Genomic DNA, 72089 nt, shown 5'->3' on the forward strand with positions numbered 1-72089 from the left:
AGAGTTGAGAGACCAGTGCTCCCGAGGGATCCTCGAGACCTCCTTGCGAGATTTCAAGGGTCTGCTGACGACGAGCGACCTTGAGCACTTCCAGAACGGGATCGGCGATGCTCGAAAGGTATGACTCATTTTGCCTGTGTTATGTATGGTTGTCGTGCTTATTGTAATCATTCGCGTTTCATTTGCTTGCAGATGCTCGCGCGCCAAGAGCGGAGCGATCGCATTCTCCGAGATATGCTGCGACGCATGCAAATCATGGAGAAGGAGAAGACGAGCGCGGCGGCCGCGCACGCTGCCGCCCTAGCGGGGGCTCGCACCGCCCAAGAGTTTGAGGCGCTCGAGGGGGAGCTAGAGCGAGCTCGCAAGGAATTGGCCACCGAGAAGGCGCTTCGCGAGAAGGCGGAGCAGGCAGCCGACACCTTCCTGGGGGAAACGAAGAAGCTTCAGACGGCACTCTCGAGCCGGGATGCGGAGCTGAGCATCGTCCACGCTCGGCTATCGGCGAACGAGATTGCTCGGGTCAAGGTGGAGAGGGAGAGGGACACCTTACGGGCGGAGATGCAGACGCTCGTCGAGGAGAAAGAAGATGCCGTGCGATCCAAGGCGGACTTGGAGGACGACTGGGACTTGACGTTGGAGGCGGCCCGTTACGAAGCGGCAAGGCGAGTCCGAGATGCGACTGCGAAGGAGAACGCGTCTCGCGGGACTACGTTTTCCTTTTTCAACACCATGTTCCCTCCTTACGACGACGAGCTGCCGGAGGACGACCCACATCCACGAACCCCCGCCGAGGCTTCGCAATCGACGACCCATCAGCCGGACGGGGGAGCCGCTGGCGGGTTCGGCGCTTCTTGCCCCGAAGAAGATGAGGAGCAGATCGATTTCAGCTCGGAGTAGCTGACTTTTCTTTAGTTTTTCGCGCAACTGTTTAGCGCTTACGTATCGTTTGCTTTCGGATTCTCATTTGTTTGGGATGCATCATACTTTCTTTGTTTTTCTCGTCGGTTTGATTGTGTGACATTGTCTTGCTTTGATTGAAGTTTTTATATTCGTTACGCATCTTATTTCCTCGATCTATTACGCTCAGTATATCGGTTTGCGCAATTTGAACGGTGCGTGTCTTACGAGCCCGGCTTGCTATGCTTAGCATGACCGGTTGGCACGGCTTACTGCCGCATTTGGCGGCGAAGTTTCCCGCGGACGCTGGCTAGACCAGTTTCATCCGGCGGGTGCGATCTGAACGGTGCGTGTCTTACGAGCCCGGCTTGCTATGCTTAGCGTGACCGGTTGGCACGGCTTAGTGCCGCATTTGGCGGCGAAGTTTCCCGCGGACGCTGGCTAGAGTGGCCGTCGCGCTCATCCTTCGGCGAGTACGCGACCTATCGGCGTGCGTATCGGGACGAGTTTGCAGTTCCCAGTGAGCGTGGTACTTGTTGGTACGCGTGTCACGTTTTGGGTTTTGACTGCCGGGATCGACAATCCGGTGCGCGGACGTGATCCATCGATGCCTTGCTGCCTATCGGTGTGCAAGGTGCATCGTCGCTCGAGAGGGTCGCAGCAAAAGACGTGCGAAGTCGGAGGTCCGGTGCGCGGATCCGACTTGTCGACGTTTCGCTATCTCTCGGCGTACGGCCTCAACTCGTGCGAGAGCGTCGCATGAGGAGGGTACGAAGTCGGAGGTCCGGTGCGCGGATCCGATTTACGGGTGTTTTGTTACCGCTTAGTGCGTGGAAAGTGGAGTAAGCGAGCTTGTTACTCTCACCTTATCCTCCTTAGCCCCCCGAGTTTCTTGGGTGCTCGTAGAGGAGGCTAGAAACTAAGATACAAAGTGTTTTGAAGTGAAATGTAATTTATTAAATTATAGAAATGGTTCAAAATTACATCCCAGGCCTTTGGCCAAACTTGAAATTTAAAATTGACTTTGCTAAAATCGAAGGTTATATGAGAACAACAAAGCGTAAAAATGGACGAGCGAACATCTATTGATAATATTGCCGGAGGTGCTCCGCATTCCACGGGTGTGTGAACACGAGTCCTTCCATGTTCTCGAGCTCGTATGTGCCATTGTGGATGGCTCGGCGCACACGGTACGGGCCTTCCCAGGTGGGGCCTAGAACTCCCGCACCTTGCACTTTGGTGTTTTGGAACACCCTTCGAAGAACGAGGCTCCCGTCGGCGAACTTCCGCAGCTTGATCTTTGAGTTGTAGTACTTCTCGACCTTCCTCTTTTGCGCAGCAAGCCGGGTGAGTGCGTCCGCCCTCCTTTCATCTATGAGGTCTAGTTCGAGCCTGATCGCGTCATTGTTGGCGGCTTCGTCGTACTCCTCGATGCGCAAGGTTGGCAGCTTGGTCTCGACGGGTACCACAGCCTCGACGCCGAACGCGAGAGCGAAAGGGGTTTCGCCGGTCGCGTTTCGAGCGGTGGTGCGATATGCCCATAAGACCATGGGGAGCTCGTCGGCCCAAGCCCCCTTTCTTGCCTCCAGCTTCTTCTTCAGGTTCTCCTTGATCGTCTTGTTCACTGCCTCGACCTGACCGTTGGCTTGAGGATGGCGGGGAGAGGAGAAAGTCTTGCTAATGCCAAGTTGTTCGCACATTTCTCGGAGGCGCGCATTGTCGAATTGTTTTCCGTTGTCGGTTACAATTGACGCAGGGATCCCGAAGCGGCAGATGATGCTTTTCCAAATGAAGCTTGTCGTGTTCGCCTCGGTGATCTTTGCTAGCAGCTCAGCCTCTACCCACTTCGTGAAGTAATCGACAGCCACGATCGCGTGCTTGTATTGTCTCGGGGCCGCAGGTAGCTCGCCGATGAGGTCGATTCCCCACTTCGCGAAAGGTCGCGGCACGATAATTGGACACAGAGGGGCCGGTGCTTGGCGCGGAATGTGGGCGAACCTTTGGCACTTGTCACACTTCTTGGCCCACTCGTGGGAGTCCTTTTTCAAGGTCGGCCAGAAATATCCAAGTCTCAGCAGCTTCAATGCCAAAGATTGCCCGGCGGCGTGGTTACCGCACACCCCCTCGTGCACCTCGTGGAGTGCTTTCCTCGCCTCCGCCTCGGTCAGGCAACGGAGAAGGGGCATGGAGTAGCCTCTCTTGAACAAGCTATCCTCCCTCATTGTGTACTTCGGCGCCAAGCTTCTCAGCTTTCTGGCCTCTTCTTTGTCTTCGGGAACGACTCCTCGCTTAAGAAATTCCACGAGCGGAGTCATCCACGAGGGAGGCGGAGTCTCGTCAACGACCCCTACGTCGCCTCTCGAGACGTAGGGCCGGGTCAGCACTTCGATTGGGACGCTACCCTCGCCCTCCTCGTCTATCCCAGACGCGAGGCGAGCTAGGGCGTCGGCGTCAACGTTCGCCTCTCCAGGAACCTGGACGATCTCGAACCACGACAGGGCCTCCAAGTTCTTTTGGGCCTTGGACAAATAGGCGATCATGTGTGGCTCCTTTGCAGCGTAGTCGCCCTTAACCTGATTCAAGATCAATTGCGAGTCGCAATGGATGCGCAGGTTTTGGGCGCCCAACTTGTTCGCTAGCTCCAAGCCAACAATCAGAGCCTCGTACTCTGCCTCGATGTTGGAAGCCTTAAACTCGAACCGCAGGGCGTACCTCAACTTTTCCCTATCGGGATTTGTGAGCACAACGCCGGCGCCAGCCCCCCGGGCGTTTGACGCGCCATCCACGTGCAAGTCCCAGACCGGTCCTATCGGGTCGTTGGTTCTCTTCTTTGACGACTCGCTATGGTCGTCCTCCTTGTCTTCCGTGGTCTTACTTCCTTCGTTGCCCTCGTTGGTTGGGGGCGTGCTTGTGAACTCGGCGATGAAGTCGGCGAGGGCCTGACCCTTAATGGCGGTTCTCGGCTGGAACTCGACCCCGTATTCGCCCAGCTCTTGGGACCATATCGCCATTCGAGAGGAGGTCCCTTTTTGAAGGGCCTTCTCGATGGGATGGCCCGAGCGGACCACGATGGGGTGCGCTTGGAAGTAGGGCCGGAGCTTTCTCGCGCTCATGACGAGGGCGAGGGACAGTCTCTCGATTTTGGGGTACCGGGTTTCGGCGTCGAGTAGCGCCTTGCTAACGTAGTAGACCGGCCATTGTACCTTGTCCTCTTCGCGTATGAGGACCGCGCTCACGGCCCTATCGGAAACCGCGAGGTAGAGGAACAAGGTTTCGCCATTCTTTGGCTTCGCGAGGAACGGGGGGGAGGTGAAATAGGCTTTCATATCGCGGAATGCTTCCTCGCACTCCTTCGTCCACACGAACCCGTCGGTCTTCTTCAGTGCCTTGAAGAATGGTTGGCACCTATCAGTGGCTTTGGAAAAAAATCGCGTCAGGGCGGCGATCTTTCCCGTCAAGCTTTGAACTTCTTTGACCTTTTGCGGCGACCTCATCTCTAAGATCGCTTTAATCTTCTCAGGATTGGCCTCGATCCCGCGGCGGCTCACCATGTAGCCCAGAAACTTTCCAGACTCGACCCCGAAAGCGCACTTGTTGGGGTTGAGCTTCATTTTGTAGCGCCGCAGGATCGTGAACATTTCCCTAAGGTCTCGAACGTGGTCGTCGGCTTTGAGGCTCTTGACAAGCAATTTGATTGGCGAACATGCGGTTCACCAACCTTTGATACGTTGCTCCCGCGTTTTTTAGGCCAAAGGGCATGACCTTGTAACAGTAAAGTCCGCGGTTCGTAACAAAGGTGGTTTTAATCTGATTCGGCTCGTGCATGCGGATCTGGTTGTAGCCTGAGTAGGCGTCCATGAAGCTTAGCAATTCCTGGCCCGCCGTGGCGTCCACGAGCTGCTCGATCCTCGGGAGAGGGAAACTGTCTTTCGGGCAGGCTTTGTTGAGATCTTTGTAATCGATACAGATCCGCCACTTCCCATTTGGCTTCTTGACCATCACCACGTTGGACACCCACTTGGGGTGCTCCGCCTCCATGATGAAGTCGGCGGCGAGAAGTTTGTCAACTTCTTCACCAATGGCTTGGTACCTCTCCCCACTGAACGCCCGTCACGGTTGAACGCGCTCGGCCACCCTCTTGTCGTCGTTGACACGATGAACCATGATCTCGGGGTCGATCCCCGGCATGTCGGCGTGTGTCCACGCAAAGACATCTTTGTGCTCTCGGAGGAAAGCGGCGAGCTCGATTCGGGTCTCAGACGGGAGTTGGGCGCCTACCTTGACTACTTGGTCAGGTTTGGCGTCGTCCAACACGACGGGAACGAGGTCGTCCGGCGTTTCCACCTTTCGACGCTCGACTTCGTCCCTTTGGTCTAGCTCTCTGAAGGTGCCTCCTTCCTCTAACTTGCACGGGAATTTGTCTCCGAGTTGGAAGACGGTGCTCACCATCCACGCCCTGGATGTAGCACATCCTCGCCATGGATTGGTCTCCCAACATCACGGCGATCCCTTTCTCGGTCGGGAACTTCATCATCAGGTGGTACGTGGACGTTATGGCCTTCAATCGATTGAGAGTCGGGCGGCCGACGATGATGTTGTAAGCCGAGGGCTGATCCACCACTAGGAACGACACGATGTGGGTAACCTCGAGCCCCCCCGGCGTACCGAAGGTAACCGGGAGGTCGATAGTTCCTTCCGTCATAACCCTCTCCCCAGAGAAGCCGAAGAGCGGGGTTGAGATCGGGGTCGGTCTTACCCCGGATAGCTTCATCCTGTCCAACGCCGATTTGAAGATTATGTCGGCGGAGCTCCCATTGTCGATCAGGATTCTCCGGACGAGGTTGTTGGCGACCGGGGCAGAGACGACTATCGCGTCGTTGTGTGGATGGAGAACTCGCGTTGCTTCTTGTCTGGTGAAGAACATGGACTCGAAGGGGGACGGAGGAGGGACCTCGTACGTATGGTTGATGTAGTGCGCTATTTTCCCTTGGGAAACTTCGCGCACGTACTTCTTCCTTTGCGTAGCCGAGTCTCCGAACTACGGGCCACCCAAGATTGCACCCACGACGTGAAGTTGCGAGCTCTCCGGCTCTTCGTTTGTCGCGCGGTCCGTGACAGTCACCGTCGCCGGACCTTTCTTCCCTTGCCGCGGGCGACCTCCGTGTGCCGCAGCCGTCCCGATAGTTCTCAGGACGTACTCTTTCAGCTTCCCATCTTGAATCAGGGCCTCAATCTGACGCTTGAGTTGATAGCATTCGGATGTCAGGTGCCCGTGATCTTGATGGTAGTCACAGTACTTGCTTTGATCCCTCTTGGCGGGATCCTTCGTGAGCGGGGTTGGGCTCCCCAACTTGTCACGGTGCAGAGCCAGGATTTGCTCCGGCGGAGTGTTCAGAGGAGTGAATGGCGAGAACTTTCGGAAGCTGTCGACATGTGACGGCCTCGGCCCGGGGAGGGAACGGCCGTTGGGGGCCTGGCTTCCCTTATTCCTCCTCTTTCGGGGGTCGGGACGATCTTCATCTCGATCGTCGCGGCGGCGACTCCCCTGTCCTCCTGACTTTCGACCATCTCGGCCATCGAGATAGTCCTCGACTCCCATGTATGTGCGGGCTCTTGTCATCAGCTCCGCCATGTCACGCGGGACTTGGCCAACAATAGACTTGAGGAAGTCGCTCGTGCGCACTCCCTCAGTGATCGCCGTGATGGCATCCCTGTCGTCGAACCCTTCGACCTTGTGAGACTCCTCGGTGAAGCGAGCGAGGTATTGTCTCAACGTCTCGTCTCTTCCTTGTCGGATAGAGAGGAGGTGGGTCTTCGGATTCTTTTGCGCCACGAGGGTGGCGAATCGGGCGAGGAAAGCCTCTCGCAAGGCCCGGAAAGACGGGATGCTTTCCGGCCTCAAGCTTTGGAACCATTCAAACCCTGAGCCTGTGAGGGTCAGGCTGAAGGTTTGGCAGAGGGTGGCGTCCGCCTGCCCCTGCATAGTCATCCACGTCTCATAGTGTTGGACGTGGAAGTGGGGGTCCGTACGTCCATCGTAGGGGGGAATGGACGGTAACTTGAAGTTCCCCACGCATGGCTGCGCGAGGATTTGCGCGGCGAAGGGAGAGTATGATTCCTCGATCCCTCCGTACGGCCTTTGCCTCCCCGACTCCCTCATTTCGATGATTTGATTCTGGAGGCTTTGAATCATCGTGACCATGTCGAGCCCGTTAGCGGGGCCGACCGTCGGGGCCACGGGAGTCACCGGTTGGCGTTCGTTGGACGCTTGGTCCACGACATTCGCCTGCGGCCGGCCGAGAGTTGCGGCGGGGAGCGCGTCCCTTCGAGAGTTTAGCCTTTGGCGGAGATCCTCCCCTCGGGAGTTTCTCTGCGCCGTCAAGCGCTCTCTAAGGTCCACACTCGGTGCGGGGCGAGGTGAGGCCGCCCTTGGTCGGACCGTCCGGCGGGCGCTTCGGCTATCGGCCCCATCATCTACCAGAGTCGCTCTCTCCTCGGCGAGGGGCCGTGTCCGGCCACCTCTTGAAACCGAGGGGGCCAGTCCCCGGGAATGTGACCGTGCCTGCTGCCGCGCTAGGTGCGACGGCCCGGCCAAAGCGTCGTTGGGCCTCTCGGGCCGCGAAGGGGCGAGGCTAGACGTTGCCTCGTTGGTCCTCGACTCCCCCACATATTCGGAGTCGGAGTAGTCTTTGGCGGACCTATCTTCAACGTCATAGCCGAGGAGGTCGGCTATGAGCGAACCGTCGACGCCGGGGCGGTCAAGGAGCTCCGCAAGCCGCCGGGCCGTGTCCTCTCGGAGCACGGCCTCGGGGTCAATCATCGGGTCTTGGGGCTGGCTCTCGCTATCGCGAGGTTGCCCTTCAAGACGATGTGCGAGGCGTTGAAGACCGTACCTCGAGCTCGTCGCTCGGGTACCCGCGGAGGTAGTGGGAATGTGACTCATCTCTCGAGAGTCGTGAGAACAAAGGGAGAAAACTGGTAGAGGGAATGCGTCGTCAAGGTCGAGAGATCCCCTCCTTCTAGCGCCAAAATGTTGTCGCAGTTTTTCGGACAACGATTTAGGAGTCGCAGACGGTTAGACCCAAGGCCGGACCAAGTGGTCTCGTCTCGACTCGAGCGTGTCGGGCTTGGTATTCCAAGCCGTCCCTTAGCCGTAGGTGGTCTCTGTCTCGTCCAAGCACCTGAAAAGTAAGCAAAGAAGGTGTGAACTACAAAGGGGAAACAGAGGGGTTGCCTCTGTGTACCTCTCCGACGCTCAACATTAGTAGGATTGAGGTGGTTTGTAGAGGGTTTAGTGTTTAGAGGTCGAGACTTGAGAGAAACGAGCGAGGCACGAGTTCGACAGCGTTTCAGTACTCAAATTCGGATTACCTGGACTAGAGAATGGACTCCTCTATTTATAGGCGACCAAGAGACGTGTTGAGGGTCCCTTGGCCGAGTGAGGCTGAGTCGGCCATCGGCCGAGTGAGGTTGGGCCGGCCGATGGCCGAGTGAGATGATGGTCGCCGAGGGAGATTCACTCGGCCAATGGCTAAGTGAAGGAATGGACGCCGGGTGAGCTTGACTCGGCCATCGGCCGAGTGATGGCCGAGCGAAGAGTCTGGGCCGAGAGAAGACTCACTCGGCTGTTGACCGAGTGAGCTGTTGGGCCGGCAGGGGTCTTCATTCGGCCTTCGGCCGACCGAGCGTGCTGGGCCGCCCGGGGCCTCACTCGGCCATTGGCCGAGCGAGCATGGTGGGCCGGCTGGAGACTTCATTCGGCCCTTGGCCGGGCGAACACACTGGGACGTCTGAGGCTTCATTCGGCCATGGGCCGAGTGAGCATGGTGGGCCTCGTTCGGCCATTGGCCGAGTGAACATATGGACAAGTTCACTCGGCCATTGGCCGAGTGATGGGCTTGGACCGAGAGAAGGCTCACTCGGCCATTGGCCGAGTGAGTTGATGGGCCGGCCGAGTGTGGGCTGGAAGTAGGGTTTCACTCGGCCAATGGCCGAGTGAGCTTGCTCGGCCGCCCGAAATGTCGATCGAGCCGTCGGACCTCGTCGGGCCGATAACACGCATGCCATCAAGTGGAGGCGCACGGCGCGCGGCGCAGGGGGCGCGGCGCACGGGTCACCGGGCGCGGCGCGAGGGTCACCGGGCGCGGCGCAGGTCGCGCGGCGCATAGAGCGCGCGGCGTGCGCCTGTCTGGCGCGGCGCGCCTTCTGCTGCACGGCCGGCCGGCGTAGCGTGTTGTGTGCGTGATGAACGGCTCGTCTTGCCGGGTTCTTGCGGGCCTTCGAATATCATTCTTCCCACGTGAAATATGAAGATTTCCACTTGATGAGAGTGACTCGATTCGAGGAGCAAGGTTCAACTCGACGAGAGCGACTAGCGACTCGAGAATGACTCGAGGCTCGACTCGAGAATGACTCGAGGCTCGACTCGAGAATGACTCGAGGCTCGACTCGAGGAACAATTCAAGGCTCGACTCGAGGAGCTAAGCTCGACTCGAGGAGATTGACTAAAGGCTCGACTCGAGGAGTCAAGAGTTTGGGCGAGGGCTTGAAGATTTGCCGCTCTTTAGGACCTCCGGCCTAACCATCGGCCCTTTGAGCGACGTGCTTCTTGGCGTCTCGGGTTTTCCGAAAACGACCGACAACATTAGCCCCCAAGTTCGTCGCTCGGGAGGCGTCCCAGCGATGAACTTTTTGTTCTTCCAGTTGGGTGTTTGAGGAAAATATTTCCCGTGTCTTGTGACCCCGAGGAAAAGTCTTTTCCTCTTCTCTTTTTTTTTTTTTTTTTTTAGAGGGCCGCGCGGCGCGCGCCTTGGATGGCGCGGCGCGCGGTCTGTGCGCGGGGCTGGTTCGCCTCGCGCGGGAGAACTCCGACTTTTTGGAGTTTTTACTCCAATTTTGCTCTTTGTGGGAGTAGGATTTCGACTCCTACCCCCCTAGAAGTCTATAAATAGACCTCCCCCTTTTACTTTATTCCTCACTTTATTTTTTCTCTTTTCTCTACGCTTGTTTTCATTTTTTACGCTTGCATTATGGGTGTCCCTCCCCTTTTCCCAGCTGAGAGTCCCGAGATTGATTTCTCTCTCTTGTTTCAGGGTTCTGAACACGCAGAGGATGATCTCTTCGCGGGATTAAGGGAAGTTCCTCTGCACGTGGAAGAAAATCAAAGCGGAGTAGAGCAGTGGCTGGAGGAAGGCGAGCTGGGTGCGACCGTGCCCGCTGCTCAGCCTCTTGAAGGGTGCACGCCAACTGGGCGCGATACAGGTAGGGGGTTTGATCATCCCGCGTCCGGGGAGCCTGCCCCTCGCCTCGTGTTCAACTTAGTTGGCGAGGGGGTTCGCGACAAAGTCCGCCTCGACGTGCCGCAGTCCGACTTGGACTTTCAAGGCGTGTCGGGAGATGTTACGGACGCGGATGCGGTGACTCCGCTAGAGTCGGTTCTCGACGAGATAGACTGCGTGGACGACTTTGGTCCCGAGTCTGAAGATCCCGGAGGTGAGTCAGAGACATGTCCGGGGGCCGAAGGCCTCGCATCGGAGCGTCCCGAGCTACCGTCGGTAGCTGCCGCGGTCGTGTCGGAGGGCAGGGACCCTTCCGTGGAGCCAGGGGGTTCTCAGCCCGAGACCCCTGACGCAGAGGCGTTAGTATCGGCGAGGTCGCTTGCTAGGACGGAGTGGTATCCCGAGGAGGGCCTCGCTGCTCCCGAGGACTTCGATTGTTCGGGGGTCGATGCTTCGAGCTCGCTCACCTACCGGACATTCGTTGGTCTCTGGGAGGCATTCGCCATTCCGTCGTCCGTGGCACTTCTCCGTCCTTTACAGGACGACCGTCCTTTCCGGCCTCATCGTGGATTTGCCGCAGTTTCAGTTGCAAGTCTCAACTGCGGGTTACGGCTGCCGTTTCAACCCATCGTTCAGCAGCTTCTCGCCCGTCTGGGGGTGCACGCATGTCAGATGAGCCCGGCATTCTACCGTATAGTGGCGATGTGCCACATGGAGTGGCATTGCCAGACTGAGCGGGTAATGACCGTGAGTGATTTTCGCAACCTCATCGCGGTCTTCCCTGCGCCCGGGCAACCCAGTTTCTTTGTGGCCCGCGATCGCCGGAATACTAAGCTGATCGTCGATTCAGAGAAGTATAATCGACGACCATGGGTGTGGGTCTCGGCGGAGGCTTTTGGCGACGCGCCGCTCCGGTTCGGCCCCTTGGCCGAGTTTTCTGCTAACGTAGGGGCCGATGACCTCGACTTTGTGAAGGAGATCCGGGGAATGTCGGAGGCTCGGAAAGCCGTCGAACGATTTCGTTCCCCTGAGCTGATGGCTTCTACCGGGTGGTTCCCGCCATTTCCACCTAGCCAGTGGACCGAGAGTGCCCCCAGTGCCGCTTCATCTCTCTCGAGTGGCGATCCGCAAGGTATGTCGATGTTTCACACTTCTTGCTTCTTGTTTTTAGCTTAGGTTTTTGACTTTTGTTGCTTTTGTAGTCTCTTCGGCTAGGGCAAGGGCTCGAGCGCGCCTAGCGAAGGCTTCTCGGGACCCGAAGTCGTTGGCGGCGGTCCGTTGCTGGATTGCCGCTCGGAACGGTCGGGAGAAACCCGATACCGATCATCGGACGGGGAGTGGTCCTCGCGCTTCTTTGAAGCGACCCTCCTCCTCGGCTTTACCCGACACGTCTTCGGACTCCAAGCACGTAAACTCGATGGTTGACGTGGAGGCTGCGGAGGTTAAGGGGGAATGTTCCCTGGGCCTCGCTCAATCTTCGATGAAGATGTGGAAGAGCGTCGTGGCCAGCAGCGACGTGGATTTCTTTCGTCACGGCGTTTCCGATGCACAGAGAGTAAGTTTCCCTTGCCTCGTTTGTGATGAACCTTTCTTTTGCTAAATTATCTTTTTGCCTTCTCAGGTGCTTGCTCGAGCGACCCGGGGCGAGAAGATCCTTCACTATCTCATCAGGCGGATGAGCCATGCCCAGGAAGAGCTTGCTCAAGCGAAGTCTCAGCTGGCCCACGCCGAGCAAGGTTCTCATTCAAAGGCGGAGTTTGCGAGTCTCCGCGAGCAGCTTCAGGAGGCTCGCGTGGAATTGGGAGTTACCCGCGGCAAGTGCGACCGCGCTCAGGCGGCGGTGGCGAAGATGGCTGAGGAGCTAACGACGGAACGTTAAGCCCTAGAAGTGGCGACTCGATCGACGGAGCTCTTCTGGAGCGAAGCGCGGGACCTTCGACGTCAGTTGGAATCGCGCACGGAAGAAGTTGGCATTCTTCAGGGCCAGCTTACATCGAGTGAGGCTGCCCGTGTTCGTGCGGAGCGTAAGCGCGACTCCTTGGCGGAGGAGGTGGTTCGGGTCACCGAGTAGAAAGTCGCGGCGGAACAGCTTGCGTCCGACCTCCAAGACGACTTTGATGTCGGAGTCGAGGAGGCAAGGCATGCAGCGGCGGTGGAGTGTCCGGACGCCACAGCTACCGAGAATGTTTCTCGGGGGGTCACCTTCGACTTCTTCGACTCGCTATTCCCACCACACGACGGGGCCGATCCTGTAGGCGATGTTCCCGCCGAGTGACCTTTTCCTTTATTTATTTTTCTCGCGCAAGTGTTTAGCGCATGCTTTTTAGGTTTTTCAATTCAGCGCACCTGTCTTAGCGATTGCTTACTAGGATTTTTCGCTTTAGCGCACTTGTCTTAGCGCATGCTTTCTAGGATTTGAGGCAGTTGCCCCTTTCTTTTATGAAAAGTTTTTTTATTTATTCTTACGAATGTTTTTGCACATTCATCTTTCATGGCATGCTTGGATGGTCGACTTGTTTGTGTCAATTGTTTTGCCCATCCTTTTACCTCGGAAGGGTACCTTTTCAAACACGCCAGTCACTTGGATGGTTCGCGTTTTTAAGTATTTTCAACTGCGGGTCAGCCATGCTACGTAGGTGCCTTACGTGTGCCGGATTGCGTCAAGTGGACGTATCAGGACGCGCTAGGTAGGCGTTTTAAGCGCACCATGCAGGCGTCTTCGATTGCGCCATGTAGGCGTCTTAGGTTGCGCCATGTAGACGTCTTAAGTGCGCCATGCAGGCGTCTTAGGTTGCGCCATGTAGGCGTCTTAAGTTGCGCCATGTAGGCGTCTTAAGTGCGCCATGTAGGCGTCTTAGATTGCGCCATGTAGGCGTCTTATGGGCTGCGCCTTTACGCGTCTTACGTGCGCCATGTAGGCGTCTTAAGTTGCGCCATGTAGGCATCTTACGGGCTGCGCCTTCACGCGTCTTACGTGCGCCATGTAGGCGTCTTAGGTTGCGCCATGTAGGCGTCTTACGGGTTGCGCCTTTACGCGACTTACGTGCGCCATGTAGGCATCTTAGGTTGGGCCATGTAGGCGTCTTACGGGCTGCGCCTTTACGCGACTTACATGCGCCATGTAGGCGTCTTAGGTTGCCCCATGTAGGCGTCTTACGGGCTGCGCCTTTACGCGACTTACGTGCGCCATGTAGGCGTCTTGGGTTGCGCCATGTAGGCGTCTTACGGGCTGCGCCTTTACGCGTCTTACGAGCGCCATGTAGGCGTCTTAGGTTGCGCCATGTAGGCGTCTTACGGGTTGCGCCTTTACGCGTCTTACGTGCGCCATGTAGGCGTCTTAGGTTGCGCCATGTAGGCATCTTAGGTGCTGCACCTTTACGCGACTTACGAGCGCCATGTAGGCGTCTTTGGTTGCGCCATGTAGGCGTCTTACGGGTTGCGCCTTTACGCGACTTACGTGCGCCATGTAGGCGTCTCATGGGTTGCGCCTTTACGCGTCTTACGTGCGCCATGTAGGCGTCTTCGGTTGCGCCATGTAGGCGTCTTACGGGCTGCGCCTTTACGCGTCTTACGTGCGCCATGTAGGCGTCTTCGGTTGCGCCATGTAGGCGTCTTACTGGTTGCGCCTTTACGCGTCTTACGTGCGCCATGTAGGCGTCTTACGGGTTGCGCCATGTAGGCGTCTTATTTGCGCCATGTAGGCGTCTTAAGTTTTTTGGTGGAGCGTGTTCTTTTGAGAGTTTCCTTACCATAGCTAGCCCCCCCAAGTTTTTGGGTTATAAATTAATTGTTTGATAACCAGAAAACTTGCATAAAACAAAATTTGAAAGGGAAAACTTGAGTTTTATTACTTTTGCGAAAAAACTTGCGAGAAAATTTAAATCCTAAAACATTGGCTCGTAGGCCTTATTGAAAATGGGAAATAAAAGCGATAAAAACGCGGGGGACGCTAGCTACTGATAGTACTGCCTCAAGTGCTCCGCGTTCCACGGGTGGCGAATCGGAGTTCCGTCCGTGTGCTCGATGTAGTATGTCCCGTCGTGAATGACTTTGCGGACTCTGTAAGGGCCTTCCCAGTTCGGGCCTAGGACGCCGGCGCCTTGGACTTGTGTGTTCTGGAACACTCGTCTGAGGACGAGGCTTCCGACGGCGAAGGTTCGCCTTTTGATCTTGGAGTTGTAGTATCTTTCGACCTTGCGCTTCTGTGCGGCGAGGCGTCTGAATGCTTCCGTTCTCTTTTCATCGATCAGGTCCAACTCAAGGCGCATGGCCTCGTCATTGTCCGCTTCGTCGAATGTATCGACTCGGAACGTGGGTACCTCGGTTTCAATTGGAACTACGGCCTCGACCCCATATGCAAGGGAGAATGGCGTCTCACCGGTGGCGTTTCGCGCGGTTGTCCTATATGCCCATAGGACGAATGGCAATTCCTCGGCCCAGGCGCCTTTCTTGTCTTCGAGCTTCTTTTTCAGGTTGCTTTTGATTGTCTTGTTGAGTGCCTCGACTTGGCCGTTGGCCTTAGGATGACGCGGCGAAGAGAAGGTCTTGCTGATCTTCAGTTGATCGCAGATATCTCTTACTCGCGCGTTGTCGAATTGTGCTCCGTTGTCGGTCACAATTGAGGCGGGGATACCGTGCCTGCATATGATGTTCTGTTGTCAATGGTGCCCACAAGAAGAGTTGTAGTCTTTATTTTGAACATTTGATGTAATAAAGTCTCATGAAGACTCTTGCTTGTAATTGCCTATTCATTCATTAATAAAGTTGAAACGTTCATTCAATCTTCCTTGTCTGAAGCTTTATGATAAAACCATAGTCTTTTAGTCCATAAACAAACTTAACAACTTACGAAGAGACAAATGTAGATTTGCATGAACAAACTCTTCGTAGTTTGCTTAAAACGATATATTCGCAATCTTAGGGTCAAAGGACTATTGACCTAAGTATGATTGTTAGAAGAATCTATGATGTCTGGTTATGAGGCATTGAGAGTTAGGAACTCTATAGTTCTTCTAGGTATCTTCCGAAGGTACTGAATTGACCAGTGCACTTCTAGAGACAAGATAAGAACAAACCATTTAACCTCTTATGTCTCGAAGTCACTATGTATGAATTGCATCATGCTTACCTTAATCCTGAAATGAGACATGCCATTTCACACCTTAGTATTCTCATTTGAGAAAGTCAAAGTTCGGACTCACTATGTGATTCCGAACAAGGCCTATTGGTGAAGTACTAAGTTGTGAGTCTGTCATGAGTAACTTTGTGAAGTTCTCATAGATATGGAATTCATGTACAAGATTGCTGAAATGCAATGTATGTCACCTCATGCTTTGTTCCTTGGAGTGTGAATAAATGAACTGGCCAGTGTCCAAATTGAGTCTTGACTCTTTTGGATGAAACAATGTGACTTGTTAGCTCCTCGTCAATACATTGTTTCTAACTTATTCACAAGCGACAAAGGAGTTGAGGAAATAACAGCTAGAAGGGTAAAATGGTAATTTAGTAAATCCCGACTAGCTGATGACATTCATGAAGGGTAAACATAGATAACATTCAGTGGATCCGCTCATCACAATTAGGTCGAATTCTTGAGTAGAAAATAAATTCATTTGAACCGAGAGATTTTCAGTGTCAGCTCTTTAGTGGAGTCAGTTGGCATTAAGCTAAACTTGGAAAAGGTTTGTGAACTTTTGAGTCCAAGTGTTTAGCTAAAGCTTTGTTCATTTGGGTCCATGAGGTCACTGTCACGAATCACATCGATAGGAATAGTTAAACTGGAAGCTAAGCCAAAACAAGAACGAAAATAGTTAAAAGGGTATTTTTGTCTTTTGAGACAAAGGATGAAGCTTTTTGACAAGGTCATTTTGTGACATGTTTCATTCGGCCATGACTTGATCATTGGGCCTTGTGAATTAATTTCGTTTCATGAGAATTTTATTGAAAATTCTTAATGGGCCTTTCTCATGTTGTCATGAACAAATGAAGAAGCTTCTAGAAGCTCCTTCTAGAGAGACTTGGGCGCCTACCCTAATAGAGAAATAGGAGAGTTTATTTTGTGCATAAATGTATTTAGATACTTGCCAAAAGAAAAAGAGGAAACAAATTTGCATAAGGATGCATAAGGGAATCGGCCACATTGAGAGAAAAGGCAAGCTTTGAACAAAATAGGAAACAAATCAAGGCTTCTAGAAGCCCTAGCTTGGCCGAGTGTCTCAATAGGAAAGAGAGGAATTTTGCTCATGAATATGTGATATTCTATAGAAGAGGAAACTACCTTATTGAAGGTGAGACCTCTCCTATAAATAGGAGCCTCATTTCCTCACAATTCATTCATCCAAGTTTAAGAGATTTGAGAGACTCTCTCTCTAGAACTTGGCCGAAGTCCTCTTCTCTCTCTCTCTAGTTTATTTTCAGTTTTCTCTTGTCTTGGCACCTAGGTCCTCACTCGACCTAGTCTTTAGCTCTGCGACTTTGAGACTCGTTCTTAAGTCGTAGTGTTTAAAAGTGCCCACTCACTAATTCCTTCTTTTCGAGTGATTTAGTGATAGAAACTTTCGTGGTTGCTCGAGTTGCCGAGGAAAGAAAGAGAGACGTGCTGCGAGGGGAGACGAGCGTTGCAACTTTCCAAAAGCTTCTACAAGGTTCAAGCTTCAAGAAAGGTTAGTAACTTTAATAGCTCATATTAGTTTTTATTTACATGTACATGCTCTTGTCTAGGTTAGTAAAAACTAGTTTTACTTAAAAAGAAAATTTTTAAAATTCCGCCGCTTAACGAAGCGTTAAACTTTTTCTTAAACCCTAGATCGATTCCAACATGTTCTTCCAGATGAAGTTTGTCGTGTTTGCTTCAGTTATTCTGGCAAGCGGCTCGGCCTCTACCCACTTAGTGAAGTAGTCGATGGCGATAATGGCGTACTCGTATTGCCTTGGCGCTCTAGGGAGCTTGCCAATGATGTCCACGCCCCACTTAGCAAAGGGACGTGGGACAACGATGCTGCTTAATGGGGTCGGGGGCTGTCGCGGAATTTCCGCGAAGCACTGTCATTTATCGCAACGCCTTGCCCATTCGCAAGCATCTCGCTTCATGGTAGGCCAGAAATAGCCTTGCTTAAGCGCTTTGAGCGCAAGGGAAGTTCCAGCGGCGTGGTTTCCGCAGATGCCCTCATGGATTTCGCGGAGGACCTTGGTCGACTCAACGCTATCGAGGCATCGGAGCAGCGGTGTCGAGTAACCGCGCTTATAGAGTGTGCCCTCACGGAGCGTGTATTTGGATGCTAAGGCCCTCAGTTTATCGGCTTCCTTGCGGTCTTCGGGGAGTTCCCCTCTTCGCAAAAACTCGACAATTGAGTCCATCCAAGTAGGCTGAGGTGTCACCTCTATGGTCCCGACTTTGTCTCGGGAGACGGATGGTCGTGGGAGAGATTCAATGGGCACGGTCCCCAATCCGTCTTCGTCGATGCCAGATCCGAGGCGAGCAAGCGCGTCAGCCTCCGAATTTTGTTCTCTCGGGATTTGGTAAATCTCGAACCAAGAGAAGGCATCGAGTTTGGAATTCGTCTTAGCCAGGTACGCGACCATGTTGGGCTCCTTGGCGATGTAATCTCCTTTAACCTGGTTTACGATCAACTGCGAGTCGCAGTGTATTCGCAGGTTATGGGAGCCGAGCTTCTGTGCCAGCTCTATCCCTACAATGAGCGCTTCGTATTCAGCTTCATTGTTGGAGGCTTGGAAGCCGTAGTGAAGGGCATATCGCAGCTTTTCCCCATCGGGGTTAATCAGGATTATTCCGGCGCCAGCCCCCCGAGCATTAGATGCTCCGTCTACGTATAACTCCCAGATAGGACCCGTTGGGTCTACCTTCCTTTTCCTAGTTAGCTCGTTATCGTTCAAGTCAGTTTCCGCTCTTCCCATATCGGGAGCGTAGGAGAATTCTGCCACGAAGTCGGCTAAGGGCTGCCCCTTTATAGCCGTTCTTGGGTGGAACTCAATCCCGTACTCGCTCAATTCTTGGGACCAGATCGCCATGCGAGTCGACGTTCCCTTTTGAAGAGCTTTACCGATTGGATGCTCAGTTCGCACCGCAATTGGGTGAGCTTGGAAGTACGGTCGTAACTTCTTTGCTGCCGTTACGAGAGCCAGAGAAAGTTTCTCAATCTCGGTGTAGCGCGTTTCCGCGTCGAGTAAGGCTTTGCTTACGTAGTAGATTGGCCATTGGACCTTGTTTTCTTCGCGGACAAGGACGGCACTTACAGCTCTTTCAGAGACGGCGAGATACACGTATAGCGTCTCGCCCTCTTTCGGTTTAGAGAGGAATGGTGGGGACCCAAAGTAAGCCTTCATTTCTTGGAAGGCACTTTCGCATTCGTCCGTCCACTCAAAGCCGTCCGTCTTCTTCAGAGCTTTGAAGAACGGTTGACACTTGTCGGTGGCTTTAGACACGAAGCGTGTCAGAGCGGAAATCCGACCGGTCAGGCTTTGTACCTCTTTAACTCGTCTTGGCGACTTCATTTCAAGGAGTGCCTTGATTTTTTCCGGGTTCGCCTCTATGCCTCGTCGGCTGACGATATAACCGAGGAACTTTCCGGATTCAACCCCGAACACGCATTTGTTGGGGTTGAGCTTCATTTTATATCGGCGGAGGATTGTGAACATCTCCCTAAGGTCGCGTACGTGATTGGTTGCCAGTAGGCTTTTAACGAGCATGTCATCCACGTATACTTCCATCTTCTTGCCGATTTGATCGGCGAAGATCCGATTTACCAAGCGTTGGTACGTTGCTCCCGCGTTCTTAAGGCCGAAAGGCATGACCTTGTAACAGTAGAGACCTCGATCAGTGACAAAGGTCGTCTTAATTTGATCGGGCTCGTGCATTCGAATTTGGTTGTAGCCTGAATAGGCGTCCATGAAGCTTAGAAGTTCATGGCCGGCCGTGGCGTCCACCAGTTGTTCGATGCGCGGGAGTGGAAAGCAGTCCTTAGGGCAGGCTTTGTTAAGATGTTTGTAGTCTATACAAATTCGCCACTTCCCGTTGGGCTTTTTTACCATTACCACGTTGGCGACCCACTTGGGGTATTTAGCCTCTCGAATGAAGTTTAAGGTGAGGAGTTTCTCGACCTCTTCATTTATGGCCAGGTATCGTTCTGGGTTGAACGTTCGTCTAGCCTGCACTTTTTCGGCGACTTTTGGGTCGTCGTTAAGTCGGTGCACTATTACCTCGGGATCGATTCCGGGAATGTCCGCATGAGTCCATGCAAAAACATCCTTGAACTCCCTAAGGAAGGCGGTAAGCTGAGTTTTGATGGCGAGTGGAAGTCGGGTGCCGATTTTTACAACCTGATCAGGCTTCGATTCGTCCAGGACGATTGGTACAAGATCATCGGAGGTTTCCACCTTAAGTCTTTCGATTTCATCACGGGGGTCAAGTTCTCCGACCTTCCTTGCATCCCTTGGGTTGCATGGGTAATCGTCTTCCTGTTGGAAGATTGTGTTGACCGCTTTTCCCGCGGACTTGCCATCAACTCCTTGCACGTAGCATATTCTGGCTTGGGATTGGTCTCCAGCCATAATGCCAATTCCTCCTTCGGTGGGGAACTTCACCAGTAGGTGATACGTGGAAGTGATTGTCCTTAGCCGGTTCAACGTGGGTCGCCCGATGATTAAGTTGTAAGGCGACTCCTGATCGACCACTAGGAATGGGACCATGTGAACGGCCTCGATCCCTCCAGGGGTCCCAAAGGTGACCGGCAGGTTGATAATGCCTCGGTCATGACCTTTTCCCCAGTGAACCCAAACAATGGCGTTTGGGTCGAAGTCGGGCGCAGCCCGTCGAGCTTCATGCGCTCTAGGGTGGACTTTAAAATTATGTCAGCAGCGCTGCCATTATCGATGAGAACCCTTTTCACCAAGTTATTGGCCACTTGGGCCTTGAGCACGATCGCGTCATTGTGTGGATGCACAACTCGCTTGGCCTCTTCATTGGTGAAATACATCGTCTCGTGAGGCACGGACGGAGGTTCTTCATATGTGAAGTTGACGTGCATAGCAGCGTCTTCCTGAGACACGGCCCTAAGGAATTTCTTCCGTTGTCGGGCCGAATCTCCATCTTGTGGACCTCCCAGTATGGTGGTTACCACGTGGAGTTGTGGGTTGGCATTGGCAGTAGCCGTGGTTCGGTCGGCAGAAGCGGCTGTTCCTCCTCCTTGACCAGACTGTTGTCTGTTCGCGGTGGGGCCCGCAGCGCCAATCATGCGCAACACGAACTCCTTTAGCTCACCCCGTTGGATCAAAGCCTCGATTTGCCTTTTGAGGTTGTAGCATTCCGAGGTCAAATGACCGTATTCCCGATGGAACTCACAATACCTGGATCGATCGCGAGTTGCGGGATCCTTCTTCATTGGAGCCGGGGGCGTGAACTTGTCACGTGCCAGAGCCAAGATCCTTTCCGGCGTTGTGTTCAGCGGCGTGAATGACGAGTACCCTTTGAAGTTTTCCGCAAGTCGCGGTTTCTGAGGTACAGGGGGTTGGTTGCTAGAAACCTGGTTCCCCTTGTTTCGCCTTTTACGAGGTTCGTTCTGCTCGCGGCTAGGTTCTTCTCGGCGGCGAGAGCTTTGATTAGTGCTCTTGCGGCCGTCGAGGTAGTCTTCGACTCCCATGAAGGTCTTAGCTCGAGTCATTAACTCGGCCATGGTGGAAGGGACACGGCCGACGACTGACTTGAGGAAGTCACTTGTGCGCAAGCCTTCTATGATAGCGGCAATTGCGTCACTGTCGTCAAAGCGGTCGACCTTGTTTGACTCTTCAGTGAATCGGGTGAGGTATCGTCTAAGAGACTCGCCACTCTCTTGCCTGATTGACCACAGGTACATCTTGGTCTTCTTTTGGACCATAGACGTAGTGAACCGTGCTAGGAACATGTCCTTCAGGTCTTTGAACGAGTGGATGATTCCTGGCCTTAAGTTTTTGAACCACTCAAAGCCGGGTCCGGCGAGGGTCAAACTAAAAGCTTGGCACATGGCACCAGGAGAAACACCCTGCATCGTCATCCAGGTTTCATAGTGCTGGATGTGGTAAGCAGGATCTGCTTTCCCATCATAGGGAGCGAGGTTCGGGAGCTTGAAATTCCCCGTACAAACCTCAGCCAGTATCTGAGTAGTGAAAGGCGATGAGTTCTCCTCAACGACCCCATAGGCACTTCCACCTATTCCGTATTCTCGGAGATGTCGTACCTCATTTCGAAGGTTGTGGATCATAGTGACCACATCGAGACCGGTCGTTGGAGTAACCCCTTGATCGGGAGGAGTCACCTGTAGCCTCTCGTTAGACCCTTGTCCTGCGAGGCGGTTCTCGTTAGTTGGGGCTGCCAGCGGGATATTGGGTCTACAGCTTAGTCGCTCTCTCAGATCATTGCCACGCCCAATGCGTTGAGTAGTGAGGTGGTCCCTAAGACCAGGGGTGGCCGTACGGAGGCGCCGGCTTTGCTTACGGCGGTGCGCTCTCCGCGCACCCTGACTTTCCGCAACATTCTCCCTCGGACCTAGTCGGTCGAGAGCCGAACGTCGGGAATTCCCCTCTTGAGAAGCTACCGGCGCATCGCCTGTTCGGGGTTAGGGATTCGACGGACCGGCTTCAAACACGGCGGGGAGTCCCCCGTCCTTCGTGAGAGAAGTCTCGATATCCTCCGACTCACCAGTATCCTCATAATCAGGGTCGCGGTTTTCCTCGTTGAGGTTCTCAGGATCCCCGTTGGGGATCGTCGTGTCAGGCATAGATTGCTTTGCAGCCAGTCGGCTGTGGTACCTTGCGTTCTTCGCCTTTAGTCGGTGGATACTCTCCTCTAACTCCACGATGCGGTTGTCCCTGCTATCAGGAGATGGAGAGGGTGAGCGGGTCGAGCTCTCTTCGTGGAGCGACTCTTCGTCACCCTGCGCTCGGGAGCGCAAGAAGTATTTCTTGGTCCTAGCGACGTTTTTGGGGTTGTTCACGCCCTCAGAACGTACGGGTGGTTGGCTACTCATCGTTTCTCAAGTTCGAGAAGGTTGAGTTCGCAGAAGAAAAGAAGAAGATGAATAGAAGGGATTTCAGGCTGAATAGGTCGGGAAGTCCCCTCCTTCTAGCGCCAAAATGTTGTCGCACGAAAATGAACAACTATTTAAAACCTCGGGCGGTTCGATCCAAGGCCGGACCAAGTGATCGCACCCGGGCCAAGAGTGGGAACTCGATAGTCTCGAGCTAGGGTTTTCTCCGATCAACCCGCCTCTCGGGAGAGGTAGGGGGTGAGGAGGAAGAGTGACCGTGCCTTGGTTGTCGGCTGCCTACGTACCCGTGCGTGGGATCAGGTCAGAACGTAGTTCAAGCGTGTAGGACGCAGTATGAGGCGTGGAGCCTTGGCGGAGAGGCGTGCTCGAAGAAGGAGACGGGGCGCGAGGAGTCCTCGGCGGCGTCTCAGAACTTCGGAGATCGCGTAGGCATCTAGCGTGTTAGACGCGCGAGGGGAACTCTAGTCGAGAACCCTAGGGGCGTGCTTGAGCACCGGAGAACGTTCGATCAAAGGGAGCGACGTCCGGGAAGTTCACGTGAGTGCTTCGGAACCTTTGAGAACGAGGGAGGGAGAAGAGAGTCTGCTTCAGGCCAAATATGGCATCCAGAGAAGCAGAGGCGAATAAGAAATCGAGAGTGTCGATCAGAGATGAATAGAAATTATTGGATATTTTTGGGATGGCTTTCCCCTCAATGGGAGGGGGTTTATATAGGTGTTTGGGAGCCTTAGAAGGTCCCTATTTCGTCCATGTGGGACTAGGAACGCGCATGCCATCAAGTGGAGGCGCACGGCGCGCGCGGCGCACAACGCGCGGAGCGCGGCGCGCGGCGCATAGAGCGCGCGGCGTGCGCCTGTCTGGCGCGGCGCGCCGTCTGCTGCATGGCCGGCCGGCGTAGCGTGTTGTGTGCATACTGAACGGCTCGTCTTGCCGGGTTCTTGCGGGCCTTCGAATATCATTTTTCCCACGTGAAATATGAAGATTTCCACTTGACGAGAGTGACTCGATTCGAGGAGCAAGGCTCAACTCGACGAGAGCGACTAGCGACTTGACTCGAGGAGCGACTCGAGAATGACTCGAGGCTCGACTCGAGAATGACTCGAGGCTCGACTCGAGGAACAATTCAAGGCTCGACTCGAGGAGCTAAGCTCGACTCGAGGAGATTGACTCAAGGCTCGACTCGAGGAGCGGAGCTCGACTCGAGGAGTCAAGAGTTTGGGCGAGGGCTTGAAGATTTGCCACTCTTTAGGACCTCCGGCCTGACCATCGGCCCTTTGAGCGACGTGCTTCTTGGCGTCTCGGGTTTTCCGAAAATGACCGACAACAGTGTTTAAAAGTGCCCACTCACTAATTCCTTTTCTCTCGAGTGATTTACTGATAGAAACTTTCGTGGTTGCTCGAGGTGACGAGGAAAGAAAGAGGGATGTGCTGCGAGGGGAGACGAGCGTTGCAACTTTCTAAGAGCTTCTCAAAGATCAAGCTTCAAGAAAGGTTAGTAAACTTCTTAGCTCATAATAGTTTTTAATTACGTGTACTTGCTCTTTGTCTAGGTTAGTAAAAACTGGTTTTACTTGTAAAAGAAAATTTTTAAAATTCCGCCGCTTACCGAAGCGTTAATTATTTTCTTAAACCCTAGATCGATTCCAACAAATGGTATCAGAGCTATGGTCAAATATTAGCATGTACAAGTCTATTAGTTGATCACATGTCCTCATTAATTGTTATCTTAGATTTTTTTAATTTATTGCTCTTGCTTTTAAATTAAAAAAACATGTTGATTTTCTATGAGTTTGGGATGTTTTTAAAACACATTAGAATCAGTTCTAAAAGTTTTTAATTTTTTATATTGAAAAACGTGTTTTAAAGGCTTGAGAAATTTCGAGTAAAATTTTGTGACTAGTTTTCTTGTCTTACTAGTTTCTTATTTTTACTTGAATCGTTTTATGCTTGTTGCTATTTCTTTTATGCCTTGTTATTACCTTGCTAATAAAACATAAATAAAAGCTTTAACAACCTTCATAAAACGTTCCGTTACACTCGATTCTTTTTCGCACCTAAAAAGGACCAAGCTTTAATTATTTCTTTTTCTTCGAGCTGGAGTAAACCCGCATTAAAAGTGGCATAACTCTCTGCTCAGGAATCGAAATTTAATGATTCTTGAATCAAATTAAAGCTATGTCTGTCCTATGTCCAATGCCACCGGTTTCGGCTCAAAAGGACATCGGAGCCGCTAGATATGGCGATTTTACTCCGAGGTGCGCGGCTGTTCCGAAACTCCAGTTTTTTAGAAATCCGGATTTTCAAACCCCACTACCATGAGTTATAGAACTCTAATGAGAAAATTTTCTTGAGCAAAAATGTTTTTCATATGATTATAAACATGATGTATAAGATTAAAATGTTTTGATTTTTGAAAAGTTTAATTGAAATTGAATTTTTACAAAACTAGTTTGAATTTTGAAAAACCGTTTTCACTTTCAAACTTAAAAATATTTTGTCATCCAAATCAAATAAGTTTTCAAAATGTTTTCAAAATCACATATGTTCAAAATCTATATGCTCTTGAAAATTTGAGTGGGAGGTCTCTTTGTAGACAAGCCGAAAAATAAAAAGATGTGTAATCTCAAACTTTCAAGTGTTCGAGTGAGTTGAAGTTCACACTTCCCTCATGCACTTTCCCGAAATAGAAAATAGGAAAAGATCGAGTATGTACCTTGTGCCTTTATGCACTAATACTGCTCTGAACATGTCGATCTAGGATTCTCTTCTAGTTGTCCGCTCTGTCGCTCTCTAACTAGGAAATTTGTTTCCGAACTTATAAGAGTCGATGAACCAACTCCAAAAACTAAGTGGGAGGGTTATACTTGTTGTTTGTAACCCACGATCCCCAACACTAATGAAAAGTGAAAGTATCGCCGGACTAAGAGTCACCCTCGTGGCCCTCTCTTAAATGAGAGTACTCAAGGGCGCTTTGCTCTGATCATTGCTAATTGAGCTACGTCCGAGAGTGAGACGATGATGGCAAGGCCTCCCCTTGGGGGATTGTTTTTCAAAGTTGATCTTTTGGACTAAGTGGTTGGTTGCACACTTAGGCTCAATCCCTAGTAATCCTCCCTCGAGGCCCTGCGAAAGGATGTGAGTGATCAAACCAATTTACAAGGTGGCTAGTCAAAATGGATGTATTGACATCTTGGCTTAGCATTAATGATGTGTCATTTACTTATAAAAGGAGATTTTTTGCGGCCTTCTCTTGATGGAGTAAATTATCGTTTGGTTTATAACACCTTTGGATTTTATAAAAGTCTTAATAAAACTTAAATCCTAAACCAAAGACTAATCATAAACTTGTTTAAACTTTTATAGGCAATATGTCTCCCAACTCTCTCTCTTTCGTCCTTTCCTCGAACAAACTCAAAAACGGAAACTACGTAGATTCGAAACATAACCTCGACATAATCCTTACCAAGCACAAATGGGTACTCACCACCCCGTGTCCTCCTCTAACGAATGATGATTCGACTCAAGAGGACAATGACGCCTTAGCGGCCTAGCTTCGATCCGATGAGATTGTGAGGTGCCATATCTTGGCATCTATGAACAATATGCTGAAAGAGCAACATCGTGACATCGAGACCGCCGCCGAAATGCTCTACAATCTCCTTGAGATGTTTGGAGGGCAAGGGCGTCAAACAAGGCAACAAGCAGTCCGACAGTTTATGAACTATCACATGAAGGCTAGGACTCCTGTTGGAGACTTTATGATATTGATCATTAATTTTCTGAATAAAATGGAAATCCTAGGATCTGAGATTAAAGGGAAGAATGTCATAGATATGATCTTAGAAACTCTCCCCGCATCTCTTGATACCTCCAAGATGAACTACTTCATAAACAAGCTAGAGTACACTGTTACCAAGCATATGAAGGAACGTCACACTGCTATAGGTCTTAATAAGAGAAAGAGGAATCAAGGAGAGGCACATGCTAATGAGCAAAAAGCCTCCGCCTCTGGAACTAAGAAGAGACCTCACAAGGCCGATAAAAAGAACTGTCCTGCCTATCTCAAAGCAAAGGAACATAGTATTGTACTAGTTACCGAAGCATGCTTAGTAGCTGATAATGTATCAACGTGGATTCTTGACTCCGCTGCTACTAACCATATTTGTTGTTCCTTGAATGGTTTCAAGAAAACCAAAAGGTTAGAGGAAGGCGAGTTTTGTTTCAAATGGGGTGATGGGAGCCTGGTGTCCGCGAAGGCTGTGAGATCCGTGACGCTGTCTTTTGAAGACCGCACTTTAAACTTGAATAATGTTTATTTTGTTCCTACCTTTGGGAAGAACTTAATATCCGTTGCTCGTCTTCGTGAGCATGATTATTGTTTAAAGTTCATTAAGAATGGAATTCGTATTTCGTTTCCTGATAATTATTTTGTCACTGATGCATGTATGAAGAATGCTCTTTTTTACATCTATCCCACTCAACCTTCTCTTTTAGACACTGAAATAGATAATGATCTAATTAGGGAGCCAAAGAGGATCAAACTTTCTGAATCCTCCGATCTAACAAAATCAACATACCTCTGGCACTTGAGACTTGGTCATATCAGTCTAGATAGGATTAAGAGACTTGTGAGGGATGGTCCACTCCAAGACTCTGCAATAGGTTCACTACCTACTTGTGAATCATGCATAGAAGGAAAAATGACTAAGCGACCTTTCTCTGATAAGGGTCGAAGAGCCACTGAGTTGCTGGAACTGATACATTCTGATGTATGTGGTCCGCTCAGCCAACAGGCACGTGGGGGATACGAATACTTCGTTACCTTCACCGATGATTACTCACGATATGGGTTTGTCTATTTGCTCAAACACAAATCCGAGACCTTTAACGTATTTAAGGTCTTTAGGGCTTTAGTGGAAAAGCAAACTGGCAAAGTGATCAAAACCCTTCGATCCGATCGACGTGGTGAGTATATTGTTGGAATCGATCTAGGGTTTAAGAAAATAATTAACGCTTCGGTAAGCGGCGGAATTTTAATAATTTTCTTTTACAAGTAAAACAGTTTTTACTAACCTAGACAAGTGCAAGTACATGTAATTAAAAAACAATATGAGCTAAGAGTTTACTAACCTTTCTTGAAGCTTGAACTTTGAAGAAGCTTTTGGAAAGTTTGCAACGCTCGTCTCCCCTCGCAGCACGTCTCTCTTTCTTTCCTCGGCACCTCGAGCAACCACGAAAGTTTCTATCACTAAATCACTCGAAAAGAAGGAATCAGTGAGTGGGCACTTTTAAACACTACGACTTAAGAACGAGTCTCGAAGTCGCAGAGCTAAACACTAGGTCGAGTGAGGACCTAGGTGCCAAGACAAGAAATAATCGAAAATAAACTAGAGAGAGAGAGAGAGGATTTTCGGCCAAAGTTCTAGAGAGAGAGTCTCTCAAATCTCTTAAACTTGGATGAATGAAATGTGAGGAAATGAGGCTCCTATTTATAGGAGAGGTCTCACCTTCAATAACGTAGTTTCCTCTTCTATAGAATATCACATATTCATGAGCAATTTCCTCTTTTTTCCCTTTGAGACACTCGGCCAACTCAAGGCTTCTAGAAGCCTTGATTTGTTTCCAATTTTGTTCAAGGCCTTGCCTTGTCTCTCACTTGGCCGATTCCCACTTTCCTCTTGAAGGAAATTTGTTTCCTCTTTTTCTTTTGGCAAGTATCTAAATACATTTATGCACAAAATAAACTCTCCTATTTCTCTATTAGGGTAGGCGCCCAAGTCTCTCTAGAAGGAGCTTCTAGAAGCTTCTTCATTTGTTTATGACAACATGAGAAAGGCCCATTAAGAACTTTCAATAAAATTCTCATGAAATGAAATTAATTCACAAGGCCCAGTTAATCATATTATGGCCGAGTGACATTAAGTCATCAAATGAACTTGTCAAAATTTATTGACATCCATTTCATCTTTATGTCTCAAAAGACAAAAATACCCTTTCGACAATTTTCGTTCTTGTTTTGACTTAGCTTCCAGTTTAACTATTCCTATCGATGTGATTCGTGACAGTGACCTCATGGACCCAAATGAACAAAGCTTGAGCTAAACACTTGGACTCAAAAGTTCACAAACCTTTTCCAAGTTTAGCATAATGTCAACTGACTCCACTAACGAGCTGACACTGAAAATCTCTCGGTTCAAATGAATTTATTTTCTACTCAAGAATTCGACCTAATTATGATGAGCGGATCCACTGAATATTATCTATGTTTACCCTTCATGAATGTCATCAGCTAGTCGGGATTTACTAAATTACCATTTTACCCTTCTAGCTGTTATTTCCTCAACTCCTTTGTCGCTTGTGAATAAGTTAGAAACAATGTATTGACGAGGAGCTAACAAGTCACATTGTTTCATCCAAAAGAGTCAGGACTCAATTTGGACACTGGCCAGTTCATTTATTCACACTCCAAGGAACAAAGCATGAGGTGACATACATTGCATTTCAGCAATCTTGTACATATATGAGGCTTCCTACGGCAGAGGCGTAAGGAATCTTCCTCATGTCTTCAATCTCTTATGCAGTCTTGGGAGACTGGTCCTTAGAGAGTGAAACTCCATGCCTAAAGGGTGTTTGACCCCTCTTGCAGTCTTGCATCGAGAAGCGATCCATCACCTTATCAATATAAGTTGCTTGAGAGAGCGACAGGGTTCGGTTTTTCCTATCTCGAAAGATTTGGATTCCCAGAATGTACGCGGCTTCTCCTAGATCCTTCATATCGAATTGCTTTACTAGCCAGACCTTAACCTCAGATAATTTACCCACGTCATTACCAATGAGTAGTATATCATCGACATATAGTACCAGAAACACAACTTTGCCTTCGTGTATTAACTTGTAAACACAAGGCTCATCTATTGACTGTTCAAAGCCGAAGCTCTTTACAGTTTCATCGAATCTAATATTCCATGACCTAGATGCTTGCTTTAGTCCATAAATGGATTTAAGCAACTCACAAACCTTGGTCTCTTGACCTTTATCCACGAAACCGTCTGGTTGAGCCATGTAAATGCGCTCGTCAAGATTGCCATTCAGAAAGGCTGTCTTGACATCCATTTGCCAGATCTCATAGTCGAGAGCTGCAGCTATGGATAAGAGTATGCGGATGGATTTAATCATTGCGACTGGCGAGAAGGTTTCTTCATAGTCAATCCCTTCTTGTTGGGTATAACCCTTTGCCACAAGTCGTGCTTTGAACGTCTCGACGTTCCCATCAGGACCCTTTTTCTTCTTGTATATCCACTTACACCCTGCGGGTTTAATCCCTTCAGGAAGGTCTACAAGTTTCCAGACATTGTTGACATACATCGAGTGCATTTCAACTTTCATGGCGTCAAGCCAAAGGTTTGATTCAGAACAAGCCATCGCTTGGCTATAGGAAACAGGGTCATCCATGTCGGAGACGGCTACAAGAGAGTCTCCATAAGAGACGTACCTGTCAGGCTTTTGAGTAGCCCTCCCACTACGTCTAAGTACTACTTGACGAGATTCTGATGAGTTAGGTTGTGTTTCAGTTGGGGTAAGAACAGTTCTTACAGATGAGGTAGAAGCTTCCTCACCCAACTTTTTTTCAAGCACAATTTTGCTTCTAGGTTTCGCATCCTTCATAAAGTCCTCCTCAAGGAAACGAGCATTCGTGCTAACGAAAGTCTTATCGTCCTCAGGACTATAGAAAGTAAAACCTTTGGTTTCCTTCGGATATCCTACAAACAGGCACAATTCTGACCTACTAGCCAACTTGCTAGTCTTTTGCCTCAGCACGTGTGCAGGGCAACCCCAAATTCGGATGCGGCCAAGATTCACTTTACGGCCAGTCCATCGTTCATAAGGAGTACCAGGAACCGTCTTGGACGGAACTTGGTTCAGAATGTAGGCGGCTGTTTCGAGGGCATATCCCCAAAAGGAAAGCGGGAGTGATGAGTAACTCATCATTGATCTAACCATCTCCATAAGAGTTCGGTTTCTTCTCTCTGACACTCCGTTTTGTTGAGGTGTGCCAGGTGCGGTAAGCTGAGAAGCGATACCTTCTTCTTTAAGAAAGTCATCGAACTCTCCAGACATATACTCACCACCTCGATCAGATCGACGGGTTTGGATCACTTTGCCAGTTTGCTTTTCCACGAAAGCCCTAAAGACCTTAAATACGTTAAAGGTCTCGGATTTGTGTTTAAGCAAATAGACAAACCCATATCTTGAGTAATCATCAGTGAAGGTAACGAAGTATTCGTATCCTCCATGTGCCTGTTGGTTGAGCGGACCACATACATCAGAATGTATTAGTTTCAGCAACTCAGTGGCTCTTCGACCCTTATCGGAGAAAGGTCGCTTAGTCATTTTTCCTTCTATACAGGATTCACAAGTAGGTAGTGAGCCTATTGCAGAGGCTTGGAGTGGACCATCCCTCACAAGTCTCTTAATCCTATCTAGACTGATATGACCAAGTCTTAAGTGCCAGAGGTATGTTGATTTTGTTAGATCGGAGGATTCAGAAAGTTTGATCCTCTTTGGCTCCCTAATTAGATCGTTATCTATTTCGGTGTCTAAAAGAGAAGGTTGAGTGGGATAGATGTAAAAAAGACCATTCTTCATACATGCATCAGTGACGAAAGAATCAAAAAAAGAAATACGAATTCCATTCTTTATAAACTTTAAACAATAATCTTGCTCAAGAAGACGAGCAACGGATATTAAGTTCTTACCAAAGGTATGAACAAAATAAACATTATTCAAGTTTATAGTACGGTCTTCAAAAGACAACGTCACGGATCCCCCAGCCTTTGCAGACACCAGGCTCCCATCACCCCATTTGAAACAGAACTCGCCTTCCTCTAAGCTTTTGGTTTTCTTGAAACCATTCAAGGAACAACAAATATGGTTAGTAGCAGCGGAGTCAAGAATCCACGTTGATACATTATCAGCTACTAAGCATGCTTCGGTAACTAGTACAGTACTATGTTCCTTTTCTTTGAGATAGGCAGGACAGTTCTTTTCATCGGCCTTATGAAGTCTCTTCTTAGTTCCAGAGGCGGAGGCTTTTTGCTCAATAGCATGTGCCTCTCCTTGATTCCTCTTTCTCTTAGTGAGACCTACAGCAGTGTGAAGTTCCTCCATAAGCTTGGTAACAGTGTACTCTAGCTTGTTTATGGAGTAGTTCATCATGGAGGTATCAAGAGATGCGGGGAGAGTATCTAAGATCATATCTATGATATTCTTCCCATCAATCTTAGATCCTAGGATTTCCATTTTACTCAGATGACTAATGATCAATATCATAAAGTCTCCAGTAGGAGTCCTAGCCTGCATATGACAGTTCATAAATTGTCGGACTGCTTGTAGCCTTGTTTGACGCCTTTGCCCTCCACACATCTCAAGGAGATTGTAGAGCATGTCAGTGGCAGTCTCGAAGTCACGATGTTGCTCTTTCAGCATATTGTTCATAGATGCCAAGATATAGCACCTCACAATCTCATCGGATCGAAGCCAGGCCGCTAAGGCGTCATTGTCCTCTTGAGTTGAATCATTATTCGTCGTAGGAGGACATGGGGTGGTGAGTACCCATTTGTGCTTGTTAACGGTAGGTATTATGTCGAGGTTACGTTTCGAGTCTATGTAGTTTTCGTTTTTGAGTTTGTTCGAGGAAAGAAAGATTGAGAGATGGTTGAGAGACATATTGCCTATATAAGTTGAAACAAGTTTATGATTAGTCTTTGGTTTAGGATTTAAGTTTTATTAAGACTTTTGTAAAATCCAAAGGTGTTATAAACCAAACGATAATTTACTCCCTCAAGAGAAGGCCGCAAAAAATCTCCATTTATAAGTAAATGACACATCATTAATGCTAAGCCAAGATGTCAATACATCTATTTTGACTAGCCACCTTTTAAATTGGTTTGATCACTCACATCCTTTCGCAGAGCCTCAAGGGAGGATTACTAGGGATTGAGCCTAAGTGTGCAACCAACCACTTAGTCCAAAAGATCAGCTTTGAAAAACAATCCCCCAAGGGGAAGCCTTGCCATCATTGCATCACTCTCGGACGTAGATTATTGAGCAATGATCGAAGCAATAACGCCTTGGAGTACTCACATTTAAGTGAGGGTCGCAAGAGCGGCTCTTAGTCCCACGTTATTGCATCTTTCATTAGTGTTGGGGATCGTGGGTTACAAACATCGAATATAACCCTCCCACTTAGTGTTTGGAGTTGGTTCATCGACTCTTATAAGTTTGGAAACAAATTTCCTAGTTAGAGAGCGACAGAGCGGACAACTAGAAGAGAATCCTATATCGACATGTTCAGAGCAGTATTAGTGCATAAAGGCACAAGGTACATACTCGATCTTTTCCTATTTTCTATTTCGGGAAAGTGCGTGAGGGAAGTGTGAACTTCAACTCACTCGAACACTTGAAAGTTTGAGATTACACATCTTTTTATTTTTCGGCTTGTCTACAAGGAGACCTCCCACTCAAATTTTCAAGAGCATATAGATTTTGAACATATGTGATATAGATATAGTTTTGAAAATATTTTGAAAATTTATTTGATTTGGATGACAAAATATTTTTCAAGTTTGAAAGTGAAAACGGTTTTTCAAAATTCAAACTAGTTTTGTAAAAATTCAATTTCAATTAAACTTTCAAAAATCAAAACATTTTAATCTTACACATCATGTTTATAATCATATGAAAAACATTTTTGCTCAAGAAAATTTTCTCATTGGAGTTCTATAACTCATGGTAGTGGGGTTTGAAAATCCGGATTTCTAAAAACTGGAGTTTCAGACAGCCGCGCATCTCGGAGTAAAATCGCCATATCTAGCGGCTCCGTTGTCCTTTTGAGCCGAAATTGGTGGCATTGGACAGAGTACAGACAGAGCTTTAATTTGATTCAAGAATCATTAAATTTCGATTTCTGAGCAGAGAGTTATGCCACTTTTAATGCGGGTTTACTCCAGCTCGAAGAAAAAGAAATAAATTAAAGATTGGTCCTATTTAGGTGCGAAAAAGAATCAAGTGTAACAGAACGTTTTAAGATGTTGTTTAAAGCTTTTATTTGTGTTTTATTAGCAGGGTAATAACATAGAATAAAAGAAATAACAACATGCATAAAACGATTCAAGTAAGAATAAGAAACTAGCAAGATATCAAAACTAGTCACAACATTTTACTCGAAATTTCTCAAACCTTTAAAACACGTTTTTCAATATAAAAAATTAAAAACTTTTAGAACTGATTCTAATGTGTTTTAAAAACATCCCAAACTCATAGAAAATCAACATGCTTTTTAATTTAAAGACAAGAGCATTAAATTAAAAAAAAAAATCTAAGATTACAATTCTAACTTGTCACAAAATTAGTAAACTTTCGAAAACGATTTTCAAGCTCATAATTTTAAAAACATGTACATGCTAATCTTTGACCATAGCTCTGATACCATTTGTTGGAATCGATCTAGGGTTTAAGAAAATAATTAACGCTTCGGTAAGCGGCGGAATTTTAAAAATTTTCTTTTACAAGTAAAACAGTTTTTACTAACCTAGACAAGTGCAAGTACATGTAATTAAAAAACAATATGAGCTAAGAGTTTACTAACCTTTCTTGAAGCTTGAACTTTGAAGAAGCTTTTGGAAAGTTTGCAACGCTCGTCTCTCCTCGCAGCACGTCTCTCTTTCTTTCCTCGGCACCTCGAGCAACCACGAAAGTTTCTATCACTAAATCACTCGAAAAGAAGGAATCAGTGAGTGGGCACTTTTAAACACTACGACTTAAGAACGAGTCTCGAAGTCGCAGAGCTAAACACTAGGTCGAGTGAGGACCTAGGTGCCAAGACAAGAAATAATCGAAAATAAACTAGAGAGAGAGAGAGAGGATTTTCGGCCAAAGTTCTAGAGAGAGAGAGTCTCTCAAATCTCTTAAACTTGGATGAATGAAATGTGAGGAAATGAGGCTCCTATTTATAGGAGAGGTCTCACCTTCAATAAGGTAGTTTCCTCTTCTATAGAATATCACATATTCATGAGCAATTTCCTCTTTTTTCCCTTTGAGACACTCGGCCAACTCAAGGCTTCTAGAAGCCTTGATTTGTTTCCAATTTTGTTCAAGGCCTTGCCTTGTCTCTCACTTGGCCGATTCCCACTTTCCTCTTGGAGGAAATTTGTTTCCTCTTTTTCTTTTGGCAAGTATCTAAATACATTTATGCACAAAATAAACTCTCCTATTTCTCTATTAGGGTAGGCGCCCAAGTCTCTCTAGAAGGAGCTTCTAGAAGCTTCTTCATTTGTTCATGACAACATGAGAAATGCCCATTAAGAATTTTCAATAAAATTCTCATGAAATGAAATTAATTCACAAGGCCCAGTTAATCATATTATGGCCGAGTGACATTAAGTCATCAAATGAACTTGTCAAAATTTATTGACATCCATTTCATCTTTATGTCTCAAAAGACAAAAATACCCTTTCGACAATTTTCGTTCTTGTTTTGACTTAGCTTCCAGTTTAACTATTCCTATCGATGTGATTCGTGACAGTGACCTCATGGACCCAAATGAACAAAGCTTGAGCTAAACACTTGGACTCAAAAGTTCACAAACCTTTTCCAAGTTTAGCTTAATGCCAACTGACTCCACTAAAGAGCTGACACTGAAAATCTCTCGGTTCAAATGAATTTATTTTCTACTCAAGAATTCGACCTAATTATGATGAGCGGATCCACTGAATATTATCTATGTTTACCCTTCATGAATGTCATCAGCTAGTCGGGATTTACTAAATTACCATTTTACCCTTCTAGCTGTTATTTCCTCAACTCCTTTGTCGCTTGTGAATAAGTTAGAAACAATGTATTGACGAGGAGCTAACAAGTCACATTATTTCATCCAAAAGAGTCAGGACTCAATTTGGACACTGGCCAGTTCATTTATTCACACTCCAAGGAACAAAGCATGAGGTGACATACATTGCATTTCAGCAATCTTGTACATGAATTCCATATCTATGAGAACTTCACAAAGTTACTCATGACAGACTCACAACTTAGTACTTCACCAATAGGCCTTGTTCGGAATCACATAGTGAGTCCGAACTTTGACTTTCTCAAATGAGAATACTAAGGTGTGAAATGGCATGTCTCATTTCAGGATTAAGGTAAGCATGATGCAATTCATACATAGTGACTTCGAGACATAAGAGGTTAAATGGTTTGTTCTTATATTGTCTCTAGAAGTGCACTAGTCAATTCAGTACCTTCGGAAGATACCTAGAAGAACTATAGAGTCTCCAACTCTCAATGCCTCATAACCAGACATCATAGATTCTTCTAACAATCATACTGAGGTCAATAGTCCTTTGACCCTAAGATTGCGAATATAACGTTTTAAGCAAACTACGAAGAGTTTGTTCATGCAAATCTACATTTGTCTCTTCGTAAGTTGTTAAGTTTGTTTATGGACTAAAAGACTAAGGTTTTATCATAAAGCTTCAGACAAGGAAGATTGAATGAACGTTTCAACTTTTTATTAATGAATAAGCAATTTCAAGCAAGAGTCTTCGTAAGACTATATGACATCAAATGTACATAAATAGACACTACTACTCTTCTTGTGGGCACCATTGACAACATATATGTCTGGAGAGTTCGATGACTTTCTTAAAGAAGAAGGTATCACTTCTCAGCTTACCGCACCTGGCACACCTCAACACAACGGAGTGTTAGAGAGAAGGAACCGAACTCTTATGGAGATGGTTAGATCGATGATGAGTTACTCATCACTCCCGCTTTCCTTTTGGGGATATGCCCTCGAAACAGCCGCTTACAATCTGAACCAAGTTCCGTCTAAAACGTTCCTGGTACTCCTTATGAAAGATGGACTGGCAGTAAAGTAAGTTTGGGCCACATCCGAATTTGGGGTTGCCATGCACACGTGCTGAGGCAAAAGACTAGCAAGTTGGCTAGTAGGTCAGAATTGTGCCTGTTTGTGGGCTATCCAAAGGAAACCATAGGTTTCATTTTCTATAGTCCCGAGGACGATAAGACTTTCGTTAGCATGAATGGTCGTTTCCTTGAGGAGGACTTTATGAAGGATGCGAAACCTAGAAGCAAAATTGTGCTTGAAGAAAAGTTGGGTGAGGAAGCTTCTACCTCATCTGTAAGAACTGTTCTTACCCCAACTGAAACGCAACCTAACTCATCAGAATCTCGTCAAGTAGTACTTCGACGTAGTGGGAGGGCTACTCAAAAGCCTGACAGGTACATGTCTTATGGAGACTCTCTTGTAGCCGTCTCTGACATGGATGATCCTGTTTCCTATAGCCAAGCGATGGCTTGTTCTGAATCAAACCTTTGGCTAGACGCCATGAAAGTTGAAATGCACTCGATGTATGTCAACAATGTCTGGAAACTTGTAGACTTTCCAGAAGGGATTAAACCCGTAGGGTGTAAGTGGATATACAAGAAGAAAAGGGGTCCTGATGGGAACGTCGAGACGTTCAAAGCACGACATATGGCAAAGGGTTATACCCAACAAGAAGGGATTGACTATGAAGAAACCTTCTCGCCAGTTGCAATGCTTAAATCCATCCACATACTCCTATCCATAGCTGCAGCTCTCAACTATGAGATCTGGCAAATGGATGTCAAGACAGCCTTTCTGAATGGCAATCTTGACGAGCGCATTTACATGGCTCAACCAGACGGTTTCGTGGAAGAAGGTCAAGAGACCAAGGTTTGTGAGTTACTTAAGTCCATTTGTGGATTAAAGCAAGCATCTAGGTCATGGAATATTAGATTCGATGAAACTGTAAAGAGCTTTGGCTTTGAACAGTCAATAGATGAGCCTTGTGTTTACAAGTTAATACACGAAGGCAAAGTTGTGTTTCTGGTACTATATGTCGATGATATATTACTCATTGGTAATAATCTGGGTAAGTTATCTGACGTTAAGGTCTGGCTGGCAAAGCAATTCGATATGAAGGATCTAGGAGAAGCCGCGTACATTCTGGGGATCCAAATCTTTCGAGATAGGAAAAATCGGACCCTGTCCCTCTCTCAAGCATCTTATATTGATAAGGTAATGGATCGCTTCTCGATGCAAGACTCCAAGAAGGGCCAAACACCCTTTAGACATGGAGGTTCACTCTCTAAGGACCAGTCTCCCAAGACTGCACAAGAGATTGAAGACATGAGGAAAATTCCTTATTCCTCTGCCGTAGGAAGCCTCATGTTTGCTATGCTTTGCACTAGACCTGATATATGTTTCGCCGTTGGCGTAGTTAGACGTTTCCAATCGAACCCTGGACCCGAGCACTGGATTGCTGTTAAGCATGTTCTTAAGTATCTTCGAAGAACTAGGAACTTGATGCTTACATACTCAGGTACTGACCTGACTATGACGGGATATACCGACTCCGATTTTCAAGCGGATAAGGATTCTAGGAAATCCACTTCGGGATCTGTGTTCATCCTTAATGGTGGAGCTGTTGTGTGGAGAAGTATTAAGCAATCTTGCATTGCTAACTCCACAATGGAAGCAGAATATGCGGCTGCTTGTGAAGCATCCAAAGAGGCTGTATGGCTTAGAAAATTCCTTAAGTATTTGGAAGTTGTTCCGAATGTCGACGAGCCCATGACCCTTTATTGTGATAATAGTGGGGCTGTCGCTAACTCAAAGGAACCTTGAAGCCATAAGCGCTCTACACATATTGATAGGAAATACCATTTGATTCGAGAGATCGTGCAGCGCGGAGACGTGGAGGTGAAGTAGATCTCTGGCAGATCTATTCACCAAGGCCCTAGCGAACATGGTCCTCGACCAACTTCGAGAGGGATTAGGCATGTAGGACTACTCACATCTTCTTTGAGTCAAGTGGGAGTTTGTTGTCAATGGTGCCCACAAGAAGAGTAGTAGTGTCTATTTATGTACATTTGATGTCATATAGTCTTACGAAGACTCTTGCTTGTAATTGCTTATTCATTAATAATAAAGTTGAAACGTTCATTCATTCTTTCTTTGTTTGAAGCTTTATGATAAAACCTTAGTCTTTTAGTCCATAAACAAACTAAACAACTTACGAAGAGACAAATGAAGATTTGCATGAACAAACTCTTCGTAGTTTGCTTAAAATGATATATTCGCAATCTTAGGGTCAAAGGACTATTGACCTCAGTACGATTGTTAGAAGAATCTATGATGTCTGGTTATGAGGCATTGAGAGTTGGAGACTCTATAGTTCTTCTAGGTATCTTCCGAAGGTACTGAATTGACCAGTGCAATTCTAGAGACAAGGTAAGAACAAACCATTTAACCTCTTATGTCTCGAAGTCACTATGTATGAATTGCATCATGCTTACCTTAATCCTGAAATTAGACATGCCATTTCACATCTTAGTATTCTCAGTTGAGAAAGTCAAAGTTCGGACTCACTATGTGATTCCGAACAGGGCCTATTGGTGAAGTACTAAGTTGTGAGTATGTCATGAGTAACTTTGTGAAGTTCTCATAGATATGGAATTCATGTACAAGATTGCTTAAATGCAATGCATGTCACCTCATGCTTTGTTCCTTGGAGTGTGAATAAATGAACTGGCCAGTGTCCAAATTGAGTCCTGACTCTTTTGGATGAAACAATGTGACTTGTTAGCTCCTCGCCAATACATTGTTTCTAACTTATTCACAAGCGACAAAGGAGTTGAGGAAATAACAGCTAGAAGGGTAAAATGGTAATTTAGTAAATCCCGACTAGCTGATGACATTCATGAAGGGTAAACATAGATAATATTCAGTGGATCCGCTCATCATAATTAGGTCGAATTCTTGAGTAGAAAATAAATTCATTGGAACCGAGAGATTTTCAGTGTCAGCTCTTTAGTGGAGTCAGTTGGCATTAAGCTAAACTTGGAAAAGGTTTGTGAACTTTTGAGTCCAAGTGTTTAGCTCAAGCTTTGTTCATTTGGGTCCATGAGGTCACTGTCACGAATCACATCGATAGGAATAGTTAAACTGGAAGCTAAGTCAAAACAAGAGCGAAAATAGTTAAAAGGGTAATTTTGTCTTTTGAGACAAAGGATGAAATGAATGTCAATAAATTTTTTGACAAGTTCATTTGATGACTTAATGTCACTCGGCCATGACTTGATCATTGGGCCTTGTGAATTAATTTCATTTCATAAGAATTTTATTGAAAATTCTTAATGGGCCTTTTTCATGTTGTCATGAACAAATGGAAAAGCTTCTAGAAGGCCTTTTTAGAGCATAATAGGCGCCCACTACCCAAAGAGAAAGAGAGTTCCTTTTGTGCATTAATGTATGAAGATACTTGCCAAAAGAAAAAGAGGAAACAAATTTCCTATTCAAGGCAATGGGAATTTCGGCCAAGACAAGTCAAGGGAGAAGAAAAATAAAAGAGGAAACAAATCCAAGGTGTCATGAAGGCTTATGTGGCCGTGTGACTTGGATAGGAATGGGAAATAAAGGGTTGCTCATAAAGACTTGGAAAATAAGAGGAAACTACTTCTTTCCAAGGCCAACCCTTCTCCTATAAATAGGACCCTCATTCCCCTCATTTTATTCATTCCACATAAGTTAGAGATTGAGAGCTTCTCTCTCTAGACCTTGTGGTGGCCGAAACTCCTCTCTCTCTCTCTCTAGTTTATTTTCGATTTTTCTTGTTTTGGCACCTAGGTCCTCACTCGACCTAGTGTTTAGCTCTGCGACTTCAAGACTCGTTCTTAAGTCGTAGTGTTTAAAAGTGCCCACTCACTAATTCCTTTATTTCGAGTGATTTAGTGATAGAAACTTTGGTGGTTGCTCGAGGTGCCGAGGAAAGAAAGAGAGACGTGCTGCGAGGGGAGACGAGCGTTGCAAACTTTCCAAAAGCTTCTTCAAAGTTCAAGCTTCAAGAAAGGTTAGTAAACTTCTAGCTCATATTAGTTTTTAATTACATGTACTTGCTCTTTGTCTAGGTTAGTAAAAACTGTTTTTACTTGTAAAGAATTTTTTTAAAATTCCGCCGCTTCCCGAAGCGTTTAATCTTTTTCTTAAACCCTAGATCAATTCCAACAGCCAGAGATGCCTCTGACCCGGCCATGGAGGCCATGGACTCCTCTGAGGTGGTCATGGAGGCAGGGGACGCCTCTGAGGCGGCCATGGAGGCGAGGGACGCCTCTGAGGCGGCCATGGAGGCGAGGGATGCCTCTGAGGCGGCCATGGGGGCGAGGGACGCCTCTGAGGCGGCCATGGAGGCGAGGGATGCCTCTGAGACGTGGAGGTCGAGTTGAGGTCGAGCTCACGAGGCCGAGTGGAGGTCGAGCTGAGGTCGAGCTCATGAGGCCGGAGGTCGGCCATGGAGCTGGAGGCCGAGCTCATGAGGCCGGAAGTCGGCCATGGAGCTGGAGGCCGAGCTCATGAGGCCGGAGGTCAGCTATGCGTCGGGGGAGTCCCGGGGTGGTCGCTATCGCGGCCGTTGCTGCTCTACCGGGCCGAGATGGACCGGTAACAGAAGGAAAAATGACTAAGCGACCTTTCTCCGATAAAGGTCGAAGAGCCACTGAGTTGCTGGAACTAGTACATTCTGATGTACGTGGTCCGCTCAGCCAACAGGCACGTGGAGGATACGAATACTTGGTTACCTTCACCAATGATTACTCACGATATGGTTTTGTCTATTTGCTCAAACACAAATCCGAGACCTTTAACATATTTAAGGTCTTTAGGGCTTTAGTGGAAAAGCAAACTGGCAAAGTGATCAAAACCCTTCGATCTGATTGAGGTGGTGAGTATATGTCTGGAGAGTTCGATGACTTTCTTAAAGAAGAAGGTATCACTTCTCAGCTTACCGCACCTGGCACACCTCAACAAAACGGAGTGTCAGAGAGAAGAAACCGAACTCTTATGGAGATGGTTAGGTCAATGATGAGTTACTCATCACTCCCTCTTTCCTTTTGGGGATATGCCCTCGAAACAACCGCTTATACTCTGAACCAAGTTTCGTCCAAGATGGTTCCTGGTACTCCTTATGAACGATGGACTGGCCATATAGTGAATCTTGGCCGCATCAAAATTTGGGGTTGCCCCGCACACGTGCTGAGGCAAAAGACTAGCAAGTTGGCTAGTAGGTCAGAATTGTGTCTGTTCGTTGGATATCCAATGGAAACCAAGGGTTTCATCTTCTATAGTCCCGAGGACGATAAGACTTTCATTAGCACTAATGCTCGTTTCCCTGAGGAGGACTTTATGAAGGATGCAAAACCTAGAAGCAAAATTGTGGTTGAAGAAAAGTTGGGTGAGGAAGCTTCTACCTCATCTGTAAGAACTGTTCTTACCCCGACTAAAACACAACCTAACTCATCAGAATCTCGTCAAGTAGTACTTCGACGTAGTGGGAGGGCTACTCAAAAGCCTGACAGGTACATGTCTTATGGAGACTCTCTCGTAGCCGTCTCTAACATGGATGATCCTGTTTCCTATAGCCAAGCGATGGCTTATTCTGAATCAAACCTTTGGCTTGACGCCATGAAAGTTGAAATGCACTCGATGTATGTCAACAAAGTCTGGAAACTTGTAGACCTTCCTGAAGGGATTAAACCCGCAGGGTGTAAGTGGATATACAAGAAGAAAAGGGGTCTTGATGGGAACGTCGAGACGTTCAAAGCACGACTTGTGGCGAAGGGTTATACCCAACAAGAAGGGATTGACTATGAAGAAACCTTCTCGCCAGTCACGATGCTTAAATCCATCCGCATACTGTTGTCAATGGTGCCCACAAGAAGAGTAGTAGTGTCTATTTATGTACATTTGATGTCATATAGTCTTACGAAGACTCTTGCTTGTAATTGCTTATTCATTAATAAAAAGTTGAAACGTTCATTCAATCTTCTTTGTTTGAAGCTTTATGATAAAACCTTAGTCTTTTAGTCCATAAACAAACTTAACAACTTACGAAGAGACAAATGTAGATTTGCATGAACAAACTCTTCGTAGTTTGCTTAAAACGATATATTCGCAATCTTAGGGTCAAAGGACTATTGACCTCAGTATGATTGTTAGAAGAATCTATGATGTCTGGTTATGAGGCATTGAGAGTTGGGGACTCTATAGTTCTTCTAGGTATCTTCCGAAGGTACTGAATTGACCAGTGCACTTCTAGAGACAATATAAGAACAAACCATTTAACCTCTTATGTCTCGAAGTCACTATGTATGAATTGCATCATGCTTACCTTAATCCTGAAATGAGACATGCCATTTCACACCTTAGTATTCTCATTTGAGAAAGTCAAAGTTCGGACTCACTATGTTATTCCGAACAAGGCCTATTGGTGAAGTACTAAGTTGTGAGTCTGTCATGAGTAACTTTGTGAAGTACTCATAGATATGGAATTCATGTACAAGATTGCTGAAATGCAATGTATGTCACCTCATGCTTTGTTCCTTGGAGTGTGAATAAATGAACTGGCCAGTGTCCAAATTGAGTCCTGACTCTTTTGGATGAAACAATGTGACTTGTTAGCTCCTCGTCAATACATTGTTTCTAACTTATTCACAAGCGACAAAGGAGTTGAGGAAATAACAGCTAGAAGGGTAAAATGGTAATTTAGTAAATCCCGACTAGCTGATGACATTCATGAAGGGTAGCATAGATAATATTCAGTGGATCCGCTCATTATAATTAGGTCGAATTCTTGAGTAGAAAACAAATTCATTTGAACCGAGAGATTTTCAGTGTTAGCTCTTTAGTGGAGTCAGCTGGCATTAAGCTAAACTTGGAAAAGGTTTGTGAACTTTTGAGTCCAAGTGTTTAGCTAAAGCTTTGTTCATTTGGGTCCATGAGGTCACTGTCACGAATCACATCGATAGGAATAGTTAAACTGGAAGCTAAGTCAAAACAAGAACGAAAATTGTCAAAAGGGTATTTTTGTCTTTTGAGACAAAGGATGAAATGAATGTCAATAAATTTTTTGACAAGTTCATTTAATGACTTAATGTCACTCGGCCAAAATATGATTAATTGGGCCTTGTGGATTAATTTCATTTCATAAGAATTTTATTGAAAATTCTTAATGGGCCTTTTTCATGTTGTCATGAACAAAATGGAAAAGCTTCTAGAAGCCCCTTCTAGAAGGTGATAGGCGCCCATAATACCCATAGGAAGAGAGAATATTTTGTGCATAAATGTATCAAGATACTTGCCAAAAGAAAAAGAGGAAACAAATTTCCCCTAAGAGGAAACATGGTGGGCGCCCAAATGTGGTCAAGAGAGAAGCAAACAAAAGAGGAAACAAATCCAAGGACTTACTTGTTTTGTCTTGGACGTGCACCTCTTTGAAGGAAAAGGGAAATTGGCTCATGAATATGTGATATTCTATAGAAGAGGAAACTACCTTATTGAAGGTGAGACCTCTCCTATAAATAGGAGCCTCATTCCACACTTTTCATTCATGCAATGTTTTAGAGATTGAGAGCTTCTCTGTCTAGACTTGGCCGCCCCTTCCTCTCTCTCTGTCTAGTTTATATTTTCGATTTTTCTTGCTTTGGCACCTAGGTCCTCACTCGACCTAGTGTTTAGCTCTGCGACTTCGAGACTCGTTCTTAAGTCGTAGTGTTTAAAAGTGCCCACTCACTAATTCCTTCTTTTCGAGTGATTTAGTGATAGAAACTTTCGTGGTTGCTCGAGGTGCCGAGGAAAGAAAGAGAGACGTGCTGCGAGGGGAGACGAGCGTTGCAAACTTTCCCCAAGCTTCTTCAAAGTTCAAGCTTCAAGAAAGGTTAGTAACTTTTATAGCTCATATTAGTTTTTATTTACATGCATATGCTCTTGTCTAGGTTAGTAAAAACTAGTTTTACTTAAAAAGAAAATTTTTAAAATTCCGCCGCTTAACGAAGCGTTAAACTTTTTCTTAAACCCTAGATCGATTCCAACAAATGGTATCAGAGCTATGGTCAAAGGAATGCATGTGCATGTTTTTAAATTATGAGCTTGAAAATCGTTTTCGAAAGTTTACTAATTTTGTGACAAGTTAGAATTGTAATCTTAGATTTTTTTTTAATTTATTGCTCATGCCTTTAAATTAAAAACCATGTTGATTTTCTATGAGTTTGGGATGATGTTAAAACACATTAGAATCAGTTCTAAAAGTTTTTTATTTTTTATATTGAAAAACGTGTTTTAAAGGTTTGAGATTTTTCGAGTAAATTTTGTGACTAGTTTTATTTTCTTGCTAGTTTCGTTTATTTACTTGAATCGTTTTATGCATGTTGTTATTTCTTTTATTCTATGTTATTACCCTGCTAATAAAACACAAATAAAAGCTTTAAACAACTTCATAAAACGTTCCGTTACACTCGATTCTTTTTCGCACCTAAAAGGACAAAGCTTTAATTTATTTTTTTTTCTTCGAGCTGGAATGTAAACCCGCATTAAAAGCGGCATAACTCTCTGCTCAGAAATCGAAATTTAACGATTCTTGAATCAAATTAAAGCTCTGTCTGTCCTCTGTCCAATGCCACCGGTTTCGGCTCAAAAGGACATCGGAGCCGCCAGATATGGCGATTTTACTCCGAGGTGCGCGGCTGTCTGAAACTCCAGTTTTTTAGAAATCCGGATTTTCAAACCCCACTACCATGAGTTATAGAACTCTAATGAGAAAACTTTCTTGAGCAAAAATGTTTTTCATATGATTATAAACATGATGTGTAAAGATTAAAAGTTTTGATTTTTGAAAGATTAATTGAAATTGTTTTTTTACAAAACTAGTTTGAATTTTGAAAAACCGTTTTCACTTTCAAACTTGAAAATATTTTGTCATCCAAATCAAATAAGTTTTCAAAATGTTTTCAAAACTATATCTATATCACATATGTTCAAAATCTATATGCTCTTGAAATTTTGAGTGGGAGGTCTCCTTGTAGACAAGCCGAAAAATAAAAAGATGTGTAATCTCAAACTTTCAAGTGTTCGAGTGAGTTGAAGTTCACACTTCCCTCACGCACTTTCCCGAAATAGAAAATAGGAAAAGATCGAGTATGTACCTTGTGCCTTTATGCACTAATACTGCTCTGAACATGTCGATCTAGGATTCTCTTCTAGTTGTCCGCTCTGTCGCTCTCTAACTAGGAAATTTGTTTCCGAACTTAAAAGAGTCGATGAACCAACTCCAAAAACTAAGTGGGAGGGTTATACTCGTTGTTTGTAACCCGCGATCCCCAACACTAGTGAAAGATGCAATAACGTGGGACTAAGAGCCGCTCTTGCGACCCTCACTTAAATGTGAGTACTCCAAGGCGTTATTGCTTCGATCATTGCTCAATGAGCTACGTCCGAGAGTGATGCAATGATGGCAAGGCCTCCCCTTGGGGGATTGTTTTTCAAAGATGATCTTTTGGACTAAGTGGTTGGTTGCACACTTAGGCTCAATCCCTAGTATCCTTCCTTAAGGCTCTGCGAAAGGATATGAGTGATCAAACCAATTTACAAGGTGGCTAGTCAAAATGATGTACTGACATCTTGGCTTAGCATTAATGATGTGTCATTTACTTATAAATGGAGATTTTTTGCGGCCTTCTCTTGAGGGAGTAAATTATCGTTTAGTTTATAACACCTTTGGATTTTATAAAAGTCTTAATAAAACTTAAATCCTAAACCAAAGACTAATCATAAACTTGTTTCAACTTCTATAGGCAATATGTCTCTCAAACATCTCTCAATCTTTCTTTCCTCGAATAAACTCGAAAACGAAAACTACGTAGATTCGAAACATAACCTCGACATAATACCTACCGTTAACAAGCACAAATGGGTACTCACCACCCCGTGTCCTCCTCTGCGAATGATGATTCAACTCAAGAGGACAATGACGCCTTAGCGGCCTGGTTTCGATCCGATGAGATTGTGAGGTGCTATATCTTGGCATCTATGAACAATATGCTGAAAGAGCAACATCGTGACTTCGAGACTGCCGCTGACATGCTCTACAATCTCCTTGAGATGTTTGGAGGGCAAAGGCGTCAGACAAGGCTACAAGCAGTCCGACAGTTTATGAACTGTCGCATGAAGGCTAGGACTCCTGTTAGGGACCATATGATGCTGATCATTAGTTACCTAAATGAAATGGAAATCCTAGGATCTGAGATTAATGGGAAGAATATCATAGATATGATCTTAGAAACTCTCCCCGAGTCTCTTGATACCTTCATGCTGAACTACTCCATTACAAAGCTAAAGTACACTGTTACCGAGCTTATAAAGGAGCTTCACACTGCTGTAGGTCTCAATAAGAGAAAGAGGAATCAAGGAGAGGCACATGCTACTGAGCAAAAAGCCTCCGCCTCTGGAACTAAGAAGAGACCTTACAAGGCCGATAAAAAGAACTGTCCTGCCTATCTCAAAGCAAAGGAACATAGTATTGTACTAGTTACTGAAGCATGCTTAGTAGCTGATAATGTATCAACGTGGATTCTTGACTCCGCTGCTACTAACCATATTTGTTGTTCCTTGAATGGTTTTAAGAAAACCAAAAGCTTAGAGGAAGGCGAGTTCTGTTTCAAATGGGGTGATGGGAGCCTGGTGTCTGCAAAGGCTGTGGGATCCGTGACGCTGTCTTTTGAAGACCGCACTTTAAACTTGAATAATGTTTATTTTGTTCCTACCTTTGGGAAGAACTTATTATCCGTTGCTCGTCTTCGTGAGCAAGATTATTGTTTAAAGTTCATTAAGAATGGAATTCGTATTTCGTTTCCTGATAATTCTTTTGTCACTGATGCATGTATGAAGAATGGTCTTTTCTAACATCTATCCCACTCAACCTTCTCTTTTAGACATCGAAATAGATAACGATCTGATTAGGGAGCCAAAGAGGATCAAACTTTCTGAATCCTCCGATCTAACAAAATCAACATACCTCTGGCACTTAAGACTTGGTCATATCAGTCTAGATAGGATTAAGAGACTTGTGAGGGATGGTCCACTCCAAGCCTCTGCAATAGGTTCACTACCTACTTGTGAATCCTGCATAGAAGGAAAAATGACTAAGCGACCTTTCTCTGATAAAGGTCGAAGAGCCACTGAGTTGCTGGAACTAATACATTCTGATGTATGTGGTCCGCTCAGCCAACAGGCACGTGGAGGATACGAATACTTCGTTACCTTCACTGATGATTACTCACGATATGGGTTTGTCTATTTGCTCAAACACAAATCCGAGACCTTCAACGTATTTAAGGTCTTTAGGGCTATAGTGGAAAAGCAAACTGGCAAAGTGATCAAAACCCTTCGATCTGATCGAGGTGGTGAGTATATGTCTGGAGAGTTCGATGACTTTCTTAAAGAAGAAGGTATCGCTTCTCAGCTTACCGCACCTGGCACACCTCAACAAAACGGAGTGTCAGAGAGAAGAAACCGAACTTTTATGGAGATGGTTAGATCGATGATGAGTTACTCATCACTCCCGCTTTCCTTTTGGGGATATGCCCTCGAAACAGCCGCTTACATTCTGAACCAAGTTCCGTCTAAAACGGTTCCTGGTACTCCTTATGAAAGATGGATTGGCCGTAAAGTAAGTTTGGGCCACATCCGAATTTGGGGTTGCCCTGCACATGTGCTAAGGCAAAAGACTAGCAAGTTGGCTAGTAGGTCAGAATTGTGCCTGTTTGTGGGATATCCAAAGGAAACCAAAGGTTTCATTTTCTATAGTCCCGAGGACGATAAGACTTTCGTTAGCACGAATGCTCGTTTCCTTGAGGAGGACTTCATGAAGGATGCGAAACCTAGAAGCAAAATTGTGCTTGAAGAAAAGTTGGGTGAGGAAGCTTCTACCTCATCTGTAAGAACTGTTCTTACCCCAACTGAAACACAACCTAACTCATCAGAATCTCGTCAAGTAGTACTTAGACGTAGTGGGAGGGCTACTCAAAAGCCTGACAGGTACATGTCTTATGGAGACTCTCTTGTAGCCATCTCCGACATGGATGACCCTGTTTCCTATAGCTAGGCGATGGCTTGTTCTGAATCAAACCTTTGGCTTGACGCCATGAAAGTTGAAATGCACTCGATGTATGTCAACAATGTCTGGAAACTTGTAGACCTTCCTGAAGGGATTAAACCCGTAGGGTGTAAGTGGATATACAAGAAGAAAAGGGGTCCTGATGGGAACATTGAGACGTTCAAAGCACGACTTGTGGCGAAGCGTTATGCCCAACAAGAAGGGATTGACTATGAAGAAACCTTCTCGCCAGTCGCGATGCTTAAATCCATCCGCATACTCCAATCCATAGCTGCAGCTCTCGACTACGAGATCTGGCAAATGGATGTCAAGACAGCCTTTCTAAATGGCAATCTTGACGAGCGCATTTACATGGCTCAACCAGACGATTTCGTGGATAAAGGTCAAGAGACCAAGGTTTGTGAGTTGCTTAAATCCATTTATGGACTAAAGCAAGCATCTAGGTCATGGAATATTAGATTCGATGAAACTGTAAAGAGCTTCGGCTTTGAACAGTCAATAGATGAGCCTTGTGTTTACAAGTTAATACACGAAGGCAAAGTTGTGTTTCTGGTACTATATGTCGATGATATACTGCTCATTGGTAATGACGTGGGTATGTTATCTGAGGTTAATGTCTGGCTGGCAAAGCAATTCGATATGAAGGATCTAGGAGAAGCCGCGTACATTCTGGGGATCCAAATCTTTCGAGATAGGAAAAAGCGGACCCTGTCGCTCTCTCAAGCATCTTATATTGATAAGGTGATGGATCGCTTCTCGATGCAAGACTCCAAGAAGGGTCAAACACCCTTTAGGCATGGAGTTTCACTCTCTAAGGACCAGTCTCCCAAGACTGCAAAAGAGATTGAAGACATGAGGAAGATTCCTTACGCCTCTGCCGTAGGAAGCCTTATGTATGCTATGCTTTGCACTAGACCTGACATCTGTTTTGCCGTTGGCGTAATTAGCCGTTTCCAATCCAACCCTGGACCCGAGCACTGGATTGCTGTTAAGCATGTTCTTAAGTATCTTCGAAGAACTAGGAACTTGATGCTTACATACTCAGGTACTGACCTGACTATGACGGGATATATCGACTCCGATTTTCAAGCGGATAAGGATTCCAGGAAATCCACTTCGGGATCTGTGTTCATCCTTAATGGTGGAGCTGTTGTGTGGAGAAGTATTAAGCAATCTTGCATTGCTGACTCCACAATGGAAGCAGAATATGTGGCTGCTTGTGAAGCATCCAAAGAGGCTGTATGGCTTAGAAAGTTCCTTAAGTATTTGGAAGTTGTTCCAAACGTCGACGAGCCCATGACCCTTTATTGTGATAATAGTGGGGCTGTCGCTAACTCAAAGGAACCTAGAAGCCATAAGCGCTCTAAACATATTGAGAGGAAATACCATTTGATTCGAGAGATCGCGCAACGCGGAGACGTGGAGGCGAAGTAGATCTCTGGAAGATCCATTCACCAAGGCCCTAGCGAACATGGTCTTCGACCAACTTCGAGAGGGATTAGGCATGTAGGACTACTCACATCTTCTTTGAGTCAAGTGGGAGTTTGTTGTCAATGGTGCCCACAAGAAGAGTAGTAGTGTCTATTTATGTACATTTGATGTCATATAGTCTTACGAAGACTCTTGCTTGTAATTGCTTATTCATTAATAAAAAGTTGAAACGTTCATTCAATCTTCTTTGTTTGAAGCTTTATGATAAAAACCTTAGTCTTTTAGTCCATAAACAAACTTAACAACTTACGAAGAGACAAATGTAGATTTGCATGAACAAACTCTTCGTAGTTTGCTTAAAACGATATATTCGCAATCTTAGGGTCAAAGGACTATTGACCTCAGTATGATTGTTAGAAGAATCTATGATGTCTGGTTATGAGGCATTGAGAGTTGGGGACTCTATAGTTCTTCTAGGTATCTTCCGAAGGTACTGAATTGACCAGTGCACTTCTAGAGACAATATAAGAACAAACCATTTAACCTCTTATGTCTCGAAGTCACTATGTATGAATTGCATCATGCTTACCTTAATCCTGAAATGAGACATGCCATTTCACACCTTAGTATTCTCATTTGAGAAAGTCAAAGTTCGGACTCACTATGTTATTCCGAACAAGGCCTATTGGTGAAGTACTAAGTTGTGAGTCTGTCATGAGTAACTTTGTGAAGTTCTCATAGATATGGAATTCATGTACAAGATTGCTGAAATGCAATGTATGTCACCTCATGCTTTGTTCCTTGGAGTGTGAATAAATGAACTGGCCAGTGTCCAAATTGAGTCCTGACTCTTTTGGATGAAACAATGTGACTTGTTAGCTCCTCGTCAATACATTGTTTCTAACTTATTCACAAGCGACAAAGGAGTTGAGGAAATAACAGCTAGAAGGGTAAAATGGTAATTTAGTAAATCCCGACTAGCTGATGACATTCATGAAGGGTAGCATAGATAATATTCAGTGGATCCGCTCATTATAATTAGGTCGAATTCTTGAGTAGAAAACAAATTCATTTGAACCGAGAGATTTTCAGTGTTAGCTCTTTAGTGGAGTCAGCTGGCATTAAGCTAAACTTGGAAAAGGTTTGTGAACTTTTGAGTCCAAGTGTTTAGCTAAAGCTTTGTTCATTTGGTTCCATGAGGTCACTGTCACGAATCACATCGATAGGAATAGTTAAACCGGAAGCTAAGTCAAAACAAGAACGAAAATTGTCAAAAGGGTATTTTTGTCTTTTGAGACAAAGGATGAAATGAATGTCAATAAATTTTTTGACAAGTTCATTTAATGACTTAATGTCACTCGGCCATAATATGATTAATTGGGCCTTGTGGATTAATTTCATTTCATAAGAATTTTATTGAAAATTCTTAATGGGCCTTTTTCATGTTGTCATGAACAAAATGGAAAAGCTTCTAGAAGCCCCTTCTAGAAGGTGATAGGCGCCCATAATACCCATAGGAAGAGAGAATATTTTGTGCATAAATGTATCAAGATACTTGCCAAAAGAAAAAGAGGAAACAAATTTCCCCTAAGAGGAAACATGGTGGGCGCCCAAATGTGGTCAAGAGAGAAGCAAACAAAAGAGGAAACAAATCCAAGGACTTACTTGTTTTGTCTTGGACGTGCACCTCTTTGAAGGAAAAGGGAAATTGGCTCATGAATATGTGATATTCTATAGAAGAGGAAACTACCTTATTGAAGGTGAGACCTCTCCTATAAATAGGAGCCTCATTCCACACTTTTCATTCATGCAATGTTTTAGAGATTGAGAGCTTCTCTCTCTAGACTTGGCCGCCCCTTCCTCTCTCTCTCTCTAGTTTATATTTTCGATTTTTCTTGCTTTGGCACCTAGGTCCTCACTCGACCTAGTGTTTAGCTCTGCGACTTCGAGACTCGTTCTTAAGTCGTAGTGTTTAAAAGTGCCCACTCACTAATTCCTTCTTTTCGAGTGATTTAGTGATAGAAACTTTCGTGGTTGCTCGAGGTGCCGAGGAAAGAAAGAGAGACGTGCTGCGAGGGGAGACGAGCGTTGCAAACTTTCCACAAGCTTCTTCAAAGTTCAAGCTTCAAGAAAGGTTAGTAACTTTTATAGCTCATATTAGTTTTTATTTACATGCATATGCTCTTGTCTAGGTTAGTAAAAACTAGTTTTACTTAAAAAGAAAATTTTTAAAATTCCGCCGCTTAACGAAGCGTTAAACTTTTTCTTAAACCCTAGATCGATTCCAAAACATACTCCTATCCATAGCTGTAGCTCTCGACTATGAGATCTGGCAAAAGGATGTCAAGACAGCCTTTCTGAATGGCAATCTTGACGAGCGCATTTACATGGCTCAACCAGACGATTTCGTGGAAGAAGGTCAAGAGACCAAGGTTTGTGAGTTGCTTAAGTCCATTTATGGATTAAAGCAAACATCTAGGTCATGGAATATTAGATTCGATGAAACTGTAAAGAGCTTTGGCTTTGAACAGTCAATAGATGAGCCTTGTGTTTACAAGTTAATACACGAAGGCAAAGTTCTGTTTCTGGTACTATATGTCGATGATATACTACTCATTGGTAATGACGTGGGTAAGTTATCTGAGGTTAAGGTCTGGCTGGCAAAGCAATTTGATATGAAGGATCTAGGAGAAGCCGCGTACATTCTGGGGATCCAAATCTTTCGAGATAGGAAAAACCGGACACTGTCGCTCTCTCAAGCATCTTATATTGATAAGGTAATGGATCGTTTCTCAATGCAAGACTCCAAGAAGGGCCAAACACCCTTTAGGCATGGAGTTTCACTCTCTAAGGACCAGTCTCCCAAGACTGCACAAGAGATTGAAGATATGAGGAAGATTCCTTAGGCCTCAGCCGTAGGAAGCCTCATGTATGCTATGCTTTGTACTAGACCTGACATCTGTTTCGCCGTTGTCGTAGTTAGCCGTTTCCAATCCAACCCTGGACCCGAGCACTGGATTGCAGTTAAGCATGTTCTTAAGTATCTTCGAAGAACTAGGAACTTGATGCTTACATACTCTGGTACTGACCTGACTATGATGGGATATACCGACTCTGATTTTCAAGCGGATAAGGATTCCAGGAAATCCACTTCGGGATCTGTGTTCATCCTTAATGGTGGAGCTGTTGTGTGGAGAAGTATTAAGCAATCTTGCATTGCTGACTCCACAATGGAAGCAGAATATGTGGCTGCTTGTGAAGCATCCAAAGAGGCTGTATGGCTTAGAAAATTCCTTAACTATTTGGAAGTTGTTCCAAATGTCGACGAGCCCATCACCCTTTATTGTGATAATAGTGGGGCTGTCGTAACTCAAAGGAACCTCGAAGCCATAAGTGCTCTAAGCATATTGAGAGGAAATACCATTTGATTCGAGAGATCATGCAGCGCGGAGACGTGGAAGTGAAGAAGATCTCAACGGTGGACAACCTAGCAGATCCATTCACAAAGGCCTTAGCGAACAAGGTCTTCGACCAACATCGAGAGGGATTAGGCTGTTGGAATTGATCTAGGGTTTAAGAAAATAATTAACGCTTCGGGAAGCGGCGGAATTTTAAAAATTTTCTTTTATAAGTAAAAACGGTTTTTACTAACCTAGACAAGTGCAAGTACATGTAATTAAAAACTAATATGAGCTAAGAAGTTTACTAACCTTTCTTGAAGCTTGAACCTTGAAGAAGCTTTTGGAAAGTTTGCAACGCTCGTCTCCCCTCGCTGCACGTCTCTCTTTCTTTCCTCGGCACCTCGAGCAACCACGAAAGTTTCTATCACTAAATCACTCGAAATAAAGGAATTAGTGAGTGGGCACTTTTAAACACTACGACTTAAGAACGAGTCTTGAAGTCGCAGAGCTAAATACTAGGTCGAGTGAGGACCTAGGTGCCAAAACAAGAAAAATCGAAAATAAACTAGAGAGAGAGAGAAGAGGGGCGGCAACCACAAGTTCTAGAGAGAGAAGCTCTCAATCTCTAACTTATGTGGAATGACCAGAATGAGAGGAATGAGGCCTCTATTTATAGGAGAGGCATGAGCAAATCTTATTTCCTCTTTTCTACCCATGTTGGACGTTCATGACATGTCATGCAAGTCCTTGGATTTGTTTCCTCATTTGTTCTCTCTTAGTTGGCCGAAAATGCACTTTCCTTCTAAAGGAAATTTGTTTCCTCTTTTTCTTTTGGCAAGTATCTTCATACATCAATGCACAAAATAAAATCTCTTTCCCACTATGGCATGAACGAAATTCAGCCTTATTTTCCTTGGGTTGGACGAAATTTGAGCTTCTAGAAGGAGCTTCTAGATGTTTCTTCAATTGTTCATGACAACATAAGAAAAGCCCATTAAGAATTTTCAAGTAAAATTCTATGAAACGAAATTAATCCTCAAGGCCCAATTACACTAATATGGCTGAGTAATATTTATTTCATTTGTCATCATATGACAATGTCAAAAATAATTTATTGACATTCATTTCGTCCTATGTCCAAAAGGACTAAAATACCCTTTTGACAATTTTCGTAAAACTTGTCTCGTTTTTGTTTTGACTTAGCTTCTAGTTTAACTATTCCTACTCGATGTGATTCGTGACAGTGACCTCATGGATCCAAATGAACAAAGCTTGAGCTAAACACTTGGACTCAAAAGTTCACAAACCTTTTCGAAGTTTAGCTTAATGCCAACTGACTCCACTAAAGAGTTGACACTGAAAATCTCTCGGTTCAAATGAATTTGTTTTCTACTCAAGAATTCGACCTAATTACGATGAGCGGATCCACTGAATATTATCTATGTTTACCCTTCATGAATGTCATCAGCTAGTCGGGATTTACTAAATTACCATTTTACCCTTCTAGCTGTTATTTCCTCAACTCCTTTGTCGTTTGTGAATAAGGTAGAAACAATGTATTGACGAGGAGCTAACAAGTCACATTGTTTCATCCAAAAGAGTCAGGACTCAATTTGGACACTGGCCAGTTCATTTATTCACACTCCAAGGAACAAAGCATGAGGTGACATACATTGCATTTCAGCAATCTTGTACATGAATTCCATATCTATGAGAACGAACTTCACAAAGTTACTCATGACAGACTCACAACTTAGTACTTCACCAATAGGCCTTGTTCGGAATCACATAGTGAGTCCGAACTTTGACTTTCTCAAATGAGAATACTAAGGTGTGAAATGGCATGTCTCATTTCAGGATTAAGGTAAGCATGATGCAATTCATACATAGTGACTTCAAGACATAAGAGGTTAAATGGTTTGTTCTTATATTGGCTCTAGAAGTGCACTGGTCAATTCAGTACCTTCGGAAGATACCTAGAAGAACTATAGAGTCCCCAACTCTCAATGCCTCATAACCAGACATCATATATTCTTCTAACAATCATACTGAGGTCAATAGTCCTTTGACCCTAAGATTGCGAATATATCGTTTTAAGGAAACTACGAAGAGTTTGTTCATGCAAATCTACATTTGTCTCTTCGTAAGTTGTTAGGTTTGTTTATGGACTAAAAGACTAGGGTTTTATCATAAAGCTTCAGACAAGGAAGATTGAATGAACGTTTCAACTTTTTATTAATGAATAAGCAATTACAAGCAAGAGTCTTCGTAAGACTATATGACATCAAATGTACATAAATAGACACTACTACTCTTCTTGTGGGCACCATTGACAACAAACTCCCACTTGACTCAAAGAAGATGTGAGTAGTCCTACATGCCTAATCCCTCTCGAACTTTGTCGAAGACCATGTTCGCTAGGGCCTTGGTGAATGGATCTGCCAGAGATCTACTTCACCTCCACGTCTCCGCGCTGCGCGATCTCTCGAATCAAATGGTATTTCCTCTCAATATTTTTAGAGCGCTTATGGCTTCTAGGTTCCTTTGAGTTAGCGACAGCCCCATTATTATCACAATAAAGGGTCATGGGCTCGTCGACGTTTGGAACAACTTCCAAATACTTAAGGAATTTTCTAAGCCATATAGCCTCTTTTGATGCTTCACAAGCAGCCACATATTCTTCTTCCATTGTGGAGTCAGCAATGCAAGATTGCTTAATACTTCTCCACACAACAGCTCCACCATTAAGGATGAACACAGATCCCGAAGTGGATTTCCTGGAATCCTTATCCGCTTAAAAATCGGAGTCGGTATATCCCGTCATAGTCAGGTCAGTACCTGAGTATGTAAGCATCAAGTTCCTAGTTCTTCGAAGATACTTAAGAACATGCTTAACAGCAATCCAGTGCTCGGGTCCAGGGTTGGATTGGAAACGGCTAACTACGCCAACGGCGAAACAGATGTCAGGTCTAGTTCAAAGCATAGGATACATGAGGCTTCCTACGGCAGAGGCGTAAGGAATCTTCCTCATATCTTCAATCTCTTGTGCAGTCTTGGGAGACTGGTCCTTAGAGAGTGAAACTCCATGCCTAAAGGGTGTTTGGGCCTTCTTGGAGTCTTGCATCGAGAAGCGATCCATTACCTTATCAATATAAGATGCTTGAGAGAGCGACATTGTCCGGTTTTTCCTATCTCGAAAGATTTGGATCCCCTGAATGTACGTGGCTTCTCCTAGATCCTTCATATCGAATTGCTTTGCCAGCCAGACCTTATCCTCAGATAACTTACCCATGTCATTACCAATGAGTAGTATATCATCAACATATAGTACCAGAAACACAACTTTTCCTTCGTGTATAAACTTGTAAACACAAGGCTCATCTATTGACTGTTCAAAGCCGAAGCTCTTTACAGTTTCATCGAATCTAATATTCCATGACCTAGATGCTTGCTTTAATCCATAAATGGACTTAAGAAACTCACAAACCTTGGTCTCTTGACCTTCTTCCACGAAACCGTCTGGTTGAGGCATGTAAATGCGCTCGTCAAGATTGCCATTCAGGAAGGCTGTCTTGACATCCATTTGCCAGATCTCATAGTCGAGAGCTGCAGCTATGGATAAGAGTATGCGGATGTATTTAAGCATCGCGACTGGCGAGAAGGTTTCTTCATAGTCAATCCCTTCTTGTTGGGTATAACCCTGCGCCACAAGTCTTTCTTTGAACGTCTCGACGTTCCAATCAGGACCCCTTTTCTTCTTGTATATCGACTTACACCCTACGGGTTTAATCCCTTCCAGAAGGTCTACAAGTTTCCAGACTTTGTTGACATACATCGAGTGCATTTCAACTTTCATGGCGTCATGCCAAAGGTTTGATTCAGAACAAGCCATCGCTTGGCTATAGGATGGTATTTGCCTCGTCCGTCGTTGGTCCTGCAAGAGAAGGAAACGATGAACAACAAAGGGGAAACAGAGGGGGTGCCTCTGTTTACCTCTCCGACGCTCAACACTAGTAGGATTGAGGTGGAGTATAGAGGTGTTAGAGTGTGAGAGGCCAAAGATGAGCGAAACGAGTGAAATACGAGTTCGACAGCGTTTTGGGACTCAAAAATGGATTACCTGGACCAAGGGAGGGACCCCGGCATTTATAGGCGACCAAGGGGCGTTTTGGGCATCCCCTTGGCCGAAGGCCGGCCCTGGGTCGGCCATGGAGGCGAAGACCGGCTCTGGGTCAGCCATGGAGGCGAAGACCGGCCCTGGGTCGGCCATGGGACGAATGCCGGCCCTTGGTCGGCCATGGAGGCGAAGGCCGGCACTGGGTCGGCCATGGAGGTGAAGGCCGGCACTAGGTCGGCCATGGAGGCGAAGGCCGGCACTAGGTCGGCCATGGAGGCGATGGCCGGCCCTGGGTCGGCCATGGAGGCGAAGGCCGACCCTGGGTCAGCCTAGGAGGCGAAGCCGGCCCTGGGTCGGCCATCGAGGCGAAGGCCGGCCCTGGGTCGGCCATGGAGGCGAAGGTCGGCCCTGGGTCGGCCATGGAGGCGATGGCCGGCCTTGGGTCGGCCATGGAGGCAATGGCCGGCTCTGGGCCGGCCTTTGGCCAGACTTCGGCCCTGGGCCAGCCATCGGCCGGGCGCCGGTTCTGGGCCGGCCATTGGCCGGGCGGCCGCCGGCCTGGAGTCGATCGGTCGGGCCGTGGCCGGCCGGGAGTCGTTGTGTGGTCCTTGGCTGGCTGGTCGGGAGTCGTTGCTGTTGTCAATGGTGCCCACAAGAAGAGTTGTAGTCTTTATTTTGTAGATTTGATGTAATAAAGTGTCATGAAGACTCTTGCTTGTAATTGCCTATTCATTCATTAATAAAGTTGAAACGTTCATTCATTCTTTCTTTGTTTGAAGCTTTATGATAAAACCTTAGTCTTTTAGTCCATAAACACACTTAACAACTTACGAACAGACAAATGTAGATTTGCATGAACAAACTCTTCGTAGTTTGCTTAAAACGATATATTCGCAATCTTAGGGTCAAAGGACTATTGACCTCAGTACGATTGTTAGAAGAATCTATGATGTCTGGTTATGAGGCATTGAGAGTTGGAGACTCTATAGTTCTTCTAGGTATCTTCCGAAGGTACTGAATTGACCAGTGCATTTCTAGAGACAATATAAGAACAAACCATTTAACCTCTTGTGTCTCGAAATCACTATGTATGAATTGCATCATGCTTACCTTAATCCTGAAATGAGACATGCCATTTCACACCTTAGTATTCTCATTTGAGAAAGTCAAAGTTCGGACTCACTATGTGATTCCGAACAAGGCCTATTGGTGAAGTACTAAGTTGTGAGTATGTCATGAGTAACTTTGTGAAGTTCTCATAGATATGGAATTCATGTACAAGATTGCTGAACTGCAATGTATGTCACCTCATGCTTTGTTCCTTGGAGTGTGAATAAATGAACTGGCCAGTGTCCAAATTGAGTCCTGACTCTTTTGGATGAAACAATGTGACTTGTTAGCTCCTCGTCAATACATTGTTTCTAACTTATTCACAAGCGACAACGGAGTTGAGGAAATAACAGCTAGAAGGGTAAAATGGTAATTTAGTAAATCCCGACTAGCTGATGACATTCATGAAGGGTAAACATAGATAACATTCAGTGGATCCGCTCATCATAATTAGGTCGAATTCTTGAGTAGAAAACAAATTCATTTGAACCGAGAGATTTTCAGTGTCAGCTCTTTAGTGGAGTCAGTTGGCATTAAGCTAAACTTGGAAAAGGTTTGTGAACTTTTGAGTCCAAGTGTTTAGCTCAAGCTTTGTTCATTTGGGTCCATGAGGTCACTGTCACGAATCACATCGATAGGAATAGTTAAACTGGAAGCTAAGTCAAAACAAGAACGAAAATAGTCAAAAGGGTATTTTTGTCTTTTGAGACATATGATGAAATGAATGTCAATAAATTTTTTGACAAGTTCATTTGATGACTTAATGTCACTCGGCCATAACTTGATTATTGGGCCATGTGAATTAATTTCATTTCATAAGAATTTTATTGAAAATTCTTAATGGGCTTTTCTCATGTTGTCATGAACAAATGAAGAAGCTTCTAGAAGCTCCTTCTAGATGAGAATAGGCGCCCATAATACCCAAGGAAAGAGAGTTTATTTTGTGCATAAATGTATCAAGATACTTGCCAAAAGAAAAAGAGGAAACAAATTTCCTCTAGAAGGAAAGCATAACTTCGGCCAAGAGAGAGACAAAGCAAGGCTTGGAACAAAATAGGACACAAATACAAGGCTTATTGAAGCCTATGTTGGCCGAGCATCTCAAGTGGGAAAAGAGGTAATTGGCTCATGAATATGTGATATTCTATAGAAGAGGAAACTACCTTACAGAAGGTGAGACCTCTCCTATAAATAGGAGCCTCATTTCCTCACTTTTCATTCATCTAAGTTTAAGAGATTTTAGAGACTCTCTCTCTCTAGAACTTGTGGCCGAAAATCCTCTCTCTCTCTCTCTAGTTTATTTTCGATTTTTTTGTCTTGGCACCTAGGTCCTCACTCGACCTAGTGTTTAGCTCTGCGACTTCAAGACTTGTTCTTAAGTCGTAGTGTTTAAAAGTGCCCACTCACTAATTCCTTTATTTCGAGTGATTTAGTGATAGAAACTTTCGTGGTTGCTCGAGGTGCCGAGGAAAGAAAGAGGGACGTGCTGCGAGGGGAGACGAGCGTTGCAAACTTTCCAAAAGCTTCTTCAAAGTTCAAGCTTCAAGAAAGGTTAGTAAACTCTTAGCTCATATTGATTTTTAATTACATGTACTTGCTTCTTTGTCTAGGTTAGTAAAAACTGTTTTTACTTGAAAAGAAATTTTTTAAAATTCCGCCGCTTCCCGAAGCGTTTAATCTTTTTCTTAAACCCTAGATCAATTCCAACAAATGGTATCAGAGCTATGGTCAAAGATTAGCATGTACATGTTTTTTAAAATTATGAGCTTGAAAATCGTTTTCGAAAGTTTACTATTTTTGTGACAAGTTAGAATTGTAATCTTAGTTTTTTTTTTTAATTTAATGCTCTTGTCTTTAAATTAAAAAGCATGTTTATTTTCTATGAGTTTGGGATGTTTTTAAAACACATTAGAATCAGTTCTAAAAGTTTTTAATTTTTTATATTGAAAAACGTGTTTTAAAGGTTTGAGAAATTTCGAGTAAAATTTTGTGACTAGTTTTGATATCTTGCTAGTTTCTTATTTTTACTTGAATCGTTTTATGCTTGTTGTTATTTCTTTTATTCTATGTTATTACCCTGCTAATAAAACACAAATAAAAGCTTTAAATAACATCTTAAAACGTTCCGTTACACTTGATTCGTTTTCGCACCTAAAAAGGACCAAGCTTTAATTTATTTCTTTTTCTTCGAGCTGGAGTAAACCCGCATTAAAAGTGGCATAACTCTCTGCTCAGAAATCAAAAGTTAATGATTCTTAAATCAAATTAAAGCTCTGTCTGTCCTCTGTCCAATGCCACCGGTTGCGGCTCAAAAGGACATCGGAGCCGCCAGATATGGCGATTTTACTCTGAGGTGCGCGGCTGTCTTAAACTCCAGTCTTTTAGAAATCCGGATTTTCAAACCCCACTACCATGAGTTATAGAACTCTAATGAGAAAATTTTCTTGAGCAAAAATGTTTTTCATATGATTATAAACATGATGTGTAAGATTAAATTGTTTTGATTTTTGAAAGTTTAATTGAAATTGAATTTTTACAAAACTAGTTTGAATTTTGAAAAACCGTTTTCACTTTCAAACTTGAAAAATATTTTGTCATCCAAATCAAATAAATTTTCAAAATGTTTTCAAAACTATATCTATATCACATATGTTCAAAATCTATATGCTCTTGAAAATTTGAGTGGGAGGTCTCCTTGTAGACAAGCTGAAAAATAAAAAGATGTGTAATCTCAAACTTTCAAGTGTTCGAGTGAGTTGAAGTTCACACTTCCCTCACGCACTTTCCCGAAATAGAAAATAGGAAAAGATCGAGTATGTACCTTGTGCCTTTATGCACTAATACTGCTCTGAACATGTCGATCTAGGATTCTCTTCTAGTTGTCCGCTCTGTCGCTCTCTAACTAGGAAATCTGTTTCCGAACTTATAAGAGTCGATGAACCAACTCCAAAAACTAAGTGGGAGGGTTATATTCGTTGTTTGTAACCCACGATCCCCAACACTAATGAAAGATGCAATAACGTGGGACTAAGAGCCGCTCTTGCGACCCTCACTTAAATGTGAGTACTCCAAGGCGTTATTGCTTCGATCATTGCTCAATGAGCTACGTCCGAGAGTGATGCAATGATGACAAGGCCTTCCCTTGGGGGATTGTTTTTCAAAGCTGATCTTTTGGACTAAGTGGTTGGTTACACACTTTGGCTCAATCCCTAGTAATCCTCCCTTGAGGCTCTGCGAAGGGATGTGAGTGATCAAACCAATTTACAAGGTGGCTAGTCAAAAATGATGTATTGACATTTTGGCTAAGCATTAATGATGTGTCATTTACTTATAAATGGAGATTTTTTGCGGCCTTCTATTGAGGGAGTAAATTATCGTTTGGTTTATAACACCTTTGGATTTTACAAAAGTCTTAATAAAACTTAAATCCTAAACCAAAGACTAATCATAAACTTGTTTCAACTTTTATAGGCAATATGTCTCTCAACCCTCTCTCTACAATTCTTTCCTCGAATAAACTCGAAGGCGACAATTACGTCGACTGGAAACGTAACCTCGACATAGTCCTTACTGTCGACAAGCACAAATGGGTTCTCACCACCCCCTGTCCTCAAACGAATGAAGATTCGACACAAGAGGAGAAAGACGCCCTGGCGGCCTGGCTTCGATCCGATGAGATTGCGAGGTGCTATATTTTGGCATCGATGAACAATGTGTTGCAACAACAACATCGTGATTATGAAACTGCCACCGATATGCTCTACAATCTCCATGAGATGTTTGGAGGGCAAGGACGTCAAGCTAGGCAACAAGCGGTCCGACAATTCATGAACTGTCGTATGAAGGCTGGAACTCCCGTTAGAGATCATATGATGCTGATCATTAGCTATCTAAACGAAATGGAGATTCTTGGATCTGAGATTGATGGGGAGACTAAAATAGATATGATCTTCGAAACTCTCCCCGAAACCTTTGATACCTTCAAGTTGAATTATTCCATGAATAAGCTGGAGTACACTGTTACCGAGCTCATGAAGGAACTTCAAACCGCTGAGGCACTCACTAAGAAAAAGAGGGCTCAAGGAGAAGTACATGCTACTGCCTCCACCTCTGGATCTAAGAAGAGACCTCGCAATGCCGAGAAGAGGAACCAACTTAAGGTTCAAACGAAGAAGAAGGCGCCAAAGGCTCCGAAGGTGGACAAGTCTAAAGACAAGTGCCACCACTGCAACGAGCCTGGTCACTGGCGTAGGAACTGTCCCGCCTACCTCAAAACCAAAGCAAAAGGTATTGTACTTGTTACTGAAGCCTGTTTAGTAGCTGATAATGTATCATCGTGGATTATTGACTCCGCTGCTACTAACCATATTTGCTGCTCCTTGACTGGTTTTTGGAAAAGCAAAAGCTTAGAGGATGGCGACTTCTGCTTCAAGTGGGGTGATGAGAGCGTGGTGTCTGCGAAGGCTGTGGGATCCATGACGCTATCTTTTGAAGATCGAACTTTAAATTTGAATAATGTTTATTATGTTCCTTCCTTTGGGAAAAACCTAGTATCTGTTGCTCAACTTTTCGAGCAAGATTATTATTTAAAGTTTATAAAGAATGGAATTCGTATTTCTTTTTCTAATTCTTTTGTCACTGATGCATGTATGAAGAATGGTCTTTTTTACATCCATCCCACTCAACCTTCTCTTTTAGACACCGAAATAGATAACGATCTAATTAGGGAGACAAAGAGGATCAAACTTTCTGAATCCTCTGATCTAACAAAATCAACATACCTCTGGCACTTAAGACATGGTCATATCAGTCTAGATAGGATTAAGAGACTTGTGAGGGATGGTCCACTCCAAGCCTCTGCAATAGGTTCACCACCTACTTGTGAATCCTGCATAGAAGGAAAAATGACTAAGCGACCTTTCTCCGATAAGGGTCGAAGAGCCACTGAGTTGCTGGAACTAATACATTCTGATGTATGTGGTCCGCTCAACCAACAGGCACGTGGAGGATACGAATACTTCGTTACCTTCACTGATGATTACTCAAGATATGGGTTTGTCTATTTGCTTAAACACAAATCCGAGACCTTTAATGTATTTAAGGTCTTTAGGGCTTTAGTGGAAAAGCAAACTGGCAAAGTGATCAAAACCCTTCGATCTGATCGAGGTGGTGAGTATATGTCTGGAGAGTTCGATGACTTTCTTAAAGAAGAAGGTATCGCTTCTCGGCTTACCGCACCTGGCACACCTCAACAAAATGGAGTGTCAGAGAGAAGAAACCAAACTCTTATGGAGATGGTTAGATCAATGATGAGTTACTCATCACTCCCGCTTTCCTTTTGGGGATATGTCCTCGAAACAGCCGCTTACATTCTGAACCAAGTTCCGTCTAAAAAGGTTCCTGGTACTCCTTATGAACGATGGACTGGCCGTAAAGTGAATCTTGGCCGCATCCGAATTTGGGGTTGCCCTGCACACGTGCTGAGGCAAAAGACTAGCAAGTTGGCTAGTAGGTCAGAATTGTGCCTGTTTGTAGGATATCCGAAGGAAACCAAAGGTTTTACTTTCTATAGTCCCGAGGACGATAAGACTTCCGTTAGCACGAATGCTCGTTTCCTTGAGGAGGACTTTATGAAGGATGCGAAACCTAGAAGCAAAATTGTGCTTGAAGAAAAGTTGGGTGAGGAAGCTTCTACCTCATCTGTAAGAACTGTTCTTACCCCAACTGAAACACAACCTAACTCATCAGAATCTCGTGAAGTAGTACTTCGACGTAGTGGGAGGGCTGTTTAACAGCCTGACAAGTACATGTCTTATGGAGACTCTCTTGTAGCCGTCTCCGACATGGATGACCCTGTTTCCTATAGCCAAGCGATGGCTTGTTCTGAATCAAACCTTTGGCTTGACGCCATGAAAGTTGAAATGCACTCGATGTATGTCAACAAAGGCTGGAAACTTGTAGACCTTCCTGAAGGGATTAAACCCGTAGGGTGTAAGTGGATATACAAGAAGAAAAGGGGTCCTGATGGGAACGTCGAGACGTTCAAAGCACGACTTGTGGCGAAGGGTTATACCCAACAAGAAGGGATTAACTATGAAGAAACCTTCTCGCCAGTCGCGATGCTTAAATCCATCCGCATACTCCTATCCATAGCTGCAGCTCTCGAATATGAGATCTGGCAAATGGATGTCAAGACAGCCTTTCTGAATGGCAATCTTGACGAGCGCATTTACATGGCTCAACCAGATGGTTTCGTGGATAAAGTCAAGAGACCAAGGTTTGTGAGTTGCTTAAGTCCATTTATGGATTAAAGCAAGCATCCAGGTCATGGAATATTAGATTCGATGAAACTGTAAAGAGCTTTGGCTTTGAACAGTCAATAGATGAGCCTTGTGTTTACAAGTTAATACACGAAGGCAAAGTTGTGTTTCTGGTACTATATGTCGATGATATACTTCTCATTGGTAATGACGTGGGTAAGTTATCTGAGGTTAAGGTTTGGCTGGCAAAGCAATTCGATATGAAGGATCTAGGAGTAGGTGATGAATCCAAATCTTTCGAGATAGGAAAAACCGGACCCTGTCGCTCTCTCAAGCATCTTATATTGATAAGGTGATGGATCGCTTCTCGATGCAAGACTGCAAGAGGGGTCAAACACCCTTTAGGCATGGAGTTTCACTCTCTAAGGACTAGTCTCCCAAGACTGCACAAGAGATTGAAGACATGAGGAAGATTCCTTACACCTCTGCCGTAAGAAGCCTCATGTATGCTATGCTATGCACTAGACCTGACATCTGTTTCGCCGTTGGCGTAGTTAGTCGTTTCCAATCCAACCCTGGACCCGAGCACTATATTGCTGTTAAGCATGTTCTTAAGTATCTTCGAAGAACTAGGAACTTGATGCTTACATACTCAGGTACTGACCTGACTATGACGGGATATACCGACTCCGATTTTCAAGCGGATAAGGATTCCAGGAAATCCACTTCGGGATCTGTGTTCATCCTTAATGGTGGAGCTGTTGTGTGGAGAAGTATTAAGCAATCTTGCATTGCTGACTCCACAATGGAAGCAGAATATGTGGCTGCTTGTGAAGCATCCAAAGAGGCTGTATGGCTTAGAAAGTTCCTTAAGTATTTGGAAGTTGTTCCAAACGTCGACGAGCCCATGACCCTTTATTGTGATAATAGTGGGGCTGTCGCTAACTCAAAGGAACCTAGAAGCCATAAGCGCTCTAAGCATATTGAGAGGAAATACCATTTGATTCGAGAGATCGTGCAGCGCAGAGACGTGGAAGTGAAGAAGATCTCAACGGTGGACAACCTCGCAGATCCATTCACCAAGGCCCTAGCGAACAAGGTCTTCGACCAACATCGTGAGGGATTAGGCTTGAAGGACTACACACACCTTCTTTGAGTCAAGTGGGAGTTTGTTGTCAATAGTGCCCACAAGAAGAGTTGTAGTCTTTATTTTGTACATTTGATGTAATAAAGTCTCATGAAGACTCTTGCTTGTAATTGCCTATTCATTCATTAATAAAGTTGAAACGTTCATTCATTCTTTCTTTGTTTGAAGCTTTATGATAAAACCTTAGTCTTTTAGTCCATAAACAAACTTAACAACTTACGAAGAGACAAATGTAGATTTGCATGAACAAACTCTTCGTAGTTTGCTTAAAACGATATATTCGCAATCTTAGGGTCAAAGGACTATTGACCTCAGTACGATTGTTAGAAGAATCTATGATGTCTGGTTATGAGGCATTGAGAGTTGGAGACTCTATAGTTCTTCTAGGTATCTTCCGAAGGTACTGAATTGACCAGTGCACTTCTAGAGACAATATAAGAACAAACCATTTAACCTCTTGTGTCTCGAAGTCACTATGTATGAATTGCATCATGCTTACCTTAATCCTGAAATGAGACATGCCATTTCACAACTTAGTATTCTCATTTGAGAAAGTCAAAGTTCGGACTCACTATGTGATTCCGAACAAGGCCTATTGGTGAAGTACTAAGTTGTGAGTATGTCATGAGTAACTTTGTGAAGTTCTCATAGATATGGAATTCATGTACAAGATTGCTGAAATGCAATGTATGTCACCTCATGCTTTGTTCCTTGGAGTGTGAATAAATGAACTGGCCAGTGTCCAAATTGAGTCCTGACTCTTTTGGATGAAACAATGTGACTTGTTAGCTCCTCGTCAATACATTGTTTCTAACTTATTCACAAGCGACAAAGGAGTTGAGGAAATAACAGCTAGAAGGGTAAAATGGTAATTTAGTAAATCCCGACTAGCTGATGACATTCATGAAGGGTAAACATAGATAATATTCAGTGGATCCGCTCATCATAATTAGGTCGAATTCTTGAGTAGAAAATAAATTCATTTGAACCGAGAGATTTTCAGTGTCAGCTCTTTAGTGGAGTCAGTTGGCATTAAGCTAAACTTGGAAAAGGTTTGTGAACTTTTGAGTCCAAGTGTTTAGCTCAAGCTTTGTTCATTTGGGTCCATGAGGTCACTGTCACGAATCACATCGATAGGAATAGTTAAACTGGAAGCCAAGTCAAAACAAGAACGAAAATAGTCAAAAGGGTATTTTTGTCTTTTAAGACAAAGGATGAAATGAATGTCAATAAATTTTTTGACAAGTTCATTTGATGACTTAATGTGACTCGGCCATGACTTGATCATTGGGCCTCGTGAATTAATTTCATTTCATAAGAGTTTTATTGAAAATTCTTAATGGGCCTTTTTCATGTTCTCATGAATAAATGAAGAAGCTTCTAGAAGCTCCTTCTAGAGACATGTTGGGCGCCTACCCTATAGAGAAATAGGAGAGTTTATTTTGTGCATAAATGTATTTAGATACTTGCCAAAAGAAAATGAGGAAACAAATTTGCATAAGGATGAATAAGGGAACTTCGGCCATGTTGAGAGAAAAGGCAAGCCATGAACAAAATTGGAAACAAATCAAGGCTTCTAGAAGCCCTTGTTGGCCGAGTGTCTCAATAGGGAAAAGAGGAAATTGGCTCATGAATATGTGATATTCTATAGAAGAGGAAACTACCTTATTGAAGGTGAGACCTCTCCTATAAATAGGAGCCTCATTTCCTCACATTTCATTCATCCATGTTTAAGAGATTTGAGAGACTCTCTCTCTAGAACTTTGGCCGAAACTTCTCTCTCTCTCTCTCTAGTTTATTTTCGATTTTTCTTGTTTTGGCACCTAGGTCCTCACTCGACCTAGTGTTTAGCTCTGCGACTTCAAGACTCGTTCTTAAGTCGTAGTGTTTAAAAGTGCCCACTCACTAATTCCTTTATTTCGAGTGATTTAGTGATAGAAACTTTCGTGGTTGCTCGAGGTGCCGAGGAAAGAAAGAGAGACGTGCTGCGAGGGGAGACGAGCGTTGCAAACTTTCCAAAAGCTTCTTCAAAGTTCAAGCTTCAAGAAAGGTTAGTAAACTTCTATGCTCATATTGATTTTTAATTACATGTACTTGCTTCTTTGTCTAGGTTAGTAAAAACTGTTTTTACTTGAAAAGAAATTTTTTAAAATTCCGCCGCTTCCCGAAGCGTTTAATCTTTTTCTTAAACCCTAGATCAATTCCAACAGTTGCGACGGTCTCGCCTATCGTGGCGCGTTTTGACTCTTTTGCCCCTGTCGGTCGTTGACGGGCCGACAACATTAGCCCCCCGAGTTTCTGGTCGAGCGTAGGTCGAGCGGAAACTCAAGAATCACGTCGACATGTGGACTCCAGACGACCACAATTAAGTTTGTGGTCGCACCGTAGAAGGGCATTTAATGCATCGCGAGGGATGGTGTTGCTGCGTCGCGAGGGACAGCTTTTATGTGTCGTGAGGGACGGCTTTGGTGTGTCGCGTGGGACGGCTTTATTGCGTCGCGCGGGATGGCTTTGCGTTACGTGTCCTATGTTCTCAATATATTACCGTAATCGATTCGCGCGGTCTTGTCGATGCGGGTCTTATTTTCTCGAGCCTTCGACGAAGGTGCAATCGATTCGCCCGTTTTGTCGGTCCGTGGCTCACGTTCTCGACTTACCAAATAAGGCGTGATCGATTAGCACGACTTTATTGTGTGTGGCTTATTTTCTAGACCTACCAATGAAGGCGTGATCGATTAGCACGACTTTATTGCGCGTGGTTTATTTTCTCGACCTACAAATGAAGGCGTGATCGATTTGCACGGCTTGGGCCTCGGGGGGCCTTGGTGCCACATTTGCGTGACCGGGTTTTTTGTGGACGCTGACTAGACCAGTTACGTCAGGCGGACGCAGGCCTTTGAAACCCATTTGTGACTCGCTGCCTATCGGCGCATGAGCTGGGCGGCGAGCGTGGTGCCTTATTTGTGTGGCCAGGTTTCCCGTGGACGCTGGCTAGACCAGGTACGTCCGGCGGACGCAAGCCTTTGAAACCCATTTGTGACTCGCTGCCTATCGGCGCACGAGCTGGGCGGCGAGTGCGGTGCCACATTTGTGTGGCCAGGTTTCCCGTGGACGCTGGCTAGACCAGTTACGTCCGGCGGACGCAGGCCTTTGAAACCCATTTGTGACTCGCTGCCTATCGGCGCACGAGCTGGGCGGCGAGCGCGGTTCCACATTTGTGTGGCCATACCGCCTTATGAGCGTGGCACCCTTAGGTGCGCGTGTCATGTGATAGGCGGGGTTAGGTGCAGACTTGATCCCCCGGCGAGTGTGGCACCTTTGTGCACTGGTCGCGTAATCGGGTTGGGTCTCTTGGGTCGAGTCTTGTGGCCTTGTGAGTGCGGCGCCAAGGCGCGCATGTCACGTTTGGGGACTCAATTGGCCCGTTCTTCCTCTCACGAGAGCGTCGTAGAGTGAGTTTTGGTGCGTCATTGGGGGCGACATAAGCGTGTCATTAGGGACGGTTCTTCTGTTCCACGTATGAGAGCATGCATGTTTGTCATCGAGACTTGTGAGTCTATCGGTTATTGATGAGTCAAGAAGTCATGCATGTCTAACATGAGGACTTTCAGGTTGAGACTTGCGGAATAGACCCGACCCGAGGATCTACGCGTGAGGTCGTCTTGAGGGTTAGTCACGTGAAAAGTCGGCACGAAGTCTTGCCAGTCGACTCGTGGACTCGGAACTCAACTCAAGGAGTGAACTCAGCTTGAGGAGTCATGTAGAGTGGGCACGAGGAGTAGCTTGTCGACTCGTTGACTCCGTATTCGACTCGAGGAGTGAACTCAACTCGAAGTGACATGTAGAGTCGGCACGAGGAGTAGCTAGTCGACTCGTTGACTCGGTACTCGACTCGAGGAGTGAGCTCAACTCGAGGTGACATGTAGAGTCGGCACGAAGAGTAGCTTGTTGACTCGTGGACTCGGTACTTGACTCGAGGAGTGAACTCAACTCGAGGAGAAACGTAGAGTCGGCACGTGGAGTAGCTTGTCGACTCGTGGACTCGGTACTCGACTCGAGGAGTGAACTCAACTCGAGGAGAAATGTAGAGTCAGCACGAGGAGTAGCTTGTCGACTTGTGGACTTGGTACTCGACTCGAGGAGTGAACTCAACTCGAGGAGAAATGTAGAGTCGGCACGAGGAGTAGCTAGTCGACTCGTGGACTCGGTACTCGACTCGAGGAGTGAACTCAACTCGAGGAGAAATGTAGAGTCGGCACGAGGTGTAGCTTGTCGACTCGTGGACTCGGTACTCGACTCGAGGAGTGAACTCAACTCGAGGAGAAATGTAGAGTCGGCACGAGGAGTAGCTTGTCGACTCGTGGACTCGGTACTCGACTGGAGGAGTGAACTCAACTCGAGGAGAAATGTAGAGTCGGCACGAGGAGTAGCTAGTCGACTCGTGGACTCGGTACTCAACTCGAGGAGTGAACTCAACTCGAGGAGAAATGTGTAGACCGTCTCTCTTTGGGACCTCCGGCCTAACCATCGTCCCCTTCAGACTTTGTTAGACTTTTATTTTGTTTTTTGTTTTTGAGTTGTTTTGATCAATTATTGCTCCCTGTTAGCCCCCCGAGTTTCTTGCGTTTGTGAGACGAAGACCAAGAAACTCTCGTGTTGGAGGTGTACAATAGTGTGTGTTGACATGTGTAGAATAACTTTTTATTGCAGTAAGGGGGTCGTTACAGGTTGTCATGGCACTTGGCCTTCTTTGAAAAAAGAAAATTACATTTTTGAAATAAAGTAATCACGAAGTTGAGCGAATTCGGGCATGAGTTTGAGGGCGGAAGCTGTGACAGTCATGGCTTGCTAGCAGATGCGACGAATTCCTTGAGGTCCCAACCTCGAATCAAGGAATCAACTTGCTTCCTAAGTTGGTAGCATTCAGGTGTCGCGTGCCCGTGGTCATGGTGATATTCGCATTGTTTGCTCTTGTCTCGCGTTGCGGGGTCCTTCTTCATCGGGGTTGGGGATCCCAGCTTCTCTCTGTGTAAGCTCAGGATCCTGTCGGGTGTCTCACTAAGAGGGACAAAGGATTGCCTCAAGGTTGGAGAAGGATGGTCATTAGGGACTTGACCATTTCTACGCCTCTTCCTTCGCGAGCCGGGACCGGTGGCCGGTGCCATGAGTGTGGCGGCGCGCTTTTTATTGGATGCGCGGTCAGCAACGTTGGGCGATTTGTGTCCCAGGGCAGCTTCTCTCGCGGTCTTGCGTCGGGCGTTGAGTTTCTCTCTCAAGTCGCATCCATGGGATTCCCTTTGGGAATCGAGGTGGTCTCTCAAGTCTCCATTGGCCGTCCCTATCACCCTTGGCAAGGATATGTCGTTCGAGCGACGTCCTTGGCGGGCGCCAAGACCCTCGGTGTCGTCGCCCATCCGGGGGTCTTGGACGCGAATGATGAGCTCGGAGCATCCCTTTCGGGCCCTTGATACTGAGCGTCCTCGGGTGTAGTCTGATCTCCGACGCCTCGATGTGGTCTCTAGAGGGTGTCTCCTCGAGGGCGCATGGGTACGTTCAACCATTGATTGATGTTTTGCTGCGGTCGCCTGAGGATGTCCCCTCGAAGGCGTGCGTGCGCGTTCACTTTCGTGAATAGTGTGGTCGAGGTTGGTCTCATTGGTTCTCGACTTCGCCACGCGGTTGGTGTCGTGGTTGACGTCGTCGACGTTGTTGGAGTCGAGGAGGTCGACGATGAGCGCACCGGTGATGCCGGGGCGGTCTAGGAGCTTGGCGAGCCTTCGAGCCGTGTCCTCTCGGACTGCGGCCTCGGGGTCATTCGCCGTGTCTCGAGGCTGGCTCTCGTTATCACGAGGTTGCCCTCCTACACGATGCGCAGGGCTTCGGAGGCCGTATCTTGAGCTAGTCGCTCGGGCGCCCACAGAGGTAGCGTGGACATGACTCATCTCTCGATAGTCGTAGAAGTAGCAAGAAAGAGTTATGGAAGGGAGAGCGTCGCCAAGGTCGGGAGATCCCCTCCTTCTAGCTCCAAAATGTTGTCGCCGTTTTTCGGACAACGATTTAGGAGCCCCAAACGGTTCGACCCAAGGCCGGACCAAGTGGTCGCGTTCGGGCTCGAGCGTGTCGGACTCGGTATCCCGAGTCTTCCCTTAGCTGTGGATGGTATTTGCCTCGTCCGTCGTTGGTCCTCCAAGAGAAGTAAACGATGAACTACAAAGGGGAAACAGAGGGGGTGCCTCTGTTTACCTCTCCGACGCTCAACATTAGTAGCATTAAGGTGGAGTATATAGGTTTTAGAGTGTGAGAGGCCAAAGATGAGCGAAACGAGTGAAGTACGAGTTCGACAGCGTTTCGGGACTCAAAAATG

The sequence above is a fragment of the Urtica dioica genome, chromosome 4, assembly GCF_054948205.1.
Source record: "Urtica dioica subsp. dioica isolate 48M chromosome 4, U.dioica_male_clone48M_v1_H2, whole genome shotgun sequence".
In the NCBI taxonomy this organism is placed as follows: domain Eukaryota; kingdom Viridiplantae; phylum Streptophyta; class Magnoliopsida; order Rosales; family Urticaceae; genus Urtica; species Urtica dioica.